Source organism: Telopea speciosissima, chromosome 10, assembly GCF_018873765.1.
Source record: "Telopea speciosissima isolate NSW1024214 ecotype Mountain lineage chromosome 10, Tspe_v1, whole genome shotgun sequence".
Lineage (NCBI taxonomy): Eukaryota > Viridiplantae > Streptophyta > Magnoliopsida > Proteales > Proteaceae > Telopea > Telopea speciosissima.
The window spans coordinates 15,000,910-15,072,998 of NC_057925.1; the positions used below are offsets into that span (position 1 = coordinate 15,000,910).

The window sequence follows — 72,089 nt, forward strand, 5'->3', positions numbered from 1 at the left end:
ATAGCCCACTCTGAGCAACATGGACTGATAAGAGGAATCAGGGTTAAGAACAGAACTGAGCCGATGACACATCTTCTCTTTGCAGATGATTGCTGCCTTTTCTCGGAAATGAAGCTAGAGGAAGTGTGCAACTTGAAAGACTATGTGGATATTTATTGCAGGGCAAGTGGTCAAGCTGTTAATTATAAGAAATCTTCAGTATCCTTTAGTCCTGATGTGGCAATGCGGTTTAGAAGGTGGTTTTCTCGTATCCTCAAGGTTTCATATACCAAGGGCCCATCTAGGTACCTTGGTTTACCTATGGATTTTGGGGTGTCTAAGGCAACCCTCTTCCAAGAGCTTACAGACAAAGTGGGGCACCGTTTCTCGGGTTGGAAAAATTGGTTGTTATCGCATGTAGGAAAAGAGATCATGCTCAAGTCTGTTGCCCTCTCAATGGGAAACTATGCCAATTCCCATTTCAAGTTACCGGCTTCTCATCACTCTCAGATTCACAAGGAGGCCACGAGTTTCTTTTGGGGGGATGGTACTGACAAGCAAAAGATCCGTTGGATTGCCTGGCGCCAGTTATGCAGATCTAAAGACTATGGTGGATTGGGTTTGCGAGATCTGGATCTACAAAATAAAGCACTCCTCTCTAAAATGGCCTGGAGACTTTGGAACGAGCCAAACTCAATGTGGGGGAGGTTCATGAAGGCGATTTTCCCAAAGGGGATTTTCTTTCGGCAAGGTTGGGAGCCCATCCGTTTTGGGCTTGGAGAAGTCTTATGGAAGGTCACAAAGTTCTAAAAGATGGGTTGCTGTGGAAAATAGAGGGAGGTGAAAATATTCAAATCTGGTCGGATAATTGGGTGCCTTCGTTACCTAATTTTTTATTACAGTACCCCCCTGTTGAGGCTAACCCACCAAAGTTTGTTGGGGACCTGATTGATCACTCTTGTAGGAAATGGAGGGAGGACATTCTCTCTAAATTTTTTCATCCCAGTGATAGAGAAGCCATTAGAAGAATTCAGTTGAGCCTCTTCCCTAGAAATGACTATTTGATGTGGGGAGCAGCAAAGAATGGGCAGTTCTCAGTGAAAAGCGCTTACCATCTCCTCTCCAATCAAAGGGAGGAAAGAGAGTCCTCCAAACCCTCATCTGCGAAGGTTCACTTTTGGGACCTGGTGCCTAAGTTGGTGTGGAAAATGATTTGGTCGAGCAATACACTACCTAAGATTAAAACCTTTCTTTGGAGGGCTTGTGCGGGAGGATTGGCTTCAGCTACTGCGTTACATCAGCGCCAGATTCCGGTTGATACTTGGTGTCGCAGGTGTGGTAACCATGAGGAAACTATTGACCATATGCTCCTTTAGTGCACGTTTACGAGAGCTATCTAGTTCGGTTGTAACTTGAACCCCTTGTTGACTCGTGGTGGTAATAATCTCAGTTTATACCAGTTTATACAGGCTTGGAGCTACCTTTCTAACCGTGGCAAGACTACTTTCAAGGAGGTAATGGCCCTTTGTTGCTTTGTGTTATGGTATCTTTGGACCTCTAGGAATGATCTGCTTTTTGGTGGCAAAGTCTGGTCTGGTGAAGAGGTAATTCAGGCAGCTCATAAGGCGTGTAAAGAGTTTTTGGAAGCCTCCAGTATTTCACAACTCCCATAGGCCCCTGCTCGTGTGCCTACACATGTTGGTTGGTCCCCCCCCTCTCCCTGGTGCTTTCAAGCTGAACTGTGATGCATCCTTTGACCCAGTGTCGAAACGTAGTGGCATTGGGTTCGTGATCAGGGACCATCTGAGTAGGAGTTGTATTGCCATCTCCAATCCAATAACTTTCAGCGACACTTTGGTTGGAGAGGCGATGGCGATCAGAGAAGGGCTTTTGGAAGCCATTTCGGAAGGAACTCTCACCATTACAGTTGAAAGTGATAATCTCGGCATTATCTCTTACCTTTTGAGTCCTTCGAAGCTCCCTGACCTTAGTGTCTTGCCAATTGTGGAAGATATTAGACATATCTCCTCTTACTTTGATGATTGTATGTTCTCTTATATTCCAAGGGTTGCTAACTCTCTAGCAGACTGCCTTGCCAGGAGGGCCCTATCATTTTCGGGAAGGATGGTTTGGCCCAATTCCAATCCCTTGCTATCTGAAGGTGTCACTTCGGATTCGAGGAGTGTTTCCCGTTCTTCACAATAAATTTCTTATTGACCAAAAAAAAAAATAATGAACACCATTGAATTTTTTAGGGGAAAATATTTGACTCATTTGATTTTTTTTTCCAATTTGTCACATGCACTGGAATGTTGACTAGGAGAACTGATTGAAATGCCAACCTGAGTGGATTCTATGACCCATCCTCTTTTTTCACTGAAAAAAATTATAATAAACACTAATGACTTTTCAACATTTTTATCCATATTTTTAGTTCTACAGTGTTACATACATGACAATTGTCATTTGCACTCCTACCATTAGAGTTCAGAAAATTAGACATAAAAAGGGTTTTAGTGGATTTGAACCACCATCCCTTAGAACATGCTTATGTTTCAAGTGCTCTACCAACTTGAGCTAAAGACCCGTCTAGTAGAGTTTGGAACTTACAAGTAACCCTGAGAGATTGACACAAATCTTGTTTCAAAGAGAATACTCAATGGGGTTTCCAAATTTCAATTAAGATTCAATGTTTGTGAGCCTATAAAAAACCACCGGTATTGTGTTGTTTTCATCTTATAAAGCTGGTTAAGAACAGTCCTTACAGATTTGTATGTGAAATAGTTGAGTATTTGTTGCAAGTAAAGAAATACTTTAATAGCATGAAGATAATACAATTAAAATAGGATCGACTAAGTGAGTTGTCCTGCATGCAATAGTATACTCCCACAATTAGCTAGCTCATAGTAACACTAATGAGAACATGCTAAAAGCTAGACCCATTAGGCTTTGGATTGGAGATATTCTCTTTAACTCTTAACTCAATCATTTTCATTAGATGAGAAAGAGAAGAGAAAGGTACTACAATACAAGTACATAGGTGTTGGATGTTTCTCACAGTCTCAATACAAACATGCTAAAAGCTAGACGCATTAGGGAATGGTTATTTCCACGCAACCTCTATGGTTTATAGTTCCAGCAAAAGATTCCCAGTGGAAGGAAAAAAATTTTGCCAACAGAATTACCAAATGTAAAAAGAAAAAAAAAATCAAGTATAGGTACACGTTCCTATTATGAAGGATAGTTCCTGTTATGTAAGGATTAAGATTGACTTGGTATTTCCTTGATTGTAGGCAACTTTGCAGCTGGATTCGGTTGGGCCATCTGTTGGTGTGTTATCATCCCCCCGCAAGCTATTGGGTGGTATCCACAAGAGCTTGGTTCGAATGGAGTTGAATGTGGGTAATGGAAGACCCTTTGTGAAGATGTCAGCAAGCTGGCTGTTAGTACGCACAAATCGGACCTTGATTGTGTTGTTGAGAATCAAATCTCGTACGAAGTGATAGTCGACTTCGATATGCTTTGTGCGGGCATGGTGGATGGGATTGGCAGCCATATGCGTTGTTGAGATATTGTCACAAAGAAGAATAGATGGCAGTTTGAGTGGTATGCGAAGATCACGCAACAAGTAAGACAACCATAGAATTTTCGAACTTGTTACTACAAGAGCTTTGTACTAAGCTTCAGAGCTTGAATGGGATACTGTTGGTTATTTCTTTGAACTTCATGATAGAAGATTATTGCCAAGGAAAATGCAAAACCCGGTTGTTGACCGTCTTGTGTCGGGGCAGCCGGCCAGTCTGAATTAGAGAAACCAACGAGAACATTTAGAGGACCTGGTTTAATGTGAAGTCCAGCACCTAGTGTATGTGTGAGATAGCGCAGTATGCGTTTAACAACAAGAAGATGCTCAGTGGTTGGTCCATGCATGAACTGGCCTACCTGATTCACTGAATATGATAAATCTGGCCTTGTTAATGTTAAATACTGTAATGCCCCAACAATTTATCGATACTCATGTGCATCAGATAACGTTATGCCCTCTCTAGCAGACATTTTTGACCTAGAAGCTACAAGAGTATTACAGGGTTTGCAACTAGTCATCCCTGTTTGTTGAAGAAGATCAATGTTGTACTTTGTTTGAGTGAGACATAGACCATTATCTGTGCGGTGAGCTTCAATACCCAAGAAGTAATGAAGTGGGCCAAGGTCTGTCATGGAGAACTCCCTATTTAGATGGGAAATGAACTCTTGAATAAGATTCGGTTTATCCCCTGTGAGTATGATGTCGTCGGCATAGAGCAATAACACAAGCATGCCATTATTGGACTGTTTCGTGAACATTGAAGAATCACTCTGACAACGTGTGAACCTATGCTGAATAAGGAACAAACAGAAGCGATTGAACCACGCACGAGGAGCTTGGCGAAGTCCATAAATTGTTTTGTGAAGACGACAAACATGACATGGGTAAGCAGCATTGACGAATCCAGGTGGTTGTTGCATATAAACCTCCTCTTCTAATTGGCCATTGAGAAACGCATTCTTCACGTCAAGTTGACGAATCTCCCAATTTTTGGAAATGACAAGGGAGAGAATAGTTCGTACAGTTGCAGGCTTAACAATCGGGCTAAATGTTTCTTTAAAATCAACCCCGGGTTGTTAATAGAAGCCTTTTGCAACTAGTCGAGCTTTGTACCTTTGAATTGTACCATCACTGTGAGTTTTGATGCGGTAGACGTATTTGCATCCAACTATGTTCATTTGAAGAGATGTGAGAACCGATGACCATGTTTGATTGGAGATAAGAGCATCATATTCATCGTTCATAGCACCAATCCATTTGGGATCCCAGGAGGCAACTTTGTATGATTTCGGTTATGTGGGTATTTGAGTGGTTGAGGCCATTAGTCCATTAGGGATGGGATGGCGGGTAGTGAGAAAGGAAAATGGAAGTTTGGGTTTGCAAGTACCGGTTTGTGTACGGGTTACCATGGAGTGTCTTAGTGGTGGTGGCGGTGGAGGTAGGGGTATTGGTGAGATGGTTGATGGAGAGTTATGAGTCGGTGGATGTGGTGGTGTTGGAGAGGTAGTAGATGGAGAAGTGTGATTCGGTGGAGGTAGGGTGATTCGGTGGAGGTAGGGGTATTGGAGATGTTATAGAGGCTTTGGTATGAGTCGGTGGAGAGGTTTGTGTGTGGGGACAAGAAATTCGAGATACAATCCCACAATCATCCAAGAAATTCTTAAAGACACCCCGGGTTAATTCTAGAGCGCCACCACTTTGAAAAATTTTTATTTTGGTGGAAAATATATTTTCAGCCATACATCTAAAGTGGCAGAAAGCAATCAAACCTATCTGATTTAGTATGTAAAGGGTAGAGCCAGGTGCAGCGACTAAAATTATTGATGAAGATAATATAAGAATGAAAGCCACTAATGGAGGGTGTCAAAGTGGGACCCCATAAATCACAATGAATCAATTTTAAAAGAGATGATGATATTCCATTAGAAAGAGAAAAAGACAATTTATGATGTTTGCCTAATTGACAGGAGTCACAAATTCCAAGAGATTTAACAAAGCTAAAGGAACCAAGAGCCGAACTTTTGTGAATTTGCTGAAGTGTGAGCAGGGAGGGATGGCCTAAACGCTGGTGCCACAGGGCTGGGGAAACTGGTTCACTTAGAAAAGATGAGAGAGGGGCTGTCGGAATGGCTGTAGGCGCTGCCACAGTGTATAGGTTATCCTTGACACAGAAACCATGAGAAAAAAATTCCACAGAACAGTTACTATCTCTAGTTAACTGTAAAATAGATAACAAAATTCTTGCAATTTTGGGCACCACAAGTATTTGCTGAGTTGGAGAGTAGAATTTTTGGAATGCAAAGTAGAGGAACCTATGTGGGTTATAGGAGTACTCTTAGCATCATCAACGAGGACTTGGTCGGAGCCAGAGTAGTCCATGGATTGTTGGAACAGTGAAGGGTCGAAAGTCATGTGAGAGGTAGCTCCGGAATCAGGGATCCATTGCGAGTCGGCTGATGATGCAATTTGTTGTTGATGACCTGAAGGATAGAGATGGAGCCCAGCAAACGCTTGAGTGGCACTGTTGATGTTGCTGTTCCGGCTGGCTGAATAACGAAAGAAGCACCTTTTTGCAGTATGGCCAAACTTAGCACGGATTTGGCACTTGATAGATGACCGACTAGAATTTTCAGAAGTGTGTTGTTGGGGGATTTGGCACTTGATAGATGACTGACTAGGATTTTCGATTATTGGGGAAGGGAGAAGGGGTGAAGTAAGTGGGCCCATGTGATTTTGGAAAGGAGGTAAGTGGAGCTCGTCTCTGGGGAGACGTGCACCCAGGGTTCTGCCAGGGGGCATCTAGCGGCTGAGCTGTGCCGCACAAATCTCGATGCACGTCTAGGGATGTGTGCGGCACAGTCTAACGGCTGGCAGTGCCCTGGGCGTTCCCTGCTCCTTGGGAGTTGTGCCTTTTGTTTTCTTGAAGTTATTGGAACCAACAACGAACAGGGCAGTGGGGGATTGAGAATCAATGGTGGTGGGTTTTTGGTTGCCATACCCGCGACGTACGCACTGCACATGCAACCCAGCTGCCCTGATTGACAAGATCTTTTTGGTTTTGCACGCAGGTCAGAGAAAGATATAGGTGGTGTAAGGTTTTCAATGGTGATTATGAATTGACCATATTCAGCACCGAGGCCATTAAGAGTATAACCAACGAGATCAGAATCTTTAACTTGCTCATCAATGGCAGCGAGAGAATCGCCAAGGATTTAAGTTTGTGAACATAATCAGCGATAGACATGGAGCCCTTCTGAATATTCTGATGTTCACTGCGGAGAAATGATTTCTGGGCAGTGGACTGTTGTTGAAAAAGGTCAGCGAGGGCGTCCGATACATCTTTGGAGGTTTTTAACTCAAGGATATGAGATGAGAGAGACTCATGTAATGTGACATTAATGCATGCCCGAACAAAGTTATCGGTTTTTCTCCACTTGTGAAACTCAAGGTTTAGGGAGGTAGTGGTCATGGTGGAGTCGTTGGAAGGAAGGTGTGTAGGTGGTGGGGATAATGGAGCCATCAATATGCCCCATTAGATCAAAGATAATGAAGATGGACTCAAGTTGTTCCTTCCAAAGTAGGTAATTGGTGCCATCAAGCTTGCCAGGAACCAGATTAGAAAGATTGGTGATAGGGAAAGGAGAAGACTCAGAAGCCATGAAAAGAAGTAGGAGTTGAAAGGAAAAAAAAGAGGGATAACCCCTTTTGTTACCATGAAAGAATGGTGTTTACTGTGGTGTTGTGCTTGTGGGGTCCTTATCACCCCCAGTACTTGGGGGGTGCTATGTGCATTTGGTAAAAAGGTCTTATTAGTCATTTTAGGGATGTTAGGGTGATTTGGTTTAGATGTAAGGACAAGAGTCCTTGAGAGAGATACCGATGTCTGTCCGTGTCCTGTTGTCATCATCGCTGGGGGGTGACAAAATTCAGTGTCTATAATATGTTGAATTATCTTAGGCTGATTTTTTTTTCAAAGAATTATTGGAAATCTCATTTACTTCTAGTACCGGTTTTAAGAGATATAATCCGTTATCCAGTAGGCCAGAAGCAATAAATGAATTATTAAGCCGAATAGTTAACTTATTACCAAAAAAGAAAGTGTAACCATCCAAAACAAGCCTACTAACAGAAACAATGTTCCTCCTGAAATGAGGAACATAAAAACAATCTCTCAAAATTAAAGTACTATTATCAAAAAATTAAAGTAAAATCTCCAATGGCCTCAGCAACCGTACCCATTCGCAAACGAACTTCATCCTTACTCAGTCTTCTTGTCAGCTTGAATCCCTGCAATAAGTTGCAAATATGGGCGGTAGACCCTGAGTCCACCAACCATGTGTTAGTAGGTTCCTCTGACAAATTAGACTCGTAAAGGACCAAGGTTTCAGAAATACCTTCTTCCTGTTTCTCCTGCTTCTTTTTCTAAGCAGCCAGGAAAGCACGACATTCCTTCTTCCAATGTCCGTCCTTCTTACAATAGAAATAAGTCCCCTTGCTCTTTTTCTTCTGAATTTCCTTGTTGCCAACCTTAGGGTTTTTGCCCTTGTCAGCCTTCTTCTTCTTCTTCTTGCCCTTGGGCTTTAAGGAAGAAGACTTGTCCTCTGTAGTCAAGACCTCCACTTTCTGCTTCTTGGATGCAGCTTCCACTTCTTGCAACATGTTGCCCAGCTCAGGGAATTCCACAGAAAGTTTATTCATGTTATAATTAACAATAAAGGATCCGTAGATCTCTTGAGGCAAAGAGTAGAAGATGACATCCGTCTTATAATTCAGCTTGAAGGACGTCCCAAGGTTCTCCAGTTCTTGAAACAAGTTTCGCATTTTCATGACATGGTCAATAACCGGAGTACCTTGAGCCTTCTTCGTGCTATGGAGGGGTGTCATCAGTTGATGATGGACATGTCTTTCTTCTCTCCGATACATCTCCTTCAACTCCTCCATCATATTCTTGGTCAAGTACAGATCCTTGACCGAATCAGCGATGGTCTTCTCCAGAGAACTCAACACGAGGTGTTTTGCCTTAGAGTTTTTCTGTCGAAACAACTCATAGGCCAGCTTAGAATCAGGGTTCTCCTCATTAGGGAATTCAGGCTCTTCTTCATCCAGGACAGACATTAGACCTTCTGCAGACAGGAGTAACTTGATGTTCCTCCTCCAGTCAACATAGTTTGGGTCGGTCAAAATATGATCTTTGATAAGGGCGGCATAGTTCATTTGGGTTGACATTTTTAAAATCTACATGATGTACAAAAATTAATAATTAGCATGATCTATAACCATTGAAATAACTGGGGTAAGTACAATCAATGGTCAATCACACCCTAACCTTCCCTCTAGCTTGTAGGGCACGAATTGGAAACGATCAACCCTCATGCTCCTGACTTAGCCTATCAGAGTTCATCATTCGTATTTTGGTTGGGTGGACTATTCTGTCCGTCATTTAGACTTCCAATGTAATTTGGCCACCTGAGTGTCATGCCCATTCCTATCGGTTGGCATACACTCAAGTCAAGTGTTTACCCTTAATTTTGGAGGGAACTATGGTGTTTGTGGGTTAATGCCTATTATCATAGTACATATACCACTAATCACATTATTTACCTATCACATGTGAGATGAGTGCAGATAATTTCATCAATTCACCTGAATATTATCCTATCGGCATCTACAAGGGTGGATCAATAAAAATTCTACACTCACCAACTAAGGGAGGCCATGAGAATCCCACCAACCAGGGTTTCCTATATCACACTTGTATTGAAAATGAGGGAAAACGGGAACACATATCAACCACAAACATACATCCAATGTATAAACACAATAGCACATCCATCCAAGGAAAACTATAAACATATAAATACCAATGGTTATGGGATAGCATCTTTAATCAACATAAGTTCATAACCAAGACAAACTCACTTTGATTAAAAGATGGATGAGAGTAATCATAGCCTCATATGTTACTCCCACACAAGGCAAAATTAGTGTGATAATGCATATGCAACTAACTATTACAGAAAAATTCCAAAACTGTAATAAATTTGGACACTCCAAGTGAGCAAGTCCATCCTTCAATCTTCTCTCCAACGAACCAACAAGATCCTTGATCCACGATTCACGATCCACGATCCATGATCCACGATTCACGATCCATGATCCACGATCCATGATCCATGATCCACGATGGTCTCCAAGTGGTTACAATGAATAAATTTAAACTAATTCCAAAAATATTACAATTCTTTCCAAATAATTAAAATTACATAACAGGAAACCAGTCCACCAAAATTGGACTGCCTGGAGGATAAAAAAGAAATTACATATAAAATCACATCCATGCCATGCCTAGCACACACATACATCTAATGCATGCAATTTTTAAATCTCATAACCATAGTCATCATTACATATATGATGCTCAAAAATTAATATTCCAATATTTTATGTGAAAATTGCCCAAAAACACATAAAAACATCATTCCATGATAATCCAAGTCATTATGATCATGTGCATCCAATGCATCCATCATGCAACCATTACCATGACAACTTATCTCATAATGGTTATGTGCATTACATGACCATTACCATGACAATCCAATGTCACTATGATCATGTACATCACATAGCCATTACCATGACAACTTATGCCATAATGGTCATGAACATACCCCCACAAAGCCATCACATACATGCTTAAAATAAAATTAATAACCATAAAATTATAATAAGCCATTATGCCTATTGGGGAAGGTGGGTGAAGGGAGGAATCTCTCCACCCATCTTCTCTAATGAAATTCCCTTCAACAAGTAAAACAGAAATTTTTTTTTTTAAAAAAAAACTGCTACACAAAATATAGCAAAAGAAAGGGAAAGTCACGAAACCAAGTGCACAAAGGCACAAGGCAGCACCGCACTCAGCAAGGTTGCCCACGCACTCACGCGGCAGCCAGCCATGCACGCACGCGGCAGGCAGCCAGGTGTGCACAAACAAGGGGGGTATGGCATGGCATGGGGCTGGGGTGCATGCGCCAAGTGGGGCGCGCGCAGGCAGCCAGCCCGCGGCCCCTTGGTCGCATGCATCTCATCCCAATTTATTTTTTTTTAATAAACAAAAATTGAATAAAATTTTTATGAGCATCACATAATAATGAAAAAAAATAAATTGAAAACAACCCCATCGATAAAGAGGCTTTGATACCACTGTAGGCATCACAAGTGCGATCGCAACGGAAGCGTAAACAAGATCACAATATCGATGGGAGAAGTTATTCCATAACAAAACAAAGCAGGGATCGATTATTACCTAAGCCTCACAAGTGTAAGACCTCCAATCAATGATAGCCCTTTCTCGATCGTTCCACGCACCACGCAAGCTTTGCTTTCCCACGGTCAAGCTGTGTATCTCCTCCATAACACCAAGGATCACACCACCAAGTGATCTTCTTCTAGGATCAAACACCAAAGAAGAGAGAGAGGGGAGAACGGTTTTTGGAGAGGAGGGAGAGCTCAACGTTTTTGGGTTTTTGGTGTCCCTTCTTGTGTGATTTTGCAATCCCACTAATTATATATTAGCATCTCACAAAATCCCAAAAACTAGCTCACATGGTTATGATATATTGAGTTTCCAAATATGGCTCAATTATCTACCCATGCAATCTTCCTCAATGAAGAAAGATTTACATTGCTAGAAGAATCCAATCTTAGGTGGAATATCCAATATTCCCCCATTGGCTTTCCTTTTCTAATAGAAGCACCCATCCTAGGTTCTTCAGTTACAACTTCCTTCAGAATGGAACGAATTAGGTCCACACCATGAGGACAGGATTCCTCATAGTAGTCTGGAGTGAGTTGTGTCTCAGTCTCAACAGCAGTTATGAAAGTCATCATCATCATCATTTGCATGCCAACATTAATTGCAAGGAAGGAAAAGAGAATGGTTATCAGAAGAGAGGATGAAGCCATTGTTGTTGCTTGAATTGCTTCGAATTAATGAACAACTTTGCTGGGAAACGCATATGTATTTATAGTGCTCTAACCCATAACCCACATTCCCATACACTCTTCGAATTAATGAACAAGTTTACCCTTATTCTCTCTCTCTCTCTCTCTCTCCCCCCCCCCCCCCTTCCAACTAACCCGTTTTGCATGCCTAAATATAGCATTTCAACACAGGGAGAGACCTCCGAGGACTCAGTGGCCAAGAGGTTTTGTCTCCAATGCATGTTTACTCTTTCTTCTTCTTTTGAATTGCGAAAGTGACTATCAACGGGTGAAACAACCCCTCAGGTTCTACTTTCTTATAACGTATATATGTGTAACAATATCTTCAAGCATATGGAAAATTCAATTACTTTGAAAAGAAAACGAAATCAAATTATTCTTTTATGCCAGTAACTATATATCCAAACAATAATGACCTGTTGACCCATTGGCCTTATTTGGAGTATGTTCTCATCGTTGGCAACAAGCTTTGTTAGATGATGGCGGGTCCCACATTTAGAAATGTGATGGTCTTCAAAGGGTGAAACAAACAACCCTCACATTCCACTTAGGAATTTTGGTAAAGGCCTAGCTACTACTCTTTCTTCTTCTTTGAATTGTGAAAGTGACTATCACCGGGTGAAACAACCCTCGCGTTCTACTTACTTATAACGTAAAATAACTTGACAGGAATATTCTTTTCTGCTAGTATATATATCCAAATGATAATGACCTGTTGACCCATTGGCACTGTTTGGAGTATATTCTCATTGTTGGCAACAAGCTTTGTTAGATGATGGCGGGTCCCACATTCAGAAATGAGATGGTCTTCAAAGGATGAAAATTTGTAGCAGGAATGTTCCTGCTACAAGGCTAGCAGCCAAGGAAATGGGATCTAAAAGGGTATTTTAGAAAATACTAAAACCTAGGAGGGTATTTGTGAACCCAAAGGGGAAGTAAATTATTCCATTTCCTTGGTTGCTAGTCTTGTAGCAGGAACTTTGCTGCAACATGTGTAGAAGCAAAATCCCTTGAGTCCAGAGTCGCTACTTGGGTACTACATGCCTACATGGGTACTTTGGTGACTTCCAAGTGCGAAGAGGGTCTATTGTCAATTGATCACAAAGAGCAAAATATTTTTGGGAAAATTTCAAGTACCTCCTCTGAGGTATCACGTAATTAAAAAAACATCTGCCAGTTTTGGGAAATTTTGTGTGGCCCCTACTTTTCTAAAAAGTTAGCACATGCCCCCATTCCGTTAGTGTAGGACTAACAACGTTAAAATCAATGGGTAAAGTGACAACAATGCCCTTGCAAGAAAAAAAAGAAAAAAACCTACAGCTCATCTTCCCCAAATCGTTTAGGGTTTGAAAAAAAATGGGAAAAATGAGTTGGGCTTCCCTGTCTGTCTCCTCCAACAGTCCCATCAGTGACATCCGCATCGGCGGCGCCTCCTCTTTCCCTGCCTTCGTCCCCGTCGATGGCTCTGTTCCTGCTGCTTCGACAAGCTCTAGTTTCATCAATGGCGTCGATGGAGATTCAGAATGTCAAGGAAATAGAAGTCTCTGGACTACTTACTATAAAAACCTAGACATAGTTAATCATCAGGCATCACTTACAGAACGTCTCGATGCATCCACCGATCCATTTAGTCGACCTTCTGATCTTGCAACGGATGCACTGAAGAAGGAAGGAGAAGTGAATAATATTTTAATAAGTTTTGGGGCAACTAATAATCTGTTGGATATGTATGTCCATCAAACCCAATTCGTTTTGGTCAACCCGATTTATTATTTATTGAACCTTATATATAGTTTGGTTTAATATGATCACATGCGATATAAACTTTTGAGCAATATACGTCTTTAAGTTATATTTTAAATTGGTAGTCACGACTAGGATTTGGGTTGGGCACCCTTATCATATGGTCGTCGCATTGGGTATACCTAGACATGTTGATGTTAGGGTACGAATACGAGTACATACACATGTGAGTCACTCAACATGGTCTCTACTACTCGATTGAGGAACATCAAGGGGAGTTAGTCTATGGATGGTTGGATCAAAATCAGGATCTTGTACCGTTTCGAAAATGATTTTGTAAAACATATTTTCACATAAAATGATATATTATATTTATGTTTTTTATTAAATAATTTAATCGTATTTTGCGGATTCCGATCACGTACACAGACGCTCTGATATGGACATGTACTATGGAATGGGGTTTGACAGTACTTGTGTACATGTCCTAGATTCTATAACAATGATGTTGATTAGTAGAGGGTTGGTGCATAATGGTTTATAATTATGCAAGGGTATTTTTGGGTTTTGTTAATTAATAATTAATTAATTTAATCTTAAATGGGTTTGATGCAAATAATTAAAGGCCCATTAAAGATTAAAAATTTTAATTATTTTATTTCCCTTTTAGATTCTATTTTTTCACTAATTAGAAGTCCATCAAGGAAGCCCAATAGGGTTTAAGTCAAACAAAAGAGTGTGTCAAACTCTCACTGGGAATAGATGAGGGGCTCATCTACTTAAACACACAAAGGGGGTGACGGCCAGAATAGCTTGGCCGAATTTTCCCTCTCCCTTATTGAACCCGAATTCTTACTCCTTTCTCTCCTCTCTTGCTCTCTTGCTCTCTTGAGTGGTGAAGCTGGTTAGGGTTTTGAAAACCCTAGTTTTGACTAGATTGGATCTTGTTCTCTAATTTGGCTTGTGGATCTTCTATTGCATCAAGGAGATTCAAGTTAGGGTTTTCTTGAAGTGCTCGTTAGAGAAAAAACCACTATCTAGAGGAGGAGCAACACTTGAGGCTCTATAGGTTAATATAGCTTGATGTTTAATATTATGCAATAAAATTTTAATTATTTGAAAATCATGGGATGCGAAAGAAAATCCAAATCGATCTTTTTCCGCTGTGCATTCAAGTATGGGATGGTTCCTTTTTTCCATGAGATGGAAAAGAGATGATTTCCTCTTTTCTTGTGAAACTCTAATTTTTATGGGACAAGAAAAAGTGAAGGTTTAGGCAAAAAATTTTGTACTAAACCCCATAATTCTTCTTACTGGTTTCCCATGGTCAACCATGATGGAGATGATTCCATGGCTGACCAACAATGTGGTATCAAAGACACCTTTTCCACCCATGGATGTCACATAATTTGTTACAATATGTTATAATTATGCATGGGATGTCGATTCTTGAATTCAAGATTCAATCTTTTTAATATGGTTGTTGTTTCTTGATTTCTTTTGGGGAGAGATCAAGATTTCTTTTATGGATTCTTTCCCATGGATTGGTAGTTGTTTAATTTTTATGGGATTCTTCCCATGTTTTTGTAATTGGATTATTGTAGCAATTTTCTATGGAGAATGGTTGAGATTTCAACCATGGGTTTAGAACCCAAAATTTTTCCCATAAAATTAGTGTACCTTAACCAGGAAGAAATCGGCCAAGGCATACAGAGGTTGAGCATGCTGTGTCCCGTACTTGCGCGCCCCACCCCTACGCACCATGCACCTTGGGTCCCTGCGCCCATGCAGCCAGCGGTAGGCCGCATGTTTGCAAGCTACTTGCACAGCCTGCGCACATGCTGCAGCCCACGGCCTACGCACATGCTGCAGTCCATGGCTAGGCCTACGTGCATGCTATAGTCCACGGCCTGCGTGCGTGCTGCAGTCCACAACCTACAGCTGCATGCGGCTGTGGCTGGCCTACAGCCTACAACAGGCGCACGACCAGCTGCAGGCGTGCGACCTTATGAGCTATGTGCAATCTGCCCTTGTAGGCCACGGTGCCCGCGTGATGTGTTCTTGCTGCCCGTGTGATGTGTTCTTGCTACCTTGTTTTGGCAACAGTTCTTCCTTCCTCGAAAACAAAAAAAAACAAAAAAATTAATCAATTGAATTCGAAAAGGGTTTTCTAATTTAATTTAGGGTTTTGAGGAAGAAGATGGGTGAAGAGATTATCTCTCCGCCCACTTTGAATTAAAAATTGTTTTTAATTTAATGGGCTTGGGTACCTATTATCACATGTGATGTGATGTTTATATTTGTGGAATCCATATGACTTGAATTTTTAATAGATAATGCCCATGCATAATGTTCCATTTGATATGTGATTATGAGATTGGCTTTCTAATAAATTAGATGACACATTTATGCATGTGATGTGTTTGTTTTCTTTATGGGTTATGGATAGATGCATGTGACACTTTTATGCATATGATGCTTCTCTCTCTTTCTCTCTCTCCCCTTTCTTTTTTATGAACACATATACTCCACCCCATGGGCAGCCCAAATGGTGGGTTGGTTTCTCTTGGAAAGAAAAATGTATAGATTTTTTCAAGGTTTCCATCGTAATTTTAGAAGAGTTACTAAGTTAGGTCTCCCAGGGCATGTTGATGTTGATCGACATGTGGCATTCAAAGCTTATGGAGATGCAAATCACCAACTTTAAAGATTTAATCAAAAGGAGGAGATGGATGAGGCATGGCATCTGGAACATCCATGGGATGATGATGCACCCATGATTCAAGCTTGAGTGTCGGGTCTATATGTAATCGATGCTCGACAATGTGCCTCGGGATTCCTGGCATGTCCGAGGCCAACCATGCAAACACGTCGGCTTTCTCCTTCAGGAATTCCCCAAGTCTGTTCCTCTGTTCTTCATCTAATAGTGGTCACAGCCAAGATTCTAAAACTCGGGTATCGACTAGGTTTCGACCAGCCAGAAAACAAGTTTGTCCCGGTTTCGACCATATCTCGGTCGAAACCTGAGACTTTCTCCAGGCTAACTTGAACCTTGGTTTCGAGGTCCAGAAGTTGTTTTTTTGCCCTGATTCATATTGTGTTGTCTATTTTTGATATTTTAAACTCAATCCATGCATTAGTTTCACATAGAGAACACTAAAAATATTACTTGTGGTTTTGATCCAAGTTTAATACTGTATATTGTTCTTGGACATGGTATTGACTAAGGTTTCATTAGAACATAACTCCTTCAATATAAATGAGATTTAAGCAATCTTGGATTTGTTAGAAAGCTTTGTTTTGATGGCTTTCCAACAAGTCCAAGATTGCTTAAATATGATTTATATTGAAGGAGTTATGTACCAGTCAAACTTAATTTGGTGTGCGTGAATGCTGTCAAAATCGCTCTGAATAAAAATATTTTTTTGGACATCAAAACAATTGAATATTTTACCGCACTTTTGGTTTTTAACAATGTTTTACTATATTAAGATTTAAGGAATTTTTAGTTTTGAGAAAAACCCCAGCATTAGAAAGTTAAAAATTGCACCTACCGTCGAAAATCCAGTTTTTGTTCTTGAACTAGGGAATTGACTTTTTTTCCTTTTGGAATTTGATTTTCTAACTATTTTTATTGGATTCAAATAGGGGGTATTTGCTTATTTATGAATAATAACTTAAGTAAATGAAATACAAATACAAAAACATTTACTTCAATGGTATTAGACATAAATAAGTGTCTGTCCTAGTTTCTGGCCTGCTAACTAGCATATTTAAGTATCTGTACTGGTTTTGAGCCAAGTTTCCCCATGTTTCGATGGGCACAAGTGTCAAAATTTATGAAATAACCAACATCTCGGTTGAAACCAGTCAAAACCATCGAATTTCAATCGAAACTCTGGATTTTTTAAAATCACCCTTTAACTTGTCTCAGAAACCTGCGAAACCGAGTTAACTCGGTGATTTCGACAGGTTTTGGTCGAGTTCTTCTTCCATGATCCTAGCTGGACCGTCTTGGTCGGGTCTTCTTCACTGAGTGGGAACGGAACGAGGTCTTCTACCGGTTTCCCTCGGCGCTCTGTCAACTCATTTCTCTGGTCGTCGAGGAGATTCTCCGCGCATAGGGCCATTCCTTGGGCTTTGCCTTTGTTCTGCTTGATCAATGTTGCTTAACATTCTCTAGCTTTTTTTGATCGCCTCGGATTTCTCTAACCCCATTGTCTATGGAAACTTCACTTCCGGTGGATAGGTGAGATGACGGCTCAGAGGACAGTAAACCTCGGATCTTATGTATGAATAAGATCAACATTTCAGTCGTTGGATAAGAATACTTGTTTGTCGTATGTCAAATCGATGATTGAAATGTTGACCATGTTTCATACACGACTATTTATAAAAACTAGTCCTACTTTTCTCAAAAAAAATTTCATCCCCGTCTCAAATTTTTGAGACTTGAAAGCACGACACCCTCTTTGGTATCATTTGTATTTTTTATTTTTGTCTAAAAAAACATTATTGGTTGTGTTTAGTATCGTTTATGGAGCCTATTTCTATTTAAAAAAGATTAAAGAACACAAAAACAAAAAAATGGATTCAAAGTCGTTTATGGTTTTTCCCTGAAAAAAATTTACAACAGATCAATTTTGAAGTCAAAATTGTAAAATGCTTTTATAAACTGTTTACTTCCCAAAGGCCAAAATCCTCCTCTCTCTCCATTGTTGTTGCTTTTTTGTGGCTAATAAAGACTTAGAACGTTGCTTTAATTAATTGACTGTATTTATTTTGGTTAATTGATTGATGATTACCAAGGGCAGCTGAAGATTCGAGAATGAAATGGCTATTCTTCTGGCTGTGACTCTCGGCATCGCATCCGAAACAGATTGCCTTGCCTGCTTTGAGGGGCTAGAGAATGAAATAGGCTCTTCTGGATGGGACTCCCGACATCTTTTTTTTCATACAAGTTTTAAAGTTATAAAAATCATTATGCATATAAGTATACAAAATCTATTTTTTAGACAATCTATAATATCCATAGATTACCAAACGATTTTTATGCTTTGATCAAAAATGATTTTTGTTAAATAAACAAAAATGATACCGAGGAGAGCCTTAAGGGACTGTTTGATAACAAATTCTATTCCAAATGAATATTTCTAAGTTATATATATCGTGCCTTTGAACTGCCATGAAAAAGAATTTGAAATACATATTTCTTTTACTTAAAAAACTGACTTTGCTGGTCAACCCCTATGTCTTGGTACTAGTGCTGCATCAAGGACAGGTTGGGCTGGGCATTTTAAAACCCCAGCCCAACCCTTAGTCCCAATAACTAGGCCTAGGTCTTGCCCAGTCCGACCCTGACTCAAGACCTGAAAAATCCAACTCTGACCCTCGACCTGACCCTATTTGGCCCTAATTATGGGGAGGGAAAGGGATAGATGCATGGGTTGGGTTGGGTTGGGCTGGACCGGGGAGAAAATTATCAATTTTACATAAAATAACATTATAATAAAATATATTATGTCACTTATTATCTTCATATATAATATAGGGAAGCAGTTTTCTGTCTGGGAGTGTGGCCTACGCCAGCACTCCCATGTGTCTATCTCTCTCCTCCTTAAAATAAGGGGGCAGAGGTGTCTTTTCATATGAAGAGGAATGAGATAGACTCATGGGAGTGCTGGCATAGGCCACACTCCCGGACAGAGATCTTTTTTCCTATAATATATTATATAAAAAAATGTGTGTGAAGTTTAAAGTTTATAATATATATTATATTAATATATATTTTATAGTATTAATTTAAAACAGGATCTAGTTGGACCAAGCTAAGCTTAGCCCAAGGCCTCAACCTTAGCCCATCCCAATCTTGACTTAGGGTTAAGGTATTTCAGCCCAGACTTTGTTCTAACCAATAGGGCCAAACTTGGACCCCGGCTTGGTCCTATACCCTCCCATTGAGTGGTAGTTGTCACCGGAAGCAAGTGCACACGTACAGTGAGTGTTGTAAGTCTTGTCAACAACACTTCAGTTGACATAGAACTGACATATATATTTTCTTTTGAGCCAGGATCTTCCTTGGAATCTTATCTTTTCACTCCTTGGCTTCATCGATCATGTCATGATGATGCTATTGTTACCAAATGCGCTCCTTTTGAATAAATTTTCTTCGTACTGAAAAAAACAATTGGAGATGTGATTGAGGTGGAAGCGCACTTGCTTGGACACAATAGGCCCACTTATGCAAAAGTGGGTACCACCAACCTCCACGTATGCATAAAATTCCACTCACATTTGAGTTTGACAAATGGTGAAAGATAAAAGAAAGGCTAATAAAAAGTCAAAATAAAAACTAAGAAATAAAACAAAGTCAAAATAAAAGCTAAGAAATAACAAAAAGTCAAAATAAAGGTAAATTGACCGTTGAAAATACACAAAGGAATAAAGGATACTATATTTTATTTTTTCAATTATAAAGTAAAGTAGCTAGAAAACTAAAAGGCAATATTCCACTCACATTTGAGTTTGACAAACGGAGAAGGATAAAAGAAATAATAAAAAGTCAAAATAAAAACTAAAAAATAAGACAAAGTCAAAAAAAAAAGTTAAAAAATAACAAAAAATCAAAATAATAGCAAATTGACCGTTGAAAATACACGAAGGAATAAAGGATACTATATTTTACTTTTTCAATTATAAAATAAAGTAGCTAGAAAACTAATACGTAATATTTGTGAAATATATCATCCAAAATGGACATGAATACCACTCTTTTTATATATATAAGGAAGTAGTTTCATATGGGAAGGAAAAAGATAGATTCATGGAAATGTTGGTGTAGCCGTGTACGTCACACTCACTTTTGGACAGAGTTCTTTTTTCCATGTATATAATAAGGAAAATAGAACCCGCCTGAGGCTCACTAGGGCCCAGAAGCTCCCGGTTCGTGTGTGGTGCGGGGGTCATGTACGAACCCAGGGGGGATTTAGCTGGCCTAAAATCGGATACCCCCCCTGTCTCACCAAAAAAAAAAAAAAAAAAAAAAAAAAAGAAGAGAAAGAAAGAAAGGAAAATAGAAAACTAATCTGTATGTACCACTACTTAATTTTATATATATGCCACTCCTTTCAAATAGCGTGATCTCTTGCCCCATATAATAAATAGTCTCTAATGAACATAAAAGACAAGGAGAAACATAAGAAACAATAATTTATACACTTAGTGGATTATAGCAACAATCTGTATCTTCTTATTGAAATATCATATATTCATTTTAATAAGATTAGGTATTAGTACATTATGAAAATAGTCTACAAGAACACCCCACAAATGCATTGGCTATAAGATATGGGAAAATATTCTCTGTCAGGGGGATGAAATAATCGTCCCGGCCCCCGTGATACCAATGTGCGTGTTTTCATTGGCTGTCACACATGTGTGGCTCTTGTGCTCCCCCAATAAAAAAGTTAAATTACAATGAGTGACCAAATGTTTAAATAAACTATGTTTGAGATACCTCATGTTTCAAATAATATGTTTCGGCCGGGTTCCTTTATTAACCGGTTTTGTTTTACTGGAAATATTTTCAACTTTGCACTATCCATTTCTCTCAACCCCACACCCATTCCCACCCCTAACCCCACCCCCACCCCCACCCCCACCCCCACCTCTACCTCCTTCCACCCTTTGCCCCCACCTCCGCTACATATGCTATACACAAAAACCGCAAATCTCTAATGCTCCTTATGCCCCCCTCTCCTCTATATCCCTCAACATGACCGAACCCTTTACCCTCACCACCATCGTACCTAACATCATGACCGAACACTTCACTTGCATCTTCTCCACTGCCGTCACCATAAACTCCACTAACTCCTACGCCTCCAATGCCACCCTCAACACTAGCACCAGCTCCAAATTCTTCCCCATGATTAGAACCTCCTCGATCTACACCTCCGCCACCACCACTAGCACCACCATTACCCTTTGTTCTTCCTCCCTTTTCTCCACCACGCCCCACAACCCGCCTTACCCCCTCTCCATAACCTCCATCCTACCCTCTCTGTTGTTCCTCCCACACCCCACCATGCCGTGCAACCCGACCCCACTATCTCTATTCTTCCTCCCCCACCCCCACCTTGCTTCACAATCCCGCTCACCCTCTTTGTTCTTCCTCCCCCACCCCACCTTGACTTGCAACCCCGCCCCCACTCCCTTTGTTCTTCCTCCCCCATCCCACCGTGCCACACAACCTCCACCAACCCCTCTGTTCTTCCTCCCCCACCCTCTCCTTGCCCCACAACCCCACCCCACCTAGCTATACAACCCCCCCACACTCCCTCTGTTCTTCCTCCCGCACCCACCATGCCGTGCAACTATACTCCACCATCTCTATTTTTCCTCCCCCAACCCCACCTTGCCTCGCAACCCTGCCCCACCCCACCTTGACCGACAACTCCGCCCCACCCCACCCCTCCTCTCCTATTCTTCCTACCCCACCCCAACCTTGCCCAACAACCCTGCCCCACTCCCATCTGAATGACACAAAGTTATAAGATAGGGTGAGGGAGAGTTGCGAGGCAGGGTCAGGGTGGCGGTGGGGTGGGGTTGCAGGGTAGGGTTGGGGAGGAAGAACAAAGGACAGTGGTGGTGGCAGAGGTGTGAATGAACATGGTTCTAGTCACGAGTAAGGATTTAGAGCTAGTGCTAGTGTCGAGGGTTGCATTGGGGCATAGTAGGTGGTGGCGTTTATGGTGATGGTGGTGGTGAAAGTGCAAGTGTGTCTGGTCATGGCGGTGGGTATGGAGGAAATGGGGGCACATGGAACATTGGAGATCAACTAGTGACTTTTGTGTAGGGTATGTGGAGCGGAGGGAGTTAGGCTCAGGGGCGTACAAGAATGTTCTCGCACATGAACCTAAGCCTGCCTCTGGCGGAGGGGGGTGTCCATGAGAGAGAATAAATCATTTGCCCGTACCAACAGGTGAACGTACATCTCAGAGCCAATCACATTTTAATTTTGTTTTCATAAAAACCCCTCCTCCCCTTGTAAATGGCAAAAATAGGACAGGTGATTTGCTCTTAGATGTACGTTCACCTATTGGTACGTGCAGAGGAACCGAACTCCCACAAGAACAGCTCACAGCTGTTCAGATGGAATCCACTCTATGGGACCCACATGGGGTGGATTCCATCTGAACGGTTGAAAGCCATTCTCGTATGTGAACGTGAGCCCAACTCATGCGGGGGAGGGTAGCTAGAGTTGAAGGTGGAGGTGGGGTCAAGGGTGGGAGTGGGTTTAGAGAAATAGATATCGGCAAAGCTGAAAACATTTCCGGTTTGGATGAAGACAGGCTAATAAAGGAATGCCAAACATAACCTTTGATAAAAATAATTTTAATCTCATGTTTTTACCGTCTTTTTTTCATTGTAAAACAAAAAAGCAAAGTCTCATAAAAAACAAGGGAAGTTTCTACCAAAAAATAAAAAACAAGGGAAGTGACATCATAAAAGAAATAAAAACGGATCATAATTAATCATTTCCAATGATGGTAAGACAACTCAAAAATTTACTACATATAAATTATAATAGTTAAATTTTACTTTATCTTTACAACCAAATTACTTGGATTCGAATAGGAAAAACATGCTTCTACCAAAAAACAAAAAAAAAGCAATAGGCTTCGTTCAGTGGACAGGGGCTTTGTTATTTGTTAAGTGGGCTCACCGAGTTGTTATGAGCTGTTCACTATTCAGGGCCAATCAGGGCTAGGCCAGGCTTGGGAAAACCCTGCCAAGGTCGGGCTGGGTTGAGGGTATGCTTGACCCTAGCAGGGTCAGGCTGGGCTAGGGTTTAGATTAAGGCTGCCAGGTTGGGTTAGGGTTAAGGCCAAGCCCAGCCCAGCCCGACCCATTGACACCCTATTACGCAATAATGATTTACTGAGAATTTCCATAGTTGACTCGACTCGTCTTCTAGAAAAACCTGGTGACTCGGCCTTGTCAAACCAAGTCAAGGCAAGTCATGGTTTTTAAAATTTTTAATACAATAAATATGTATAAATTATTAAAAAGTAAAAAAATACAGAAAAAAATATGAAAAAAAATCAGATAAAATAATGAATCACATATCAATGCATTTTGAGTTTATACCATTGAACAAGAGAAGGGAGTCGAAGAGTTGAGAGTTTCTTACTGTTTTAGAATATAGATTTACCATTTTACTCAACTCAAATTCTAAGTGAACGTGCTTATGGTTTTTTAAAAAATGACTAAACTTGTCGAGTTTCATGACTTGGATAAAAATACCGAGTCATACTCAGACGATTTATGACCTAGTCTTGCCATTTTTTACCTTGGCCTAGTCTACACGACTCTTGACAAGGTTTTCCAAAATTTTGACTCGACTCGGGTGACTCGTCCCAATCAAAACCCAGTTTTCCAACTATGAGAATTTCCTGTGTTATTTTTATATTAATTTTGCTTCCTTCGTTTGACTTAAATTCTAAGCAGACAATAAAAATAAATAAAAAAAATATATCAATTGAAAAATCAAAACAATTGCTATTGTAGGAGCTTAATTTCGTTAGCTTATAAGAAAGAAATGGTAGAAAAATCAAAACAATTCATGTACAGCTAGAAAATGGTCCAGATTGGCCACATGTCAAATGCCAGACTTAAATTCATCCATATACCCTCCCCATGTAGTGGTGGATTCACTGTATTTTTTAGTTAATTAATTATTTTTAGAGAACTTTCATTTTTCATTGGATTTTCAAAGCCTTATTTTGCCATTTGGCCAATTCCATTTTATGTTCAAACATGACATGCAAATAGAGAACTTTCTGGCAGATATTTGCACGTCTAGAGACTAATTAGAATAGAAAAAATTCCAAAACATTCCAAAAAGGAAAGAAAAAAAAAAAAAAAACCCATAACTGCAAATACATGTGTGGTCCTTAATCAATTTTTTTATTCTTTTCCCACCATTCCCTTATTTTTTTGGAGAACATGTTGTACTAGGAACTCTCACCGGTCAACAGGATTTATTCCTTGTTTGAGTTTTTAAATAAATATCAAGATTCTTTCTCTTTATCTAGTGTAGAAGTCTTTTCTTCTTAGGAGTTCTTCTTTCCAATGGAAATCTATACAACCTAAGAATCCAACAGATTCAACTTGTCTTGTCTTCAACTATTCGGCTCTATTGGTTGCTAGGGGTACACAGGAAAGGGAAGTGACATTAAATCAAAATTAAAATGAAAATTTTTGTAATCATTACCCAGCAATATTGTGTAACTAACTACTAAACATTCCAAATGTGGTTACTAAATCTTACTTCATTTTGCGATCATATTTCTTGGATTTAAGAAGGAAAATAATTGATTCATTTAAAAAGTTTAGTTACGGTATCTAGTAAGAGTTAAAAGTTACTACATAATCATGATAACACAAGTTTCAATTTTTTTTTAATAGAAAAAACTGATTTCTTTGTCCTTTCCTTCCCTTCGATCGGGCTCCTCTCCAACACACCCCCAAGTTGGATGATGTCCAACGTATTCCCAGAGGTCGACATGTGGCTGAAGTGCCATTCAAATGGCAAGGATGGATGCACACACTTGAGCTGGAAATCTTTCTCTCCATCGCATGTGCACCATGCTCAGATGTATGCATCCATCCTTATCATTCGAATGGCACCTTAGCTACGTGTCGACCTCTAGGGGTGCGCCGGACATCTTCCAACGCACTCCCACGTCATAGAGGAGCCCGATCCCCTTCCTTACAACCATAACGAGCCTTCTTGTTTTGTATCATCTAGGCTCTATTAGAGGTACAAGTTTGGCCATGTGGCCCCAAACCCCCATCGGGCCGAATAGGGCCTAGATTGAGATACCTGACCCTAAGGGCAGGTCAGGGCTGAAAATTTCTGGCCCTGAGTCAGGGTTGGGTCAGGCCAAGGTTGAGGCATAGGGCTGAGCCCACCCGGCCCAGCCCGACCCTGTTTTAAGTTGTACTATAATATATATATTTATATATTATAAACTTTAAATGTCACACATATTTTGTTGTATAATATATTACATATGAAGATAATAATTGAATATAAATCATTGCGGTGTTATTTTATGTAAAATTGATAGTTTTCTCCTCGACCCAACCCAACTTAGTCCAGTCCATGCATCTCTCCCTTCCCTCACAGTCGGATTGGGCTGAGCCTGGGCCCAGCTAAGGGACTCAAGGTTGGGCTAGGGTCTTAAAGAGCCTGGCCCAACCCGACTCTGTTGCAGCCCCCGGCTCTATACAGCTGCAAGTAAAAGGGTAGGTGAAAAAGTGAAATTTGTCTAAAATAGAAGAATTTTTTTTTAAATCACTTCCTTGAATGATTGTGTCACGATTGTGTCACCTATTTAAAATTCCTAGTAATTATACTTTGAGATAGAATTTTTACTTAAATTTTCAAATCCAAGAGATTTGGTTGCAAAGTAAACTAATATACAATAACAAAATTTAGAAAGATTTGGAATTAGTGACCATCATGTAGGTAATGATTCCAAAAGTTTCTTGTTTAGTTTTGATTTAATTTCACTTCCCTTCCATGTAGACGAGCCCTCCAAACACTGAACTTCTTTGCAGTGGTCGACTCACTGGTCCCCCAATGATTGCTGATTACAAAATATGGTTCTTCAATATCTGAGAGGGAAGTCTTATCTGCAAACAAGGGAAGACTTTCAGAACCCAGGAAGCATTTGGCCTCCCACTACTCTTATTCTTCATTTCTCAGTCAATCGGGTATATATTTGAAGACAGGCAATGATGGGTTGTCTGAGTTTCTTTAGTCCCTCTTGGAGAAGAAGACACAAGAGGGACTCATTTTTTGTTGCTGTTTGTTTCCTCTGTAGATTCAAAATCAGAGAAAGATGGGATTGTGTACTGAACTTAACATTCTCTGTCTCTTTGGGCTATGGCTGATGCTGCTTCTTGGGCTTTCTTCTTCACTTCCCTTATGCACTGACTCAAGTGGGTCTCTTTTCCTTTGCTTTGTCTTCTTTAACTTTATTTGTTTTTCCTTATACACCCCTTGTCTAAGGCTTGTTTGCAATTCTGAATCTGAATTCTGAGTTTCTCAAATTGTAACAGCTGCACCTCTTACTCCAAAGCAGCCTCTTACCTTCTGCCCTTATAATGGGAAAGTCTGTTGTAGTTCTTTCAAAGATTTTCAGTTGCAGAGACAGTTTCAGTCAATGAACATCTCAGATCCTGCCTGTGCTTCTATTATGAAATCAATTCTCTGCGCGGTAAGCCTTCCATAACATGCCCATGATTAATCCTATACTTTGTTCTTTGAAATACATAATGGACATGCTGTTATGTATCCAATAGCTTCTTGGTTACATTTTTTAGTTGGTCATTTGACTGTCATATTCCTAATAATTCAGATGTTTATGATTTGCAGAATTGTGATCAATTCGCAGCCCAGCTATTTGAAACTGGTTCTAAGCCAACTCGGCGAGTTCCTGTTTTATGCAACTCCACCATTTCAGCATGTTCAACTCAATCTAGCAGTGCAGCAAATAACTTTTGTGGAAAGGTCTGGGATACATGCTTTAATGTGTCCATGAATTATTCTCCTGTCACTCCTTCACTTGAAGATAGTTATGGAGAACCCTCTAGTTCCACTTTTTCTAAACTAACCGATCAATGGAATTCAAAAAGTGATTTCTGCGAAGTACATGGTGGAGCTTCTGGTTATGATTCAGTATGTTTTGCTGGTGATCCTGTTTCACTAAACAATAATTCTACTGTGATTCCTCCCAGTGGTTTATGCCTTGAGAAAGTTAGTAATGTAACTTACACTCATATGGTTGGTCATCCTGATGGATCTAACCGCGTTTTCTTAACTGATCAAATAGGTAGAATATGGTTGGCTACTGTTCCTAAAATGGGATCTGGGGAAACATTAGTACCTACTCTGTTTCTTGATTTATCAGACAAAGTTTATTCTGATTACCTGTTAGGGTTAATGGGTATTGCATTTCATCCCAACTTTGTCCAAAATGGTCGATTCTTTGTTTCGTTCAACTGTAATAAGACTAAATGGGGTGGATGTTCTGGGAAGTGTTCATGTAATTCAGATGTCAACTGTAATCCTTCAAACTTTACTTCTACTTATGGGTTTCCTCCATGCAATTACTATTCTGTTATCTCAGAATTCACTGCGAATGGCACCGCATCGGCACCTTCATTGGTATGCTTCCTAACTTTTTTTTTTTTTTATGCATCTGTTATACTTATAGTTACTCCTACTAATTGATTCTTATTAATAATGGTTTTTTCAGGCAACAGTGGGTAACCCACTAGAAGTTAGAAGGATATTTTCTATGGGTCTTCCTTTTGAAAATAATCATGGGGGTCAGATTCTCTTTGGACCTTCGGATGGATATTTGTACTTAATGATGGGAGATGGTGGTGGTTATGGTGATCCTTACAATTTTGCCCAAAACAAGAAATCTTTGCTTGGAAAGATTATGAGGTTCAATGTGGATGAGATTCCAAGTGAGTAGTAGTATATCATGGTAGAATAGCCTTGGGAGCTTGCTTTTGTTTCCTGTTTTTAGAACAGTCTTTTGCTTCTTTATTTCATTCTGTTTCACTGAATTTAATTTCTAGGTCATTCTTTTCACATGCTCACTCTTGTATTTTCAGGTGCAACACAAATAAATGAACTTGGTCTATGGGGAAATTATTCTATCCCCAAAGACAATGCAGTTTATGAAGACTATGAATTACTACCTGAAATTTGGGCTTTGGGACTAAGAAATCCTTGGCGTTGTGCTTTTGATCCAAAGAGGCCTTCCTATTTTCTCTGTGCAGATGATGGCGAGGTTCACAGATTTGATTTCTTCTACTTGTCTTGACATGATTTAATCATTTTTTCAGCTCAGTTTCATATTTAGTTCATCAGAATTCTAATTTCTTAGTTGTTAAGTCTACAATATTCATGTTTACAAAATCATTGAAATCTTACAGGATACCTATGAAGAGGTGGATCTTATCACAAAGGGTGGAAACTATGGATGGCGTGTTTATGAAGGTCCTGTCCCTTTCAATCCTTCTCAATCTCCTGGTGGAAATACATCTGCCTACTCAATAAATCCCATCTTCCCTGTAATGGGATATTACCACTCTTCTGTAAATCAGAACCTAAATTCAAGAGGGGCTCCAGGAGGGGATTCAGGAGGGGCGGCGATCATAGGTGGCTATTACTATCGGTCATGGACCGATCCATGCATGTATGGAAGGTGAGTTTGGGTGTTTTCTATCTATCCTACTTGGTTCATTAAGAACACAAATAGATTCTGTGTATTCATTTTAGTTATAAATTGAGTTTCAGGTACATATATGCAGATTTTTATGGGGAAGCTATATGGGCTGGAACTGAAAACCCAGAGAACAGTGGAAACTTCACTAGCAACCTGATTCCTTTCGGTTGTGCTTATGACTCCCCAATCCAATGTAGTATCATTCCAGGAAGTCCTATCCCTGATTTGGGTTACATTTACTCAGTTGGGGAGGATAACAATAAGGATGTCTATATTTTCACCAACAGTGGTACATATAGAATTGTTGATCCCAGTCGCTGCAACTACATTTGCTCGAATGTTAATTCAGCTGCAGTTGCTGGTCCCTCAAATTGCCGTTAATCTGGGAGCCTATTGCGGAGACAGTATTATAATCTGGTGCTTTTATTCTCTCTATTGATTGATGCTTCTACTGGGGCTTATTTTTTGAGCTCTTAGCTGATGAGCCTGATGTTCTTGTCTGTCTATTTATTCTCTCTATTTGGAAACAATTCAAATCAGTTCATTTACAGCTAAGGGAGGATATGAGAATCTAACAGGAACCCTCACCAACCTCATTGCCCAACTGATAACTATGAGTGTTAAGTCTCCCCTTTACATGTAATCTCTAAAGCTTTCTTCCTTGTTGTAGAGAAAAGAATCTCTTCTTATATACCCTTATTTTGTAGACTCATTGTGTTTGGATTATAACAGCAGAATTCTTCCCCAATGGCTCTATACTAGAGAGTGAAGTTTCCTCAAAAGCCTAAATTAATGTCATTAAGGTATCAGAGCCTATTGGATAGTTTGTGAGAGATATTCTTGTGAAACCACCTATTTTGGTGAGTTCTTTTGTTATGCAAGAAGGGTTGTTTTCTTGATGCTTGGTAGTCTCTAGCATTGACTAGAGAAGATTGTAATCTCATTATTTATAATAGTGATGTATTTATTTGGACCGAGTCCCATGGCTATTCTCATTCATATTGGAAGGGGTTTTTATGTTAAAAATTGATGTGTTCTTTTTTGGTTTGCCTGATTTGATTTATCTGTATTATTACATTTGAGGGTTTTAATTTTCTCTGCATCTCCATTAACTTGTGCAAAGTTTGGGAAATGATGTGTTTTCCCCAAAAATTAGTATCAATGCAAGGTTCTTATAATCGATTTAACCAATTGCGCTTTTATTTATATGCAACTTGTCACATATACTGTTAGAACATTCAAGGGTTTTATCAAACCCGAATCCGTCCCCATACAGATCTCTAGAACACGATTAAATCAAAATAAACAGGGAAAGCAAAGTGAACCTGGCACCCACTTATGCTGATGAAGAACAGATAAGAACACCTCCATAAGCAGCATCGATCTGTCGGAGAATGAATGCAATCCACGATGGGGATCTTCTGCCGTCTCCTAAACTCTCCCACAACTCCCTTTCTTGTGGAGAAAAGAGAAAAGAGAATAGTGACTGTAGAGACCCCTCATCATTAGTATTTATAATACTCTCCAACCCTAACCCACTTCCACAATGGGCCAGGCCGGTCCGGTCCATCTCAATAAAATAGTAGCAGGCACGTCGGCCCTTGTATTTCTTGATCCCCATCAATGATCGACCCGATAATTAAATAAGCCCATACTCGTCGTATTTTGGGAAAATCCTAACAATCTCCCACTTGGGCTACATTTATTATAAAGTTATCATTATCAGATGTGGCCATGGGATCTCAATACAACAATAATGCTACTAACCTTAATCCAGTTAGCAAATACATCGATGTCGAGCAACAACAGAGAAAACACCTCAACATATGGCATATCACTTTTTGTCAACTACAAACAAAGATCTACCTACTAACATGAACCACCTTGAGATAATTTGTACAAGGAATGGCATACATGTTTGTGATCACATAAATATCATCATCATTCATTGTGGGTCTTCGAACGTATCATGAGCATCGTACGACTCATGGATTACCTTTGACCATCGACATGATTCGTTGATAATCGAACGACTTGGTTTATCACCAATCGAACATCCATGGCTAGAAATAGCCAAATGACTTGGCTTGTCACCAATCGAACATCCTTGGACCAAAAGGCCCTCAACACATCAATCATATGCATGCATGCAGATGCTATTAATCACAATGAACAAAAGCACCACAATCGAAACGAAAACATAATAATCATGTAAAGAAGCACTCCCACTGATCAAGAGAATCGAGCAAACTAAATCGATCAAGTCTGAAAGTAAAAATGTTCAAACCACACATCTCGGTGCAAAGTAATAAAAACCGTCAAACTATTCGAACTGATTACTTCTTTCGTTCTCAGTCAAGTTATCATTCTCAAGATTCTTTCTTCCTTTCTTTTTTTCTTTCTTGTGCACAATTGGATATTAATTCCTCCAAGGGTATAATCGTAGTTTATTAAGTGCATCAATTTCTTTAACATGTTCTTCGTGATTTTATTCGCTCATTCATTCCTCTTATTATTCATTATTTTATTTCAGTGTTTGGCTTTATCTTTTCATATTAATAATACATTTTCAATCCATGCCACCGAAGTAGCTTCCGTCAAATGGCTCAAGGCCGGTTATACCCTATAGGTTACAAATTATTTTTAAAACAATCTTTCATCGTTACAATTCTTATTGATAGATTATTCGTCCATAGTTCATTATGCTCGTTGGTTAACCGTCAGTTACCATAATTATTCACTTATTATTTCATCTACCATAATAAGTTATTATTCATCATCAGCATAATTTCCATCAAAATATAGAAGCAAAACATCATAATATTAAGAGTAAACTTCTAGTAGACCCCCTGAGGTTTGCAGACATGTCATGTAGCCCCCCTGAGAACTAAAATGTTACATACGGATCCAGAAAACGAATGGAACACTCGTCCCGTTCGAGTCCACAATTAAGTGATGATGTCATCCTTTTATATCCCAAAAATACCCTTATACATGTTTGATGAAAAAGTGAAAAGATGGAAATTACGTTTATATCCTTCTATCTTCTTCAACCTTAGAAAAGAAGACGAACTCAAAGAAGACCGTTTCAAAGAAGACCGTTGGAGGAGTTGAAGGCGATTTGATGAAGAGCTTCTCTATTTAAACGCATCTGTCCATGTGAAATCTGGAGCTCCTCTATGTTAACATCATTTGCCCCATGTAAGATCTGAAGCTCCCTATGTGTAAATTTGCCCCATGTGAAATCTTCAGACCGTTGCAAAGCTCTGACTTCTCTCTTCGGTCACTGAAATTTCGACGATAGAAGAGTCTTTAAGGTGAGTAAAGTAAATCCATTAACCTCTATTCTTCCTGCAACTTGATTTCTGTTGTTTATCTCTGCACATCAACCGTAAGAGAAGAGAATGGAACCCTAGCCTATAATTTTCCCCAACTGAGAAATAAAATTTCCTGGTTAATATTATCTTCTCATTCCAGATTTTTTGAATTTTTTCTACTTTGATTCCATCGACTAGAGTGAAACCGGAATATATTCTTGACACTTTGATTTCTGTTGTTTATCTCCCTGCACATCAACCGTAAGAGAAGAGAATGGAACCCTAGCCTATAATTTTTCCCAACTGAGAAATAAAATTTTCTGGTTAATATTATCTTCTCATTTCAGATTTTTTGAGTTTTTCCCACTTTGATTCCATCGACTAGAGTGAAACCGGAATATATTCTTGACACTTTGAATTTTTTTCACTATTGCAGATAAGAATGGCCTTAGTTTCTAGTACAAATAGTACCTCAGGTTATATCACATTTGAGAACAAGAAATGCTATTGTGGACGTAGAGCTATAGTGAAGATATCGGAATCGGAGAAAAATCCAGGAAGGCTATACTACAAATGTGAAGTGGATGGCTGTAACTTTTGGAAATGGGTGTACCCAAATGACGCTCCAACAAGGTCAACTCCCTTGATAGAGTCAGTAAGGAACAACCCTGTTGCTAACAACCTTGTGGTTGGTGGAAGTAAAAATGAACTGTTCCAATTGAAGAGCACAGTGAATCAAATGCACAAGATGCTTGTTGTAATCATGTTTGTTGTTCAATTTATATTAGTGTTGTCTGTTATTAACTTTGTAGTGATGATTATAAAATAATAGATGGAAGTTTTATTACATTTTGTTTGATGTTCTATGGATTGGATTGTCAAAGATAATAGGTGGTAGATCCCTAGTAGGTACATCTGAATCCCTTCAAAGGTTTAAAAACTAACAACTAAAACACCACCAAATAGGAGCCAAGCTTCACACCTCAAAACCACAATGGATTTGGCTTCTATGGGTCATGGCTCAGAGCAATTCTCACCCAACTCATGATCACTATCCTTCCAACTTCCCTGAGAAGACCACCACCACCAACCAACAGCTGCAGCAGCAAGCAAGCAAGCTTAAAAATTAAAAAAAAAAAAAAAAACCCCAACCAAGCAAGCTGCATAAGCAACAGCAAGCAAGCAAGCTAAAAAAAAAAAAAAACTAGCCAAGCAAGCTGGAGTTGCAGCAGGCAAGCTAGCAAGCTGAAGCAGCAAGCAAGCTACAGCAGCAATAACAAGCAAGCTACAGCAAGCAAGCAGCAACAGCAAGTAAGTAGCAGCAAGCAACAGCAGTAAGCCAGCAGCAGTAGCAGCAATATCCCTGTTGAAAATAACTAAAAAATAAAATCATAGTAATATGCATTCAATCCCATGGGAGCACTTGATTTAACATCATCTATCACACCCAAGTGTTAATACAAATTCTGAAAAAACATCCACTTCAAAGTACCACAACCAATCCAAAGTACATATTACAAACACAACATCCACTTCAAAGTCATAATACAAACAACCCCAATAAAATTCACTACAGCATAACACTAAACTAAATAAAAGAAAGTCTCAATTCTTCTTCTTTGCTGCCTTTCTCTTTTCTCTAATCTTTGCTGCAGCTGCATCCATCTTGGCTCGTGTCTTTGCTTGGCTACTCTTCACAATGATAGCTGAAGAAGACTGTGACCTGGTCACTCTCTGAGAGTTGCTGATATCACCCTGGCTCATATTATCATGAGTTCTCTACATAAGCAATAAATATATATGGTTAGTTAAACATGCAAATACAGGTGTGACATGTATATATTGAAGCATAAATAGTTATAGTTATACCTTCACACCAACAGTCCGACTAGTAGATGCCCTGCTGACCTTTACTGGAGGACCCTTACATTTTCTCTTATTATGACCTACCATGTTGCATCTGCTACATCTGAGGCTTGTTGATCTCTGACTGGATTCCCCAGTAGGTGCTTCATCAGGATCTTTTCTCCTACTTTTTGTTGGTCTACCTTGAATCCTCCTCAGCCTTGGAGGCTGAACCACACCAACAGGACCATCTTCTCTCAAATCAGTCAAATCATCTAGAGGATGGATCATCTCCCTATATGCTTCCATGTATTTCTCCACAGTGTAATATGCATCACAGTAGTCTTCAATTCGATACCTCCTTATTGCAATTGCTGATGCAGCATGCTTGCAAGGTAGTCCAGTGACATCCCAAACCTTACAAGTACATGACCATTGTCTCAATTTCACCACACACCTTCCAGTAAGCTCAATTACCTCAAAATCATCATCAGCACCACCATAACTAATGCAGTCCCTTGATGCTTCTTGGATTTTGATTATTTTCTTCCTCACCATTGGTGTAAGTGTACCCTGGAAGCTTTGACCCTTTTGAAACTTGTGATGCATTCTATCCATGATTTTCAATCTAAGGGTATCAATCAAGGTGAGAATGGGTTTTGTCCTGATGGTGGATACCCATTGGTTAAATGACTCTGACATGTTGTTGGTTATATGGTCGCTCTTCGCTCCAGTATCAAAAGCATGTCTAGCCCACATGCTTTTGGGATCTTTCATCAACCACTCATATGCTGTATTATCCATGGTTCTGATGTCATTCATTGCACTTTCAAACTGATTCACAGTACATACTGAAGATGCAGTCCAAAAGTGTTTCCTAAATGCATCACCTGGATATTGTTTTTTGAAATTCTGATAGAGATGGCGACTACAACACCTAATGTAGGCATTAGGAAAGACTGAAGCAATAGCATCTCCTAGACCCTACAAACATAAACATGCATTTTATATATCAGTTACATACTCTATTATTATACATTATTAACCAATTGACATGATTTAATAAGAAAGTATAGTATACAAATCTTTTGTTTATCTGACATGAAAGTCAACATCCTATTAGCATCATCTGGGTCTATGATATCATGTAACAGATTCAGAAAAAACAGCCAACTTTCTTTGCACTCAACCTCCACTACAGCATATGCAATAAGGAACAGCCCTTTGTTCCCATCCACTGATATAGCAGACAGTAACACTCCACCATAACTAACCTTGAGGTGGCATCCATCAAGACCTATAAATGGTCTGCACCCCTTCAAGAAACCCCTTGCACATGCTCTGAAACAAATAAAAACTCTCAAAAACATAGGATTGACTGTGTCCAACTCATGCTCTTGTATACTCTCATACTCTATTATGAATTTACTCCCAGGGTTTTTCTCTAGAACCAATCCACCATATGCAGGTAACCGAGCATAGGATTTTGCATAGCTACCTTCATTGATTTCTTGAGCAATCCTACATGTCTTGTACACCCGTTGGTAAGAAAGTTGAATATGATATTTCTGAAGCAGAAACTCATTAATGGCACTGGGCTTCATTTCATGATCAGCCTTGATAAGAGGAGTAATTTTTTTTTCAACCCAACGAATTGTAGCATGCTTAATTGACTGTTTCCTTTCACAGATGTGCTTACTTTCATAAGACTTTATCTTGTATGTCACACCATCAACAATGGATAATCCATGGATTCTCCAAATACAACCCTCTGTTGCACATTCTACAGTCACTCTAGTTCTCTCATTTCTCTTGAATTGCATTTGAAACCCCTCTTGCACCACAAAATCTTGGAGGGCAGCTCTGAACTTGGTCACATTATCAAATAACCTAACTGCAATTTCACTTTTCCTTCACCTTCATCTTCATTTACATTTATATTGGAAAACTACCCATAAAATTCTTCAGAATCATACCCATCTAAATCACCATCACTCAAATCTTCTTCTATTTCATATTCTACATCATCTTCATCACTTGAACCATCTTCTTGTTCACTTTCTTCTTCCCATTCATTGTCACTATTCTGTGCCCATTCATCATCAGTACCATCACTCTAGCTATCAACATCAACATCTTTAGTCAAACCCATTCTGGTACATGGTACTTTCTTAGCAACCTGATTACTATCCTTCAACCCCATGGGAGTTGCATCAGTTCTGTTAGGGCTCCGTGTATATCCAATGGCAACATTACTAGCCCTTGAATTATCATTACTAGTAGGCTGAGCATTTGCAGTAGCAGTAGCAGTCCCATTACCACTACAAGTGGCACTAGTAGTAGCCCTACATACAACTGGACCCCTTCTCACTGGTTGTTTTTCCCTTCTAGCTAACCGAGGTTGTTCTCTATAAACAATGTGATTGGGATGCCCATTGATTGTATACACTCCTTCAGTTTTAGACAGCCTATGTTGCACATCATAAACAAAAAATCTAACTGGATTCACCCCAAATTCATCATATATGTTATAGACCTCTGCATCATTTGTTAACAATTTTCCATTATTATTTGGGAGTATGGTTTTCACCTTAAAGGTCACATCATGTCCTATGGGGACATGTTTGATTACTCCATTATATATGTCCGAGATCATGTCCAAGTAGCCATATGTATCCTTGTCAGCAAATTTTGTTTTCTTCACCATATACCAATTGTACTCAACTTCATGTAACACAGACATTGTTGTACAATTGACAAAGTGAGCCCAAATATGTCTCCTGCAATTCTGCAAAGCACAAACCATATATAACTAGATACTCTATAACTTTTAATCTAAGCTTACAACATCTCTTATTCTAATTTTCAAGCTTTTCTTTAAAATTTAGCCTTTTCATGCTTTTATCCATTGCCTTGGTCATTTTCTAATGGCAGTAAATATAATAAGAAGCCAACTGGGAAAAGAATCAAGTACTGATAATCACCCAATGATGCTAATTATTTTTTCAAGGATCCCCATAAGCCTACTTTCACACTTTGCAATACTAGGGCAGCAACTGCAATTGGTTGAAAGGGTTGAAAGATCAAATGTTTCCACACCGCAAATTGCTTTTTTAAGTCTGAAATTTATTATGTGCCTCCGTAGTGGGGTCGGGTTTGTAATTAGAACCAATGTGCTCGTGGTCTGTGTCTAATTAAAACCTAGGTGTAGGCATTGCTGCTTTTGGGGTTATAGATGAGGGCTGAGATGATCCAAATCAGACATGCTGAGTTGAGCCATTTCAGAAGGGATAAGGTCCAAGGGTCATTCAGCAATCCTAAATGCTGAAAATTGGCCCAAAATTTACCTGCTTTTGGATTGAAAGCATCAAACTAGTGTCACTTAACTATAAAATTGTAATAGAGCAGCATACTGAGACAAAGAAATGTAATACAGCAAAATACTGAGACAGATTGAGAGAGTAAGAGAGAGAGACAGAGTACCTTAGTGGATGGTGGAAGAGGGGACAGAGAGCCAGAAAGAGATACAAAGAGCTGTAGCTCGAGGGATATGGCGGTGGTCCTTCAATATCCTTGTGTAAATGAAACCACAGAGGTGAAGAAGAGGTCCTTCGCAATCCTTCCTCACAGCAGTGGTGACAATGACAGTGCACAGCAGAGGAAGAGATGAAGAAGATGAAGTAGCAGAGTGCGGTGTCCTTCACAATACTTCCTCACAGCAGTGGTGACAACAGCGGTGCACAGCAGAGGAAGAGATGAAGAAATGAAGAAGATGATCCTCTCTATAGTGAAAACGGCGCTGTTCTCTTTCAAACCTAGTAGAGGAAGAAGAGAAAGAAGAGTAAAGTTAGGAGACGATGGCTTAGGGATTAGCATAAGGGTAATTTGGACTTTTACCTATCCATGACTTGCTGACATCATCCATTCACTAGTTTTCTCTAACGGGACGAGTGTTCCATCCATTTTTTGGATCCGTATGTAACATTTTAGTTCTCAGGGGGGCTACATGACATGTCTGCAAACCTCAGGGGGTCTACTAGAAGTTTACTCTAATATTAAAGGTTTCTATATCGCACAAACTAACATGTTCTTTACCCATCGCATGTCCATTCATCACTTAAACATGCTACATATCATCATAAAATCAATGGCTCTAAACATTTATCAACACATCAAACACATAGTTATATGCAACCAACATGATAAATATCAAACAACAATACTTCTTTACAACAACATTGCATTCTTGTCCTTTCGGGTCAAAGGTACACGTCTTTATCGTACCGATACACATCTTTATCGTATCGCAAATACCGCGAGATAGCAACAACTTTTGTAAATCTCCCTCCACCTTTGGGTGATAGAGAAACCCCTAGGTTATGCACCTCAATAACAATTTATTACACTGTAATTATTACGAGATGTCGATGACTTTCAAAAATTTTCCTCCACCTTTGGGCGGTAAGAAAACCCCTAGGCCACGCATCCCAAATTATTTGAGTATACTATCTTTGGATGGATACACTGTCTTTCCGTGAAGAGATCAGTAGTTTTCAGAAATCCCAGCACCTTTGGGCAATTGGAACCCTTAGACCACTATCTTTCCAATCCATGTGCATATCACCTCATCAAACTTTGGCAACATCGCCTTTGGGCTAATGTCACCTATTCCGCTGCTTTGACAGAACCATAAAAGGATTCAATGGGCCACTTTGGTAGATCACCATTTTACCCTCTCATAATTCTTCAACCAGATATACAGCAATATGTGTGGAAGTAAACACATCGATCGTCCATAATGTGTTGTGATATGCACGTTCATCGTCCATGTGGTAATGGTCAATCCAAAATAGTCCAAATAATCAAAGTAGCATAATCATCCAAAATAGGTCCCTGGGATTATTAAACATCCAAAACCAGGTACCATTGGGTAGGTCTTGAAATTACGAACGAAACAAGATCAATTGGAGCCCAATCGGACGCTCCATTCGCCCATACGTCATTCGAAGGTGACACAATCGTCATTAACAGGTCCTATAAAATCAATAAAATATTCAAACTGGATACCCAAAACATCGGCCTTGAAAATTTCAAGCAAAATGGGGTGTCCCAAAATAGAATCCAATCAAAACGGCGTTCCAAAACAGGAAAAATAGCTTCCGGAATAATTAAAAACGTTCTAAAACAGTCGATTCTGTTCCCAAAACAACTGGAAAACACAAAAACCGTCAAAACCATAATATATGTTTATCCAAGATATGCTGAATTGCATATCAAATCGAACAGCACGAAAAAACAGACACACCAGAAAAAAAATTGCTTCTCAAAATTCATCCAAACGAACCCACACGGTCCATTTGAAGTATTCTGGTCATTTTCCCTTTTTTTTTTATAAATCCGAACCGAACCGAACCAAACCGAACCGTATCAACTAGAACCGAACCAACTGAAACCAAACCGGACCGAACCTAGCTTGCCTGAATCAAACCACGGTCCACCCAACTGGGTCAAAAATGGGTCAACAATCAGGTCTCGGGTCAGGTCAACCTTGACCAAGTCTCGATTGATCTGGTCTGGGTCAGGTTTGACCCGGGTAGGGTCAGCTTTGACTGGGTCAAACGTGACTGGCAAGGAACAGGGCTGACGTCAGCATCGCTATGAGAGAAGTTTTTTTTTTCTTTTTTCTACAATGGCCGCCGGCGTGTGGATCTCACTCGCGGCTTCGGCCGGCGCATCCAGCCACTGGCGGTGACGATCCACATGTCCCTGTGATCGTCTCTCCGAACCCTTCGCACTCATATAAAAATCTCTAACTTTCACCGGTGGAAAATCCGGCAGTGGCCAAAACGTGCGGTTTTGCCAAAATCTGGCCAAAATCCCTATTTCCACCGTCAAAACTCGATCCAGGTTCTTAATCAATCGATCCTAGGTCCGTATGGTCGGCTCTGATGCCACTTGTTAGAACATTCAAGGGTTTTATCAAACCCGAATCTATCCCCATACAAATCTCTAAAACATGATTAAATCAAAATAAACAGGGAAAGCAAAGTGTACCTGGTACCCACGTATGATGACGAAGAACAGATAAGAACACCTCCATAAGCAGCATCGATCTGTCAGAGAATGAATGCAATCCGCGATGGGGATCTTCTGCTGTCTCCTAAACTCTCCCATAGCTCCCTTTCTTGTGGAGAAAAGAGAAAAGAGAATAGTGACTGCAGGGACCCCTCATCATTAGTATTTATAATACTCCCCAACCCTAACCCACTTCCACAATGGGCTAGGTCGGTCCGGTCCATCTCAATAAAATAGTAGTAGTCACGTCGGCCCTTGTATTTCTTGATCCCCATCAATGATCGACCCGATAATTAATTAAGCCCACACTCATCGTATTTTGGAAAAATCCTAACATATACAAGTACAAAAATGCCCTTATAATAAAGGGCATATAACCCAACAAGTATATACAAAATATAGAACACAAAAGACTAAATTACTTTTCTTATTTACATTCTCCTTCAAATTGATGTTGGTTAGACAATATTAGTTTGTATGTAAGATAATGATGTCAAGTAGAAGACATATCTTTTGTGAAAATATTAGCAATTTGATTAGCATAAGCTATGTATAAAAGAGAAATGATGCCACTGAGATATTTCTCATGTATGAAGAGACTATCAACCTCAATATGCTTGGCACACTTTTTAAAAATTTGATTGGAAGCAATACAAATATCTATTATTATCTTCACATAGAGATGTTGGCCTCCGAAAAGGAAGTAGATAAGTCACCAAATAAACCATGAAACCAAATAATTTCAATACAAACCAAGTACTGTAAGCACCGCGGTCTTTGGGGGCGAGGTTCCACCCGGCCTTGGAGGGTCAGTGATTTGCCTTTCATAGATTATCGCGTATTATTTCAATACATCATTATAGGGGATTGGGATCATGCTTCATAGAAATGGAGTCACCACCTAGGATTAGGGCCTAAGACTCAATGGGTGTAGCCCCATCTAGGGTTAGCAGAAAGGGCTACGTAATTCCATATGATCTGGTTAGAGAACAAGTATGGGGTCAGATTACAAGTATGGGAAGGTGCTAGGCACCCATCTTGTTCGATTGAATCGGTCTTTCTATTCTAGATGTTAAATGTCAAATATTCTCTCCTCATAAAGTATGTTTAAAATGACTGTACAGGATGCTAGGGTGAAAAAAGGTATTTGCGGGATTAAAATCCTTTGTAGTGTGGGCTTGAAAGCTCGTCATGTGGATGATGCTTCATCCAACAGTGTGAGCTCGATGACCCAATTTTTTTTCCCGGTATTTGAGAGACATAAACCGTAGCTAAAGGAATATTTTTGGGACTGATCAAAGCTTTTGCTTCTGTGAGAATCCTACCCAGATAAAAGATTATACGTGCTGCCCTCGAGTTGCTTCATGAAAAATAAGACATTAGCAACGGTTATTCTTTACCTCAGATACCATCGCTGACATTTTCACCTATGGTTGCCAAAAACAGAAGCAAAACCTTTTCTATGGATTCTATTGCCACATTTTTGGGACGATCAAAGTTTCCACGGTAAAAGACTTTAATGGTAGCTTTGGGCTTTTGAGACTGTAATTTTTTGTAGTTATTTCCTTTTACTTTCATTTACAATTTCGTAGTTAAATAGCTTTTTTTTCATTTTGGATTTTAAATAGAATGTTGATTTGGCATTATAGAAAGCTATTCGATATGAAGTTGTGACTTGTTTTATTTTATTCATTAAAAATAATAGAGAGGTGGGGGAAAAGTGCCCCACCATTAGATAACCTTTGGAAGAACTGTTTTCTAGTTTTGAAAAAAACATTTAAAAAAAAAAACATGGGTAAATTACACATCACCCTTGGTTAACTCAAATCAGCCCTTCTACAGTAATGGTGTTAGTCTGCTGTTAGTTATTGGTGTGAAAGGACTATTTTACCCTTGTACTAAAACATTAGGATTTAATTTACAATACTACCCTTCAAAATTTATGTTTGGATGTCAAGGGTAGTTTAGAAATTTAAATTTATTTAACTGGTTGACATCATCACTTAACAATATAAAACTAACGATAGGGACTAATTTGTCATATTGGGATCTAAATCAGGGGGTGATCTGAGTTTCATTTGAAAATCAAGAGGTGATGTGTAATTTACCCAAAAAACATTTGCCAATAATAAACATGAGTGATAATACCTTTGTTTTGAAAACTGTTTTGCAATTTTTGTTTTTGGAAACAAATAAGAGGGCTTGTTTTAAAACAGAAAATTAGGATTTCAGCATAATTTCTTTGTTTTTTACCTGAAGCTTTTATGTTAAACAATTTTGCAGAGAGTAAAATAAAAGATAATTTTAAAATATAAAACTATCACAATTTATTTTTTTTCCCTCTCCCCCATGCCATTGGGAGTTGGCTCCTGTGCAGTACTCTGCCTGGGCTGCACATGCAGCGCTGGACAGAGTGAGATGCGAAAAGATCGCCTCACTCCTGTCCAAACGCCTTGCCCAAGCAATGGTGAGGTGGTCTTTTCACGTCTCACTCTGTCCGGCGTTGCACATGCAGCCTGGGCAAGGTGCTGGGTAAAATCTTTTTCCAACCTTTTGCACCAACCCTCTCTCTCTCCAAAGGCTTTGGACCAGCCTAAGGTTAGGTAAGGGTGGGTTTAAGCTAACGGGGAATAATCCTTGTGTTGGATTGGGGTGAGTTTTTAAGAAATTAATTTTCAAGTTTTTTTTGTTACCAAACATGTTTTAAAAGTGACAACAAAAACGGTTTGACGAGAAATATCTCCTCCATTTTCTCTGCAACAAAAAACCTCTACATTTGAAGTCCGACCCAGTTTAATTTATTCCCAGCGAGTCTTTTCAATTTCATGACGAATCGGATGGAGACCTAAACCTTAATAGAGGCACCAATGACTCAATGAGGATTAAGTTGGAGTAAAAGTAGGCAGAGTTAGAGATGTGCGACAAGTGGCGCTGTCACTTTCTCGCCTTTGGTTTTTTGGATTCGACTCCTCTACTTCTAAAGCCGGTACTTCCATCTTACTTCTGTGCGATACGAGGGTGCCATGTGGACTGACAATGATCTAATGGTTCTGAAATAAAATTTCAAATTAAAGTAGCAAACCAAGTGGATCGGAATTGAACCACCTTAAACCAAAAATAAAACCCATACGGCCGGTTCAAAAATTTAGAACCAAACCCATTACTCTCTCACTGAGGGATAGGGTTTCAAATCGATTTGAAATCCCAAAATTCCCAAATCCAGCCCCTTCTTCATCCATCGCTCCTTTCTCTTCTTCCAGCCAATCTGTCGGAATCACATCGGAAAGAGCAGCGAAAATTCCCAAATCCAATTCCTTCTTTGAAATTATTCCTTCAAGCTCTGCAACTAGTTCTCCTTCCTTCTCCCTAAAAAAACCATTCCTTCAAGCTCTGCAACTATCGCTTCCAAGTAGGAACCAAATTTGTGAACCAGGTTTGAAACCTCTATCAATCTTAGTCGCTAACATTCAGAGATTCAAGTTGTGAAAGTCGGACGACGATGATTTTCGATTACTAGATCTTTTCTCAGACCTAAATCTCATTCAGTTTCATACCATACATACCTGTGTCTATATATGAGTATCATCTGGATTTAAAAATTCCCAATAAGTCCCAACTTTTGGAAATGCTTGGTTGACATGACGAGATTTTCTTAAGAGTTGATACGTTCAAATATAGACACCTAAATTCTACGTTTGGTTGGATTTGAAACCCAGATAAAAAAGTGACAAAATGCAAAAATTTCCTCTCTCCTTGAATTCCCTTCAAGTGCTTGGTTTTGAGGAACATTAAGGATATCGTAATGGTGGTTTTTATGTCTTGTGTGATCTACATGTCCCTCGAGTTGAACTCTAGGTAGGTCATGTTGTGGGAAGTTGGAGTCTCTTTAATAAAATTGAAGGGTAAATTTTGCCGCAGGCCACTAACATTTGTTGGATTATTAGCTCCCACAGTTCATTGTTTGAGTTGCTTGCAGAAGAAGTCCATCATTTCATAAATTTTTTACCGGATATCATGGCCACAGAAGGATGTACAAGCTTTTGGAAAAGAAGATTCCCAAAGACCCTGCCGAGGGTAACTTACTGCCATTTTGACTGAGCAGACCACAAATCTCTGTTGGATCGCTGCTCTTTCCGGTGTAATTCCGGCAGATTGGCTGGAAGGAGAGGAGAAGGGAGCGATGGATGAAGAAGGGGTTGGATTTGGGAATTTTGGGATTTCAAATCGATTTGAAACCCTATCCCTCAGTGAGAGTGTAATGGGTTTGGTTCTGTGATTTTGAACCGGCTGGGCAGGTTTTGTTTTTGGTTTAAGGTGGTTCAGTCCCAATCCACTCGGTTTGATATTTTAATTTGAAATTTTAATTCAGGACCATTAGATCATTGTCAGTCCACATGGCGCCCTAGTATCACACAGAAGTAAGATGGAAGTACCAGCTTTGGAAGTAGTGGAGTCGAATCCTGGTTTTTTTTGGTGTTTTTGGTGTTTTTCTTGGGGCTTTTTCTGGTCCTTTTTTGCTATTTCTTGTCTCTTTCGTTGCTTGATGAGCTTGTTCAAGTTAGGATTGGCTCGTCCTGCTGCTGCTTCCGTTTGGCTCGATTCCTTGCGTGGTATCCTGCTGTTTTTTTTGGGTTTTCTTGTAGTTGCTCTCTTTACCGTGCTTGATCCTGTGTGGTGGAGTCTTGCTGTTGTTTCCCATATTTTATTTTCTCTGCTATTTTTCTGTTTGATCCTGTTTTGGTTGGTTCCCATGCTCCCTCACAACGCCTTTCAGAGATCGCCTGGATCCTCTTCTCGACGCCAGTACCGCAACAGGCGTAGATTAGATTTTGGCATGGGATGGTCCACTTCCGAGCATGGTTCTAGAGTCTAACTGGACTTTTAATCAAGAGGTTGTGGCCAAGGGCATCGATGGCAAGAATCTGAACTTCTTAGCCTGGACCATCCGGTGGTGTTTGGATTCACTATTGGATTACCAAAGCCTTCTCTAGAGCTTTTCTGCACCCAACTCCTCTCTATCTAGAGACCTTTGGGGATGGTGGACTTTAATTGGTTAGGCGAAGGGATGTTTGTTCTTTATGTCGACAACCAGGGTTCGCGAGAGCAACTGTTTTCCTTGTGTCCTTGGTGGTGTGGGCAGGGGCTTGTGCATGTGGTGCCTCATGCTCTTAATGATGCTATTTTCACTACTGAGCCTGAGACCATTCCGATTTGGGTTCAAGTCAGTCCGGTGCCTTTGGAGGCCTTCTCTGCTAAGTCTCTTATGCAGGTTGTTTCTTGTGTGGGCAAAGTTGCCGAGCTGTACTTGCAGCACGATGTCGGGCTTCCCAGGTCGGTTACTCATGTTAAGGTTATGTTTAAATGGAAGAATCCAATATGCCTTCATTCCAAAATCAGGAATGATTGAGGTGATCTTCTCCCAGTGAATTTGAAGTATGAAGCATTGCAGTTTTGCACTTCTTGTGGTAGACTGTGCCACACTGCTTGGGTATGTTCGTCGCCCTCCAACTCGGCTCAGCAATTTCCCCAAGCCTTGACTCGCCCTGTTCGATTCAATTTCACTGGACTGTCGAGCCCATTCCTAGTGCTCCTGTGTTGCCGGATTCGTTGTGGTTTACATAGGATTCTTGTTCATTGGTCCCTTCGGAGCCTATTATCGCAGAAATCGCTAAGGAAGACTGTGTTGCGAATGTTGGTAAGGCACTAGCACGTGTGGACATGTGGGAACTCTCGCAATCTGACACCGCTGGCATAGGTCTCAATTCTGGGTGTTTTGAGGACGATCTACAGTTATCTCTTCTGGCGTTACCACCGGTTGTTCAGCCTGGCAGGAATTGTACTTCATCCTCTGAGGTTTTTTTCGAATCTGTTGGTGGAGCCTTTTTCTGCTGCTGCATTGCCCGATAAGCTTCTCAGCTATTGGAACCTCCGACCCGCTCTACTGCTGCACTGCCTTCTCCGTTGGATTTGGATCCATCCTTTGTTGTCACTTCTAATCCTCTTGGTGCGGTTCCGGCGGCTGACCATTGTGATATCTTTGAAGGGAGCTTAGTGAGTGAATCCCCCATCAAGAAACGAAAATTCTCCACCTCACCCTTAGTTCTCTCTCTTGCTTGTGAGTTTTCGGAGTTCCATGCCTCTCTTGCTCGCTCGCTTTCTTCTTCCTGCGACCCCATCACTTTTCTGACCATGGTTCATGAGTGGCTGGGCGAGATAATGGACGGTGTAGCCAAAGGGAATGTGCTGAATTCTTATTTGCATCCCACAACCATGGTTCATGTTCCCATACTCAGCCAGGATACGTTTAACCCTGTAAGTCTCTGTTATCTTACTTCTTGGCTTTTTGATATCTACTCTGTGTGTTATAAATCTGAACAAAAAGGAGAGGACTGAAAGATGGCCTGAGTCGAACGAAATCGTTCTGTCCTTAAGACAGTAATTGCACCCTCCTAATCCTGCAAAGGGTTGGTTGCAGCAAACCTGCCTCCCAAGATAAATCAGGCGGAGTATTTGCACCCTCCTAATCCTGCAAAGGGTTGCAGCAAACCTGCCTCCCAAGATAAATCAGGCGGACTGTTACTGGTTGCAGAGATAGTAACACTGTGAAGCTATCAGAGATTTTTTTTTTTTTGATTTTTGGACTGAGAGAATTCGTGGCCCATCCAACGGTCGGATCGATCTTAAGCACCCTTTGATCAGACACCGTCGATCCTGAAAAGATTAAGGCGACATATTGCGACGATGCGCACGAAGTGCAAAGTGTGCCATCAAAGCGCCACATTGCGTCTCACGCACGCGCACGCGCATATACGCTCGGACGATTATCGTCCTCGCTCGCAAGTGCACCATACAATCTCTTTTAGTATTACATGTGATAATAATAACTACTTACTACTAACACATATAAACCCAATGAACTTTCCTTTCATAGCCGATGTGGGACTAAAAGTCCACATCAATATTTTGAAAAATTCCAACACTGTGTTTTTGTTCTCCTGTTTAGTTATTGTTTCTGCCTTTGGTCTTTGAATCTTAGAGCTTGTCGTAGACCTGCTGTTCCTTGTCGAATCTTTCGTTTTTGAGAAGTATGTTTTTATTATGTCTTTTTTATTTTGGAATATTCGTGGCTGTAACAATAGATTTAGTAGGAAATGCCTTGAGTTTCATATTAACAAATGTAAACCAGACTTTTTGTTTCTCTGCGAAACCAAATGCCCCAACCATGATTGTTTACGCCACTTGTCGCCCTTCTCTAATTTTATTTCCTTACAATATCAAAATAGTGCTGGTACTCATGGAAAAAAGGGTGGCATGTGGGTTTTGGGGAGGGACTCGGGCTGGGTGTTACAGTCTTTTTGCATGGATAACTTCATTGGGCTGCAGGTTTCTTTACCTAATACGCCTTCTTTTTGGGTCTTGTGTATCTGTGCCCCTCCACATGAGGTTGACCGAATTCCATTATTAGATTCTTTGAGGAATTTTATCGGATCGCTTCAACAACCTTTTTGTGTGCTTTGGGACTTTAATGAAGTCCTCTCTGCTGCAGATAAGTTGGGTGGCACTCCTTTCGTGGTTTCCAAATCCGGGTCCGCTCTGTCAAACCTATTAATTGACTTTTCACTTGAGGAAATTTGCTGGTCTAGCTCCAGGTTTACGTGGACCAATAAACAAAGTCCTCCTAGGCTCGTCAACGAGAGGTTGGATAGAGTGTTTGCTTCTCCATCTTGGTTTACACTATTCCCATCACCCTCTGCTTCCAAATTTTCTTCTCTAGGGTCCGACCATAATCCAATTTGCTTAAAAACCACAACCTCCAACCCTTCTTATAAGAAATTATTTCATTTCCAAGAAGCCCGGAATTCTCACCCTGAGTTTGTGGCCTTTTGTTCTTCTGCATGGAATACTTCACAGTCTGAACCCTTACCCTGTAAGCTCATCTCCTTTTCTAACAAATTAAAGAAATGGAATAGAGAAGTCTTCGGCCATATTGATTCCCTTAAGTCACATCTATTCTCCTCATATCTCTTGGCCTCTGATAAGAATAACCCTGATCTGTACGTGCTCAGTCATGTTTCACAAAAGATGGGGATTAATCACTTCTCTGTTCAAGTTTATAGGATTGGGGGATAAATGGGTTCAACTGATTTTTGCTTTAATTTCTTCTACTTTCTTTTCTATTAAAATTAATGGCAGCCCTTTTGAATATTTTCATGGCTCAAGGGGACTTCGTCAGGGATGTCCTCTTAGTCCCTATCTCTTTCTTGTGGCAATGGAAGTCTTGTCCCGCTTGCTTTGTGCTTATAGGGATTTGGATTTATTTCGCGGGGTTAAGATTGCTAGGTCGGCTCTTGAAATATCTCATCTCCTGTTTGCCGACGATATTTTCATTTTCTATCGGGCAACCAAAGAAGACCTTCTTACTATAAAAGTTGTTTTGGATCTTTTTTTTGACCTTTCTGGGCAGGAAATTAATTTCGCTAAGAGTGGTATACACTTTAGTAAATCGGTGCCTCATGATGTCCGTCTCTCACTCTCGTCTCTGTTGGGAATCAAGAAGATGGCCAAGGACTCTTTGTATCTTGGCACCAACCTCTTCCATGACAGATCTAAATGTAGGAATCTGGACAAGTTAGGGTTACGTATGCAGCAAAAACTAGCCTCTTGGAAAACTAAGTGCTTATCCTATGTAGGTAGAGCCGTTCTTATTAAATCTGTTTGGCCTCTACACCTGCCTTTCTTATGCAATGTTTTCGGTTTCCTAACAAAATTTGTCATAAGATTGATTCTATTTGTTTAAGATTCTGGCATGGTAATTTCAACAATGACAAGAAGAAACTCTCCTTGATCTCTTGGGATAAAATGTGTAGACCGAAAAATTGTGGAGGCCTTGGGTTTAGGAAGGCTGAACATCATAATAAAGCTCTTCGGTTGAAACTTGGCTGGAGGTTAATTTTTGAGCCCTCCTCCTTGTGGGCTCGGGTTCTGAAGGCTAAGTATTTTCCAAAAAATAGTTTTTTTGACCCTACAACTAGAGGTAAAAAGGGGTCATGGTCTTGGAACAGTACTGCTCAAATTATTCCAGATTTAGAGGGTCTAGTACATCGATTTCTAGGCAACGGGTGCAACACTTCCTTTTGGTATGATAAATGGATCCCCTTACTCTCCGGTAATCTCTCTCACACTGCTCTTGCACCTGTAAAATTTGATGATAGGTTATTGACTATTAATCATTTTAGACAAAATAATGATTGGAATCTTGCTCTTCTACAGCAATGTATTCCTTCCCGAATGATTCCACTTATTCAAAAAATTAAACCTTCGGATATTATTGATAGGTGGTGGTGCTCTAAGACAAAATTTGGTCTTCTTACCACTAAAATTGCCGCTCGATCTGTTTCCTCCCCTACAGGGACTTCTGATAATTTTGTTAGTTGGTGGAAATTTTTTTGGAAACTTCGGATTCATCCCAAATTTAAAATTTTCTTCTGGCATTTGATCAATGCAGGACTTCCCACCAAGGATATTTTATCGAAATGGATCCAGATTGACTCTTCCTGTGCTCTCTGTGGAAATGGTGTTGAATCTCCATGGCACCTTTTCCTTTCTTGCGATTGGGTTAAACGCATATGGGCTGCCGGACCTTTGGGGCTAAGGCCTGAATCCTTGGGATTTGATAGCTTCCACCTTCTTTGTCGGTTTTTCTTCTTTCAGTTTAAGTCTGATAAAGTTATGCTGTTGTGGTTTTTTGGTGTTTTTATTATTACTTGCTACTATATTTGGTCGTTACGAAACAAAGTTGTGGTTGGTTCGGAACAACCAGACCCTCTCTGGGTCTTACAGGTTGTTCAAAAATGGGTTGTGGATTTGAATTTATATCCTTCTTTGAATTTCTCGAAGGATTATGTGGCAACTGATTTACAATTATCTTCATTTGATTTGCCTAATTATGATTATCCTATCTTAATTTGTGCAGGTTTCAGTTCCTCTGGACTGACTGAGGCTGGTTGGGCCTATCTCATTTTGAGACATGGATAGTTTAAGTTTTTTGCCGCAGGAACCATACGGTTCACTGAGGAGTTAGTCGACTATATTTTTGCAATCCGTCAAGGGTTAGACCATGCCGCCTGCATTGGGTTGCAGATCAAAGAAATTTGGGTTGATAAAGTAAGGGTTACTCAATATCTTCCATCTCCAAGCAAATTCTCATTGTAGACACTGAATTTTGTCACCCCCCGACGATGATGACAACAGGTCACGGACAGACATCGGTATCTCTCTCAAGAAGGACTCTTGTCCCTACATCTAAACCAAATCACCCTAACATCCCTAAAATGACTTATAAGACCCTTTTACCAAATGCTGAAGGAGGTACTGCTCACCCTCCCCCACCACGACGGTCCCGCTAGCCAGTTAGCGGGCCATGGGGGTCTAAGGGGGCAGGCAGCCCCCCTGCAGGGGTGTAGGGGGTGGACCCCCCAGACAGAAAATTTTCTGAAGAAGTCAGAAGGGAGCCAAAAACCCAAAAAATAAGGAAAAATGGCACTATGCCCCCACGGCGCCGTGGACTACTTCCCACGGCGCCGTGGGCTCCTTCCACGGTGCCGTAGGCTCCTTCCCACGGCACCGTGGGGATGTGTACAGGATTTCCACGGCGCCACGAGGGGGTGTGACATCAGCTTGCTGATGTCACCCACGGCGCCTTGGAAAAGTCCCCCACGGCACCGTGGACATCTCCACGGCGCCGTGGAGGACTTATCTGGCCAGGAGAGAGAGGGGACCCCTCCCTATAAATAGGAGGGTCCTCCTACCCCAAAGAACAAGCTTTTCTCGGGTAAGGAGACCCTCTAGGGCTTGTTTTGCCCCCCTTTTCATCCTCTTTTCCTCCGTCTTTCCCTCATGAGTATGTGAGTGAGTGGAGTTCTTCGACGTGGGTAGATCCTTCGGTTACCCATTCAAGCATAGAGCGATTCTGCTCTTGGGTATTGTTATCCCGTCAATGTACGGATAATGAAAAACCCCCTTCACAGCTGTTATTCTGTCTGTATACAGATAATGAGAATCTCTTATATAGCCGTTACTCTGCCCGAAGTCTGAGTGACAAAACTCATCTCGTATAGCCTCATTCTGTCCGACAAGAGAGAGACAAGCCAATCGTCCGTCTCCACCTGAGCCGTGGGACATCACATATTTTGCCCTCGGTGCGCTTTCATTTATTTCTTGCATTTCTAGACAGGTATCTGTCTCTTTCCCTCTCATTATTTTTGGCATAATGTAGGCAATTAAAACAACTCATTTAGTATACATAATCAATGATTTTTTCTTTCTTTGTCAAGATTAGTGTATCATAACTTAGCCTTACATGTTAGTATAAGATATATTATCAAGAGAGAATATTCGAAAACCAGCATCTAGTAGAAAGATCGATTTATCCGGGCGAGGTGGGTGCCTAACACCTTCCCACCTTCGTAACCTGACTACTTACCCTGAATCTCTGACCAGACCATATAGAATCACGTAGCCCTTTTCGCTAATCTCGGATGGGGCTACACCCATTGGGTCCTAGGCCCTAACCCTAGGTGACGACTCCATTTCTTTATAAAGGATGATCCTAATCTCCATGATGATATATCGGAACGATACACAGTTATTCATCGAAGCCAATCTTTGTCTCCATAAGGCTGAGGAACCCTCATCCTGAGGACCACGGTACTTACAGTGGCGACTCCGCTGGGGATATGTCAAGCTTTCAACACTAGATGCTCGTTAAATGCAAGAATATTCTCCCTTATGTATTGTTTGTATGATAACATGTTTGGCTAACCCTTTTGTTTGTATTAATTGCATCATGCATAGTGCTCAAAGTGAAATCAAACGACGAGGGTACTCCCTATCATACCTCTACCCCCGGGGAGGTGAGGTACGTCATACTAAGTACTCTGAGATCGGATGATAGCCGCTTCCTGTACCACTTTTGTGCACACACGCACTGCATGGGAACACTCTTATCCCCGTAGTTAGTCGTTGGACCCCATGAGTAGTCATGGGTAATTCGCGACGAAGCTACAGCCTTTGATATTTACTGTAAGAGTTTAGAATCACCAGCGAGGGTATTCACTAGTGTGTTGTGGGATGCTTTAGCCATTCAAAAAAGGTACTAGCATAATTACTCTGAGATTGAGTGGCCTACTCTCCAGGTATATTAAAAGAACCACGTACCAGCAATTCGCAACCATGAGCGATAGGTATATCGGTTCTGTCAAGGGTGACCTTTTTCTGTCCTATCAAGCCCACCCCTTACATGCATCATATAAGAAAATAGACCATATATGATTAGGGTGCGACACAAACTAACCCTTGTTAGCTGTAAGAAAGACTGAGTTTAAGGTCGCTTGATGATTAATCTGGCCTTAATACAAGACACCGCCCAAAGTAAGGAATCCCATAGTCTCGCGATAGTCCCTCGAAGAAAGATGGGAGCCCACTCCCGTATGACGGATTCCCACATGTCCCTCGAAAATGGGGCACCTCGTATTGATTCAATATATAATCATTAGGAACCTGAAACTCGGCTTTCTTCTTTGTTTGTTTATTTTTCTTTTTTAAGAAATGTTTGGGCGACGATGGCATTTGAAGTATGGTCTGAGAGAACTTCTACAATATTAGAAGCTCCAATGACGACTTCGATTACTTGAGCCAAATAAAATACAAAAAAAAATGATGATAAAAATAACATACCAAAAAAATGATAAAAATAAAATATAATAAAATATTTAAAATAAAAAAAATATTTTACATACTCAAGTAAATTCCTTGTGACCTGAAATAATTCTCTCTGACTTATGTAAAGCACAATTCACATCAAAAGACTTCCTGTTGCCCGCGTGAGCCCGTTATGACAATAGGCTAACCCAAATTGGTCTGATCCAATCCAGAGGTGTTCAGGACTTCCCCTTCTCCACCCAACATCGTGAGGCAGAGTTCAATCAGGCTTTTCCCGGATAGAATCACTATGGATTCGTTAGGCAGTGATCCACCCGAAGTACGGTTAGGTCGATAAATGGACCAATTACAGGCTGAGGTGGCAGAGATGAAGCAATTTATGGTGCAAATCTTGCAAACAGTACGAGATATGTCCCAAGGAGGCACAATACCTACTTTTAGGGAGCCGGAGTATGCTTAGCCTATGACTCGCAGAGTAGTCCTGACAGTGCCTAGGGTACCCACCAGGATTACGATGGAGGAAGAAGATGCCGTGATCAACGTAACTCAGGAGTATCCGGAGACTAAAAGGGAGCGTATGATGAGGGAGAAAGTTGAAAAGCTTGAAATTACTGTCAAGGACACGGTTCACAAGGAGCCTAAAGATAACTTGGTGTTCTTCCCTGAAGGAAAGACACCCGAAGACTTCAAATGGAAATTGGATAAATTTGATGGTTTAGGTGATCCTAAATCTCACCTCAAAATCTTTGCTACAGTGGCTAAATCTTGGGGCCTCACGGAAAATCAAATGGGGCAGACTTTTCTGTACTCGCTTGCTGGACCTGTTTTGCTATGGTTGACACTGTCAAAATCAAGCATAGACTCAGACTTGGTCAACGATGGTGAGAGCCTTTACAAAGCAGTACTTATACAACACTGAAGTGGATGTCACACGGAGAGAGTTGGAGACACTAAGGCAAGGCCCTACTGAAGGGTTCTACAATTTCATTATAAGGTTTAGAGAGAAGGCCGTAAAGATGTGGAATCGCCCAACAGAAGCAGAACAGGTGAAGACGATCTTGGAGAATCTGTACGGAGAATATCACGATTGCCTTCACTACCAACACCTCAAGATTTTTGAAGAGCTAATGGCCGTAGGGAAGCGTATTGAAGACAAATTGCTCAGAAAGGCATATGGCCAGTATAGCCACACAATGCAATATCAAAGCCAAAATTCGAAGGCGAATATGGCAAATACAAGACAACGTGAGTTCACCGATTTGAGTGTGGCTAGGTCTCTTGCATATGCTGAATTGAAGAAACTGGGACTTCTGGGCATGGTTCCTCCATGACCGGTCAGGGATCCTCCACCATTTTGGTATGATCTAGATCAATACTGTGACTATCACACCCAAGTGGGGCACCCCACTGATGAATGCATTGCACTCGGGCATGCTATCCAAGACCTGCTAGAAGCAGGAAAATTCAAGCCAGGGGCAAAACAACAGTCTGCTAATCAGACAATCAATACCCTCGAAGAAGATTTAGAAAGGTTTGATCCCACCTCCTTGATCCAAGCTTTACCGGTTCCTTTAGAAGAGGTAGTGACAAGTCAAAAGTCTCCATCAATAATGTTCGCCCAGGATGTTCATGAATACTCTCTTCCTTCAACAACTGATATGACCAAGCTGAATGGGTCTGAAGGCAATGAAGAGATCAAGGAAAAATAGGTTTTGGCAGGATTGCAGTATTGGATTGACATTTTACCTTTCCATCTCCAAAAACAGATCATGCATCAGGTCTTACAATCAAGGAGTGAAGATTGCCTGGATTTGTTTCATGAAATTACTCTCCTCAACCGTGGGAATGACGACCTCTAAGGACTTCCTGTCCATCCAGATTATCCTTTCTTCAATATCTTCGGGATAAGAGACCTCTACCAGTTGTCTACTGAAGCCCTTTGTTTCCTTTTGTACCTTTGTCAAAGGTACGTGGTAGCATTCAACTTTCGTGTTCCAAAATTGTTGACCTATATGAGCTAGGACAATTTGCATCCAGAAATTGTTCCTCCTCGGTCAAACACAATGAAATTTCTTCTTCGATTTTAGACACAAACTCAATGGCTCGAGCAATTATTCAGTTGTGCAAAATGGAATGTCCTCTATACCCTCCATAACCCTTATTGGATACAGGAGTCGCGAGAAGAACCAAATGCGAACCTGATCATGCGTCAACCTCACTGCACCTTTCATTTTGGTACAGCATTCAATTTGGTGTATTTCTTTAATAGAGGATACAGAAAGGATGATTGGGAGAAGATAAGGAATCATTTGTCCGAGATTAACGGAGTCCCTAAAGAGCAGATTGCTCCAGGATTATGGGAAAATCTTTTTGATGCTACCACCAATTTTAAAAGAGAATACTTCTTTTACATTTCCAGCCTGCAAAGTGATAGAATCGCCGAAGAAAGTTCTCTGTATTCCTCCGATGGAACAGGGGCAAACACTGATTGAGGACATCACTGTCGCCCGAAGGCGTTAAACTACGGTCATTAACTTGACGAGCTTTAGTCTTGCTGACTGAAATAGTTCCAGCACCCGGCTCTGGTTAAAGGGGCACTTTTTTTAGTACAAAATGCACAGTCCCGCGACAAAGCAGTGATAGTACTTACTCTTGTGTAGATAGGATTGCACTGAAGACATCATCGGATCTGCATCCCTTAGTTCTTTAGGTCTTTTCATTAAGTCAAATTTCCTTCTGTAAACTCATCCACCGTGTATTTTCCATTAGCCGTCAATGAATATGTTCTCTCGTCCATCTACTCATTCTCTTTCTTTTCTCTTTCATCCAAATAATAGTTTATGATGATCTCATGACTACTAGTTTAAAAAAAAAAAAAAAAAATTTACTACCCTTCTTTCCAATGTCAAAGTCTTGATGGTCAAAGATCTGGAGCTTTCCATACATCTGATCCCCTTTGAACGAGTCGGAAGCCTGGGTGAAGATTTCATCTCATAAAGCCTGTTAAGGGAGGCCCCCTTTGGCCGCTAGTCATCTCAAATAAACCCTGAGACAATAAAATCCGCTAGTCCCCCAGTTGTGCCTTAGCTGTTCCCTTTTTAAAAAAAAAAAAAAAAAAACTCACTTTGGCCCACCCACACCTCATTATCCATATATCCTCTTGCTCATCAAAATGTCCCATTAGCTTCTAAGGTCTAATCGGAAGAGGTCTCTTGGTGAAGTAAGATGTCACAAGGGCAATATGTTTTCGAAGGATTTAAAAAAAATAAAACAAAAGGAGTAGCTTCGTCTCCACAATCAAAATTGGGCCAATCTCAAAAAGAAAAAAAAATGAGAGTTCAAAAAAATAAAAAGAGAAAAAGGTTCAAAAAAAAAAAAATGACAGCTAAAAGAAAAAGAGAAGAGAGGATGCATTGGCTCAAGGCATTGCAAATAATTGGGAGCACTTAGACCATGGGGCAAAAATAGCCACTTTTCCTTTGGAGACAATATTGTCAAAATTATCAGGGTTAAAATTACCAAAGTCTTCAATTGAGACACGAGAGGGATTGCCAAACTTCTCGATTACATTCCCCAACAAGTTCAGTTACCAGAATCTTGGTAAAGTTTTGGGAGCAGAAGTGTAGAGTCATGGTTAAACCCTAGGGGCACATTTGAGCCTTTACCATCCTTTGGAACCCAATCCTAAGCCCCATTACAACCTAGTAAAGCCCTCTCGGGCCAAATGGTGATGAGACTCTCGTCCACAGTTTTGAGCTCACCTGGCTATGATGGAACTTAATCATCAAGGCTTTGACATTAAGACATCTTTGTCCTGAACTACGTTCGACCTGATCCCTATTTGGGGTACGTAGGCAACTTGATGAAGTGATAATCAAGTTCGGTCCTCCCACATGTACAGTTTTTCATTCATCCATGTACAACTTTTCATTTTTGCTCACTTGCGTCATATCTATCATATTTCTACTTTTTCCCCTTTCCCACTAGTATCCCTCTCTCTTTGATGCGATCCGATGATGTGAAGAAAAAGAAGCACGTCTACCAAGATCATGAAGATTTCTAAAGAGATGATTAGGGGATTAAATGCCAGTAGCATTATACTCACCCTCTCAACCAGTAAGACGATCAGAAGAATTAACTTGTCATTGAGGCAATCTCTATCCAAGATAAGAAGGACAAAGGAGCATAAGGAAAAAGGATTTGTTTCCTTGGGGCAATCCACCAAGCAAGAGCATATGAAATTAAAGGGGCATGTTGTCCATGAGGATCGACTCTCAATCATGAAGAGTCTCAACCTAAAAGACAAAATGACCGTACAAGCAGAGAAGGATGATACTGTCTGGGATAAACTGCCATGACTCTCCATGAAGGGAGGGAAGAATGACCTATCCACCCATCTTGTTCATACACATTCTCTCAATTTACCCCTTTGACTCGCTTTGTCAAAAATTCACCCCACACCCGTTCGATGTTGGACAAGCGATGTTTGACGAGTCTACGTGTGTAACGGGATGAGAATAATATGTCTATGTGGAATTGTGCATTACTAGGTCAGAATATGAATAACCATAAGTTTTCAAAATAAATTTATCTAAAAAATAAGATTGTTTCTTAAAAATCTTTAAAAAAAAAAAAAAAAAGGGTTTGAGTGAATCTCAGATTTCCCTGCCAAAGTATATTTTTTTGGTAACGTATAATTGTGCACTAAGCTTTTGTGAAGGACAAGTGTTGTGCAACACAAAAATGGAGAATATCTGGTAAGTGTCTATGGTTGTATGTGATTACTTTTCACTTGCTTGTATTTGTGTCATAAAAATTTGCATAGAATTGATTGCTTGCATAGGGTTATGTTTTCCTTTTTGCATGACATAATTTATATTAGGGCTATGATTCCCTTTGCATACTAAAAATATAAAAATATATATAAAAATATGAAAAATTGCTTGCATAAGATTGTTTTTTTTTTTTTTTGTTGCATTTTGGATCATAATGCAACTACCTGAGTTTTAATGGTAGACTTCCTTTCCATTGTCATCATGGATACTGCACATGCATAGGATTACATTTTCCTGACCAATGTCTTGATCATATGCCATCTGAATTTTCATTTTCGTTGCACTCGCGTGTAACCTACTCAGCCAATCATGATAGAATTCGTATACAGTCTGGGCTCTGACCATTTAGTTCCATCGGACCCTCATACTTCCTGCACTCACGTGCAGTTGGACATCTGATTACTGTTGAATTCATGTACAACTCGATCTCCAATTATTTGGCCCCATGTACAGTTTGACCAAGTCCTTAACCACTTCTGCACTCATGTGCATTTGGTTTTTTGGATCACTGTTAGTTTGATCTTTTGATTATACCAGATTCACGTATGGTTTCGCACTCTCGTGCAATTTGATCCTTTTGATCCCTGCTATACTCGTGTATAGTTCGATTATCATTTGAATCTTCTGGTCCTAGCTATACTCGTGTACAAATTGATTGAACCTTTGACCCTATTGAACCCTGCTATGCTTGTGTATAGCTTGATCATTCATTGATTTTTTCGATCCCACTATACTCACATATAGTTTGATCACTCTGTGACCTTTCTAATCCTTGCTATATTCGTGTATAGTTTGATCATCTCATTAACCTTTCGATCTCTGTTGTACTCGTGTACGGATTGATCCATCATTTGATCCTTCTTGTACTCGCATACAAGTTAATTGTTGAACTTTCTGACCTTCACTCTACTTGCATGTATAGTTCAATCATACCATGAATCTTCAGTCTCTATCGTACTCGTGTGCAAATTGACCCATCATTCGATCCTCATTGTACTCGTGCACAAGATTGATCCAGTATCTGATCCCCCTTGCACTCGTGTGCAAGTTAATCATTGACATTTCTAATCCTTGCTATACTCATGTATAGTTCAATCATCCCATAAATCTTCGATCTCATTGTACTCGCATACGAGATTGATCCATTATATGATCCTCCTTGTACTCGTGTACCAATTAATCATTCAACTTTCTGATCCTCACTATACTCACGAGTAGTTCGATCATCTCATGAATCTTCAGTCTCTATTGTACTCGTGTGCAAATTGACCCATCATTCGATCCTCATTGTACTTGTGCACAAGATTGATCCAGTATCTGATCCCCCTTGCACTCGTGTGCAAGTTAATCATTGAACTTCCTGATCCTCTCTATACTCGCGTGTAGTTCGATCATCCCATGAATCTTTCAGGCTCCATTGTACTCATGTACAAATCGATCCTTTTTAGTCTAAACCCATGGACAATTTACCATCTGGCTACTACCGGACTCATGTATGGCCTGATCGTCGTGATCTCTTGACCACTTATGCACTTGCGCATAATTTTTTCATCCAACCATTGTCAAAACTCGTGAATGGCTCATTCCCCAGTAAGCATTTCAGATGAGACCCGTCCCTCACTGAAACCATATCTTTCCTCGGAACGACTGGAGTGTGTCGTTCCACAGCCCAGCCAGATTGGCTATAAGTACGTCATACCATTGTCTTAGATTGACTGAAGAGTGGCTTTCCACGTGCCATCATCGACGGAATGATGTCTATACCATGCGAGCACCTTCTATGCACCACAATACTTCTTCGGCATAAGGAGGGTCTTACCCTATAAAGCAAAAAAAAACCCCTAAAAAAAATTTTTTCAAGAAAGGCCTTGAAAAGGGGAAAAACCCTAAATATTGAGGAAAAATCCTCATGCATCATGAATTATACTAACTCTTGTTCAAGATGTTAGCGCCAAGATTAATCGAGTCCTCTTGCTCCCAACCAAGATCAATCAAGTCCTCTTGCTTTCAAGATCAAATGAATTCTTTCAAGATCAATCGAGTCCTCTTGCTCCCAACCAAGATCAATCGAGTCCTCTTGCTCTCAATCAAGATCAGTCGAGTCCTCTTGCTCTCAATCAAGATCAATCGAGTCCTTTTGCTCTCATTCAAGATCAATCGAGTCCTTTTGCTCCCAACCAAGATCAATCAAGTCCTCTTGCTTTCAAGATCAAATGAATTCTTTCAAGATCAATCAATCAAGTCCTTTTGCTTTCAAGATCAATCGAGTCCTCTTGCTCCCAATCAAGATCAATCGAGTCCTCTTGCTCCCAACCAAGATCAATTGAGTCCTCTTGCTCCCAATCAAGATCAATCGAGTCCTCTTGCTCCCAACCAAGATCAATTGAGTCCTCTTGCTCTCAATCAAGATCAATCGAGTCCTCTTGCTCCCAATCAAGATCAATCGAGTCCTCTTGCTCTCAATCAAGATCAATCGAGTCCTCTTGCTCCCAACCAAGATCAATCGAGTCCTCTTGCTCCCAATCAAGATCAATCGAGTCCTCTTCCTTTCAATCAAGATCAATCGAGTCCTCTTGCTCCCAATCAAGATCAATCGAGTCCTCTTGCTTCCAATCAAGATCAATCGAGTCCTCTTGCTGCCAACCAAGATCAATCGAGTCCTCTTGCTCCCAATCAAGATCAATCGAGTCCTCTTGCTCCCAATCAAGATCAATCGAGTCCTCTTGCTCCCAATCAAGATCAAACGAGTCCTCTTACTCCCAATCAAGATCAATCGAGTCCTCTTGCTCCCAATCAAGATCAATCGAGTCCTCTTGCTCCCAACCAAGATCAATTGAGTCCTCTCAATCAAGATCAGTCGAGTTCTCTTGCTCCCAATCAAGATCAATCGGTTTATCAAAAGATTTCATCACGGTTAACAACCTATTTGGCAACTCTGGTCGAGTGGTGCCTTATCACCCTCAAATTTGATCTTTGGGCGTAGTGGTGCCTTATCTAGATCTTCGGTTGAGTGGTGCCTTATCATCCTCAAAATTCTATCCCCAGTGGAGCCCCTCATATTTGATCTTTTGGCCGAGTGGTGCCTTATCTTGATCTATGGGCCGAGTGTTGCCTTATATAGATCTTTTAGCCGAGTGGTGCCTTATCTTGAAATTTGGGCCGAGTGGTGCCTTATTTAAATCTTTGGTTGAGCGGAGCCTTATCACCCTTATATTTGATCTTTGGGCCGAGTGGTGCCTTACCTAGATCTTCGGTCGAGCGGTGCCTTATCACCCTCAAAATTTGATTAAGCAATGCTCATAAGATAGAGATTTGGTTTTTTCGAGTTTTTCTTTTGAGAATTATCGAAAGATTTCATCATGATTAACTGTCTATTTTTAGCAACTCTGTAGCCTTTGAGCAAAGCGTCAACAGTACATGCTCTTAGTGACAAAATTAGTTGGTCTTTTGTCCTTATCCTTCGGCTGTTGGCACAGGCCTCGGCCAAAGAGGGGCAAACTGTAGACACTGAATTTTGTCACCCACCGGCGATGATGATAACAGGACATGGACAGACATCGATATCTCTCTCAAGAAGGACTCTCGTCCCTACATCTAAACCAAATCACCCTAACATCCCTAAAATGACTTATAAGACCCTTTTACCAAATGCTGAAGGAGGTACTGCTCACCCTCCCCCACCATGACGGTCCCGCTAGCCGGTTAGCGGGCTGTGGGGGTCTAGGGGGGCAGGCAACCCCCCTGCGGGGGTGTAGGGGGCAGAGCCCCCCGATAAATTTTTTTTTAAAGAGTCAGAAGGGAGCTAAAAACCCAAAAAATGAGAAAAAATGGCACTGCGCCCCCACGGCGTTGTGGACTCCTACCCACAGCACCGTGGGCTCCTTCCACGATGCCTTAGGCTCATTCCCACGACACCGTGGGGATGTGTACAGGATTTCCACGGTGCCACGAGGAGGTATGACATCAGCTTGCTGACTGACGTCACCCACGGCGCAGTGGAAAAGTCCCCCACGGCGCCGTGGAGGACTTATCTGGCCAGGAGAGAGAGGGAACCCCTCCCTATAAATAGGAGGGTCCCCCTACCCCAAAGAACAAGCTTTTCTCGGGTAAGGAGACCCTCAAGGGCTTGTTTTGCCCCCTTTTCATCCTCTTTTCCTCCGTCTTTCCCTCGTGAGTATGTGAGTGAGTGGAGTTCTTCGACGTGGGTAGATCCTTCGGTTACCCATCCAAGCATAGAGCAATTATACTCTTGGGTATTGTTATCCCGTCAGTGTACGGATAACGAAAAACCCCCTTCATAGCCGTTATTCTGTCCGAAGTCTGAGTGACAAAACTCATCTCGTATAGCCTCATTCTGTCCGGCAAGAGAGAGACAAGTCGATCATCTGTCTCCACCTGAGCCGTGGGACATCACATATTTCGCCCTCGGTGCGCTTTCATTTATTTCTTGCATTTCTAGACAGGTATCTGTCTCTTTCCCTTTCATTATTTTTGGCATAATGTAGGCAATTAAAACAACTCGTTTAGTGTACATAATAAATGATTTTTTCTTTCTTTGTCAAGATTAGTGTATCATAACTTAGCCTTACATGTTAGTATAAGATATATTATCAAGGGAGAATATTCGAAAACCAACATCTAGTAGAAAGACCGATTTATCCGGGCGAGGTGGGTGCCTAACACCTTCCCACCCTCATAACCTGACTACTTACCCTGAATCTCTGACCAGACCATATGGAATCACGTAGCCCTTTCCGCTAATCCCGGATGGGGCTACACCCATTGGGTCCTAGGCCCTAACCCTAGGTAGCAACTCCATTTCTTTATAAAGCATGATCCCAATCCCCATGATGATATATCGGAACGATACACAGTTATTCATTGAAGCCAATCATTGTCGCCATAAGGCTGAGGAACCCTCGTCCCGAGGACCACGGTATTTACACTCATGGCCGTGGAACCTGGTTGATAGTTTGTTATATATTTCTGACCTCACTCAACATGTGCAGTTTAGGTTTGTTACAGATACAGTTTGTATGCATGTTGCCAAAAACTTGGCACTGAACGCTTGTTCTATAGGTTTCAGTTAATTTATAAATGTTTTCCTTCTCATAAATAAAAAAAAAAAAAAAAGGGTTTGACTTCTATTCTTAGCTTGAAGCTTCTCAAGTTGGGCAAAAGCTTCATATATAAACTGGTTTGACTTCAGTTATGTTCACGTTTTGCTTTTCCTTTGATATTGTCACTCAGCAAGTTTTGAAGATCTATTTTATATTAGGGCAAATGTTCTTTGTGCCAGGGGTGCAGACTACGCCCAGACACATGAGGGTGGGCGAAATGACTGTCCTACCCCCTTGAATGGAGAAAATTAATATCGCCCCCATGTGTCTAGGCACAGCATATGCTGCGGCACAGAGAACATCAACCCTTTGTATTATTATGATCTGGGGAGAGCTTTGACAAGCATTTTTTAGGAAGAAGAAAAATAAAAATAAAAAAGAGCGAAAGAAAATTAAACCAACGAAAATTTTTGTGAGATACGTTTTGCATTACAAAAACAAAAAGTGTTGTGCCGCTTTAGTAGTGGACTTCTATTAATTTCATAGGAAAAGAAATATAGAGCATATGATAGAGATGGTTCATATGGTTGCTATTAAACATATTCCTAACATTATAAGTATGATTCGCAAATGTCTATTCTTCATCTCCTAAGTGGATCTTGCATCTACCTCGGAAAATTATCTACTCCATTTCCTGTCTACTCCATTTCTCCAAATGCCTCTAATAGACAGAGGGGGGGGGTGGGGGTGGGGGGTGGACCCCACCCGAGCAATGTGGTTGGGTAGGGGTAGGATGGTCATTTTCATCCCTCTATTTGAGGAATTTGGGGAAATGGAACTGCTCGGGAAATGGAGCCGATAATGATCCTATCTACCTCTGATCAACAATATGGCCATCCTAAAATACCTTCCAAATTTCCAAAACGTAATTCCATGGCTCATCTTTTTCTTAATATCATTCCATTTCTCTTCTTGTAGTTTCCTAATAATTCTTAATGTTCTATTTCTATAATAGATTCTATTGATATGATTACGGATTGTATTGATTTTAATTTACAACTTTGAAGAATGGGCTTATCGAGCCCTCCCCTAAGGATGCAGTTGGCCCGGATTGAGCTCAGAGTTACAGAGAGTACCCCAAAATTAGAATTGGTTTTTGTGACCTGCTCCACAATATTAATTCAAGAAGCCCAATCTTTGTTTGCAAATGAGTCCTCCAACCCGCCGGTACTGCAGAGGATTTTAATACCTATTTTAGGTATACATCTGGTTGATGATTTGATGGGAAATAAATTAATGGCTAACTGTCCATTTGGTCTAAAAGAAGAAAGAAAAGATTCCATTCTCCGTTGGTTTTCTTTCTTTGTTGATAAGATTTGTGAAAGTAACCGAAAGGAGGGGTAGAAAATTAGGTCCCATTTTTATAGATCTGTCAATCACATGTTTGAAAAAACATCAGAAGCATCATCCCTCTAAACAACTTTGGCAACTATTATTAATCTCATGTGGGTCACTTAGGAAGGAGAGAGGAATGCATTGGAGATTTCTCTTTATTCCTTGATTGCTTGTTAATAATCAAACCGTGACTCCTCGTTTGGTTGCATTTCTGATAAGGGTATCAAAAATCAGCCGAAAGCGGTTGGACCAATTAGAATTGATAATTTTTTAAAAAAATAAAAATTGAACCAGATCGAATGCCTTATCGGTCATGTACAGTTTAGGGTTTTAGGAATCGTCGAAACCGACAGTTAAGATTGCGTGGTTCCACTAACCATTATCATACAAACAAATTAATGGGAGAGGGTTTCTTACAAGGATAGTGATTTGCATATAACAATCAATGAGGGGTTGGAAAATGGTATCATCTACATGTAGCCTACATAGTCAGAATAGGAGAGAGAAATGTCAGTATGGCCTAGTTACACTATTTATTATTTGAGGAGGGTATAAAAAACCTATATAAGGGTAATGGAGGAATCTTTTTCCCTAGATTAATTCTACTATCCAAATAGAACTATTGTTTCATTTCTTTCTTTGTCAAAAAGAATTGTGAAAGCAACGCTTTAAGAAAGCAAAAAAACACCATTACATTAAACAACTTTAGTAATTATTATTAATCCTCTATGACCCTATGGGCTATGCAGGTAGATCAGAAGCATCTCTTTAATACAATTTCCATGGTTTCTGCAATGTGTATACACATCTAGATCCCTTAATATTATCTAATTCCATGTTAAATACTATTGGGCTTTATTATGATATTGTATGGGAGTTCAAGGTAGTGGTTCAAGTACCATAGATGCACATGAGCATACATGGAAATGCATCAGAATACATGAGGAAGTATATGGTTTAATTTGAATCTGAAACTTGATTAATGGCTTATCTAGACCATCTACCATCTATCCAACGGTTGGAATCTACACATCATTCTATCATGTGGCAAAATTCTGTGGACCGTCAAGGGAGGCTTATCTTGACGGGCCATGATATAGCATTTTTCCTAGAAAATTATCTCGTACTCCTATGCTTAGGAGTGGTTTAGTATTTTGACCCATGTGGACAAGTGATGTAACTATTTTGACCAATGGATAGAGAGACAATGGTTAAAAACTTAAAATTTCATTGTCATGTGTTAAATTTCATATTCAAACTCAATCAAATTTTCTCCATGTCTATGCATGCATATCTATGGTCTGGATTGTGGCAAATGGAAGGAGTGTTAGTATTTGGAGGGACCCCTGGATCCCCTCTTTCTCCGAGTCTAAGATTTTATCCACCCAACCACCGCTCTGTCCTTATATTTGGATTACTGAGTTAATTGCTCTTAATAAAACCTGGGATTTTGTTAAGCTAAGGTCTCTGTTTTCTCCTTTTAAAGTGGAAGCGATACTGAAGATCCTTAACAATCTTGAAGACTGTCAGGATAGCATTCGTTGGGGCCCCCACACTAAGGGACTCTTCTCAACAGCCTCTAGATCCAGGATTGCGATACTGAAGACCCCTAACAGCCTCTGGATTCAAGATTGCTATCATTCCAAAGATTGTATGGAAGATATCTGGTCATCTAGCATCCCCCCCAAATAAAGAAAAAAAGACCGAGTTTTTCTCCACCCATAATGAATGGTATTTCATTCACCATGGGTGTCCATAAGGCAGAAGAAGACATTGCAAGGGTGTTTTGAGAAAATACTAAAATCCTATAAGGGTTTGTGGACAGTCTTCTAATAAGTGAAGAAAAACTTTATCCAAGAAATAAACAAATAATCAATCTATATATCAATCGATCTTCTAGAAGCTCGATTTATTTTCCTCCAACTTAAAGGTAGAGCTGTAAACGGATCGGATTTGGCTCGGATAGTGCTATATTCGCATCCGCATCCGATTAGCTATCGAACGGATTCGGATAGTGCTAAACGGATACGGACATGGATACAGATCAGATATTTTATCCGTTTACATGTAAATATAGCTTTTCGGATAGCTATAACCTATCCGTATCCACATCCGTTTAGCTTTCGAACGGATTTAAATAGTATTAAAAGAATACGAATACGGATACAAAAACGAAAACGAATTTCAACTATTCATTTACACCCCTAGGTCGTGAGATTGTAGGAGTCACTATCTATCACTCATTCATTGGTTCTCTAATCCCATTTTCACTAAAAAAAATTTTACAATATTCTGCAGTACGTTGAAGCAGAAAAATAAGTTTGAAAAACGACAATAAATTGAAATCTAACCAATCTTTAATGATGCAAAAGCTAAAGTAAAAGCAAGAGCAAAAACGTGTGGATCCCAGTGTCTATGAAGTCTTGTGTGTCAATCACACTGTACTCCACTGGATCACTCCTCCACTAAAAGAAAAAATCTAATAAAAGATTCAGACAGAAAATGTTAGGAACTTGCAACCAGTAGTAGTGGCAGCAGCATGCGTGTGCGTGTGGGAAGTGAGAACCACACTGGCACACTGCACGCTTAGAGGGAAGGCAAAATAAAAAATGTGAAAAGAAGAAAGGACAAGAAATTAAAGCCAAAAAACATAAAACAAACGTGTGGATCCCAGTATCATATATTTATATAGCGTAGGCTGTCTTTTTTATTTTTTATTTTTTATTTATTTATTTCTTTTTGTTGATAGGTATAGGGGTTATAGGATGTGAATCAGAAGATTTGAACTCAAGACCTCCTAATAGTAATGAGCTTTTACACACCACTAGCTACCAAGTGTGCTAGGCACTTGACCACAACGCATAGATCGTCTTAAGTTGCTTACTCCGAGGATCAAACAGTTTTCTTAAAAAAAACATAAATAATTACACGTTATCCATGGGATTCCATTCACCACGGGGTCCATACTCCATAGGACAGGAGAAGACATTGCAAGGGTGTCCATCGTCTAATGAGTGAAGAAAAATTTTATTCAAGAAATAAACAAATAATCAATGAATGGGTGGTAGCAGTGCTATGGGTATTTTCATTAAACGCAACGATTTAATTTAAACAGTTTATATTTTTTTATCTTTTAATCATAATCATTGAATGAAAAAAACCATCAACCTGCTGACCGTGACAACAGGCTTTTTTCTTTTTTCTATTCTTCTTCGTTGCAGGGGAGTGCTTAAGGTGATTTGGAGGATTTTCGATTTCATAAACGAGGGGACGATTGGGTTTAGAAGAGGGAGCTCGACTTGGGTCAGAACAGTTTGACAGGTAAAATCCCAGAGCAGATTTCTAGATTTTAATCCCTAAGGTCATTGTTATTGAATGACAATCGCCTCTCGGGTGCAATACCAGATACTCATTTTCATCCAAAAAAAAAAAATACCAGATACTCATGGATTGTTCTCCAGATTGGGTTCTAGGGATTTAATAGTGTTTCTATCGGACCAAGTGGGAGTTCCAAGACCAGAGAATGGTTTAATGTCAAGAATTGAAATTGGGCTCACCATTGCATTCGTCTCAGAAAAAACCTTTGCTGCAAAACCTGTAAAGTGCTTTGGAGAACTCAAGAAAGACGAAGAATGCCTGATGTATCTGTCCGTGGGAGATGGAAGAGAGGCATGATCAGCCATGAGAGCTTTCTTACTGGTCACTGATCTGGATCTCTTCCTAAGCATCGCTTCGTCTGTCGGATTCCCCCAAACTTATTGTTCCCCTGTGTAGCAGAAAATGGAAAATAGAGAAAACATTAGATTTTTGTACAATAATAACCATTTCTCCCAATTGCCCAATTCTCTGTTAATAGACATTTTAATTTCTTAGGGGAGTAGAGGAGGAAATTCTCCTCTTCCTTCTTTCCTCCTCCGTCTTTTTCTCTTCTTCTGGTCTCACTCCAATTCTATTATGTACAATAATAACCAGAGGGTGTACCCAATGGACACAGACATTAACGACAATGATAATTACCCACCTAATCCAACAAAATATGTCATGCTTTCAGACAATGCACCCACAGGAAAAATCCCAAATGGAACATGCATAAGATTCATTGCAAGGAAAATTTATCCAAAAGCCCTAACCCAAAAACCCTAAACGCAAACCTATGAAAGATGTTCAACCAAAATAAGATTAATATTACCGATTCAATGGAACTTCCAATACTTTCTTAGCTTGGATGGAACTTCTGGCTGCTGGCAGCAGGAATAGGTCGTTGACTGCAATAGAGAACCCAATCCGAACAGGCTATTTTTTGAGTTTCCGGAAGAAAAGAAGAAGAGAGTAGCGGAGTAGAGTAGATGGCGTTAGATCACCATGGCCATGAACGATTGCAAGGAGGTTTTGAAATTTTTCGGAAAAAGAGCAAGACAACCATCGATGGAGAAACTCTGAGTTTTAGGGAGGAAGAAGAAGAAGAAGAGAAAGAAGATGGGTTTGGGGTCCAGCGCACATCGTGCGGCTGGGGGGCTTCGATCCACACCACCGCACACATCCCGGTGTAGTGGCTTGGAAGTAAGATGGAAGTAGAGGAGTCGAATCCGTCATCCAACAGTCTCACAAGTCATCCAACAGTCAACATGCCTTAAATACTTAATTAGGCCTTACATCGTTTATAAACCAAAAACCTCTTCCTTCTTCTTCTTCTCCTTGCTGCTTCGTATCCTTTTTCTCTCTTTGAAAGAAAAGTCTCTCTTTCTCTTCTCGTATCTGAAAGAAGAAGATGTCATCAGCTGTGGGACAGCGTTTTGGAGTGTCGTCCTTCCTTCAGGGGGCCTTGGACAGGTTTTACTCTCCTGAGTTGCTGGACTTCATTCGCCGATGGAAGATCGATATGGACGGAGTGGAGTCACTGAAGCGGACGTCAGCCAAGATTCAGACCTTATCTGATGAAGCTGAAGTAAGGCAGTTTACCAGTGAAGATGTGAGACTCTGGCTCGGCGACCTCAAACAGCTCCTCTATGATGCCGAGGACATACTAGATGAGTATGCCACTGAAATTCTACGACTGAAATTGGAATGTAAGACTCCTTATCAGACAACCCACCCTCACCAAACCCAACAACAGGTACGCAATCTTTTTCGGATTCAGGTCTGCCGAGCTGCAGAGACAGCAAGGCCTGCAATGATCATCTTACCCCCATTCAGACAAGGCCCTCGAACAGGGTTAAAGCGGTCATTGCATGTATTGATGTGTCTGCACAGCACCGTGCACGACGGGCAGCTCGACAGTAGACGATCCTAACTTATCTTTTGTTTTTTTTGGGTTTTTCCAAACCTGCTCCTCTCGCTAGTGAAAGTAGTATCTTTTCTTTCTGTGTTTTTTAAAAGTGTGGTGGTACAGAATCTGCGGATAAGAACATCAATGAAACGTTACAGGGAATAAAAAGCAAGCCTAAGATTTATAATATCGCCGATGAACTGCAGGGAATTAAAAGGTTTGGATCTAAAGTGAAGGATGTCAACGAGAGGCTAAAAAGTGAAGCACAAGAAGGTGTTGCTCTAGGATTAATGGTCTCGAGCTTGGGATCTGGGTCTTCAAAGCCCAAGGTATTCAGTGAAAGGCCACCGACGAGTTCTTTGGTGAACAGTTCTAATGTTTTTGGCAGAGAAGAAGATAAGGAGAAGATTGTTACATGGTTGCTATCAGACAAAACCCCAAGCCCCTGTAACAATGATAATAATTTCTCAGTATTACCCATAGTCGGCATGGGTGGAGCTGGAAAGACCACCCTTGCTCAACTTATTTACAACGATGAGATAGTTATGAGGTATTTTCAGCTGAAAGCTTGGGTCTACGTTTCGGAAGACTTTGATTTGGTGAGATTAACCAAAGAAATTCTCGAGTCAGCCACTACTGAGTCATCCCTTTCTTCTAATTCACTGGACGTGCTACAGGCCAAACTTAAACAAGCATTGAGCAACAAAAGATTCTTACTGGTTTTGGATGACATGTGGAACGAGGATTACGAGAGATGGGATACCTTAAGTACTCCTTTTGCATTCGGTAAACCAGGAAGCAAGATATTGGTTACAACAAGGAACAAAGGTGTTTCATCAATTGTTCGAACTGTAGAGAACGATCATGATTTAAAAGGTCTGTCAGACGATGCTTGTTTTGCATTGGTAAGAAGACATGCTTTCATGGATGGGAATTCATGTGATGCAGATAAAAAACTGGAATTATTTGGACAAGAAATTGTGAAGAAATGTAAGGGTTTACCTTTGGCAATGAAGACACTTGCAGGCCTCTTGCGAGATAAAAGGCAAAACAGTGAGTGGGAAGATATTTTGGAGAATGAAATTTGGGACTTAAAAGAAGGTAAGATCCTTCCATCGCTCATGTTGAGCTACCATCATCTTCCGCCAGTTCTAAAGAGATGCTTTGGATATTGTGCTTTGTTTCCCAAAGACTATGTATTTCAGAAGATTTATTTAGTCACGTTGTGGATGGCGGAAGGTATTGTTCGACCAAAACCAAAAGGAAAGAAACAGCTAGAAAACATTGGGGGTGCATATTTCGATGAACTATTTATGAGGTCCTTTTTTGAGTTATCTAACCGTCCTCCTTCTAACCAGCTGTCATCCCCTTTTCTATTGCCAAATCTATTTTATAGTGGTGATGAGAAGTTCAAAGACTTATCAGAAGAATTATTCATGAAGTCATTTTTTGAGTCATCCAATAACACAGGATCAGGATTTGTGATGCATGATTTGATCCATGACTTGGCAGAATTTGTTTCAGGTAGAATGTATTTTAGCAGAGAAGACTCTGATAAGCCATCCAAAGTTGTGACAACAACAACCCGTCACTTGTCCTACCTTGTGAAGAAGAGATTTGATGTTGAGGGGACAGAATCTGATGCCATGAATAAAAGCTTACGCACCCTTATAGTATTCAATTCTCCTCTTGAGCAACAATTTTTGTCCACCATGCAATTCAAATTCCTGCGAGTGCTACGTTTCAGAAGTTTTAAAAGTTGTCGTAACTTGCCTGATTCAATTGGCAAGTTGAAACATCTAAGGTTTCTTGATCTCTCATATTCTACTATTGTGAGGTTACCTAACTCAATTACAAGTCTTTACAATCTACAAACATTGGTCCTAATTGGGTGCCGTTTTCTTAGAGAGTTGCCTGAAGGTATGGGTAACCTCGTAAACCTTCGACATCTTTTTCTCCCTGTATGGTTGTCGTTTGATGATGGTTCCTATAAAATGCCATTAGGAGTGGATAATCTAACTAGTCTGCAGACATTGAGCACATTCATTGTGGGGTCAAAAAATATTAGTGAGTTGAGGGACTTGTCCCAACAACTCCGTGGGACTCTGGACATTTCAAATTTGGAAATCATAGGCAATAATGGGACAGAAACCATGGTGGCCACATTAAAGGACAATCCACACCTTCTTGGCCTTCAGTTGCGTTGGAGTGCTTATAAAAGAGAGGATAGTTTTCTTGATTTGGGGAGAGATGAAAAGATAGAGATGGATGTACTTGACAAACTATAGCCTCACGCCAATCTTAAAGCTCTATGGATTCGAAACTACGGTGGTACGAGATTCCCAAGTTGGATGGAGAATCCTTCCTTCTCTAATTTAGAGACCGTGTGTCTCTTTAATTGTCAGAAATGCAGGTTTCTACCCAATCTTAAGCAACTGCCCTTCCTCAAACATCTAGACATCTACTGCTGCAGTTCGATAAAAACTGTGGGAAGCGAGTTATATGAAAATCTCTCATCATCAGCTAATAAACAATTTCAATCATTGGAGACACTATGTATTGTATTCATGGATGAGTTGGAGGAGTGGCTCGAAGTGGTTGAAGAAGAAGGTGGAGGAGGACAATTCCCTTGCCTCCGTAGGTTGATTATAAAATATTGTCCCAAGCTAAGGATGTTCTCTCACCGCCTTCCTTCCTTACAACAGCTCCAAATTGATGGATGTCCAAAATTGGTGGTACTTCCTAGTCTTCCATCCATTGAAAGGTTGTATTTGAACAGATGTCACCAGATAACAACTTTGTCCGGATCTGACCATCCATCATCATCATCATCGTCGTCGTCCTCAGCACCACCATGTGTACAGAACTCATTTCCTTTCCTCCGTCAGCTAAACATTGTGAGTTGTCCCATTTTGACAGAATTGACAGACCTCCTTCCTTCCTTGGA

At 40.4% G+C, this 72,089-nt stretch overlaps 2 protein-coding genes, 2 long non-coding RNA genes and 1 pseudogene across 4 annotated transcripts; 4 read left to right on the plus strand and 1 right to left on the minus strand.

Moving 5' to 3' along the window:
* The first annotated feature begins 2,709 nt into the window (after positions 1 to 2,709).
* Positions 2,710 to 21,258, plus strand: LOC122641645. The gene is made up of 3 exons (XR_006329939.1): positions 2,710 to 2,773; positions 7,832 to 7,838; positions 21,248 to 21,258. It is a non-coding gene; the product is annotated as an uncharacterized LOC122641645 (long non-coding RNA).
* Positions 21,259 to 25,984: 4,726 nt separating this feature from the next.
* Positions 25,985 to 29,013, plus strand: LOC122643310 (HIPL1 protein-like). Its single transcript, XM_043836944.1, has 8 exons — positions 25,985 to 26,098; positions 26,209 to 26,326; positions 26,447 to 26,604; positions 26,763 to 27,554; positions 27,646 to 27,862; positions 28,013 to 28,191; positions 28,337 to 28,608; positions 28,701 to 29,013. The coding sequence occupies exons 1-8, from the start codon at positions 25,985 to 25,987 to the stop codon at positions 29,008 to 29,010; spliced, it is 2,160 nt and encodes a 719-aa protein (XP_043692879.1). The 3' UTR covers positions 29,011 to 29,013.
* A 3,894-nt stretch (positions 29,014 to 32,907) lies between these two features.
* Positions 32,908 to 36,786, minus strand: LOC122641978. The gene is made up of 3 exons (XR_006329998.1): positions 36,776 to 36,786; positions 33,474 to 33,478; positions 32,908 to 32,987 (listed from the first exon to the last, which is right to left on the minus strand). It is a non-coding gene; the product is annotated as an uncharacterized LOC122641978 (long non-coding RNA).
* A 31,786-nt stretch (positions 36,787 to 68,572) lies between these two features.
* Positions 68,573 to 71,430, plus strand: LOC122643311 (putative disease resistance RPP13-like protein 1). The gene is made up of 2 exons (XM_043836945.1): positions 68,573 to 68,989; positions 69,253 to 71,430. Exons 1-2 carry the CDS (start codon positions 68,645 to 68,647, stop codon positions 71,428 to 71,430), a joined length of 2,523 nt encoding a protein of 840 aa, XP_043692880.1. The 5' UTR covers positions 68,573 to 68,644.
* Positions 71,431 to 71,709: 279 nt separating this feature from the next.
* Positions 71,710 to 72,089, plus strand: part of LOC122643312 — a 6,149-nt pseudogene continuing 5,769 nt past the window's right edge.

Excerpts from the sequence above, each read along its gene's own strand:
- LOC122643310 (XM_043836944.1), top strand. The coding sequence starts at position 25,985 with ATGGTTCTTCAATATCTGAGAGGGAAGTCTTATCTGCAAACAAGGGAA. Across the intron at positions 27,555-27,645 it reads CCGCATCGGCACCTTCATTG|GCAACAGTGGGTAACCCACT; the intron begins GTATGCTTCCTA and ends TGGTTTTTTCAG. Across the intron at positions 28,192-28,336 it reads TCTGTGCAGATGATGGCGAG|GATACCTATGAAGAGGTGGA; the intron begins GTTCACAGATTT and ends GAAATCTTACAG.
- LOC122643311 (XM_043836945.1), top strand. The coding sequence starts at position 68,645 with ATGTCATCAGCTGTGGGACAGCGTTTTGGAGTGTCGTCCTTCCTTCAG. Across the intron at positions 68,990-69,252 it reads CTCACCAAACCCAACAACAG|TGTGGTGGTACAGAATCTGC; the intron begins GTACGCAATCTT and ends GTTTTTTAAAAG.